Below are 60,948 nucleotides of genomic sequence, written 5' to 3'. Positions count from 1 at the left end.
TTCGATAATAAGCTGTCATTTTTATTTGCGAGGAGGGGTATTACAAATATTAAAATCCACGCGTCTCAACGAAATGAATCATGAAGATGGGGAGAAAGTAGGTCCCAAAGTCCAAGTGTGTTGCCCGAAACTTTTACTGGCGGAGAGGGGGCGCACTCGTTTAAAATGGTCAGCTTTAACTGTGTATGCCATGGTGAGAAAAATATCGCGGAGGTAAGGGGTGGTGTGCCACTTCTTGGCTACGCCCCTTGCTAAGGTCTATCAGACCCTTCAGTCACGGCATACAGAGTTTTGTACGCGAACTATGAAGGCACGTTACACGGCGCCTGTTACAGAAAATGGCCTGAAACTAGCTGTGCACATTCCTGCAGGCTTCCTGGGGGAGGGGGGGACAAGTGGAGATCATTTAATTTCACTGGGCTGTGCACTGCTGCAGAAGATGACTTTGCTACAGTCACAATCTTGCTATACAATCGTCTGACCTGCCGCGTTCCAGGATCAACGTGAAAAGTAATTTTTTTTCTGCGCTCGCAACGAATACAACCAAAAAAGAAATAATGCAGGCATTTCAGGCCTAACAATTCATTTTTTATGCAAGTACTGAAGCGCACTGATGACACAATAATTAGATAAATAGTTACAATTTAAACACAGAAACTCGCATAAAACAAGATATTCTTTCTTCCTTTTTCTTTCTTGGAATATAACACTGAGTGCCTTGAAATTTGGCGATGTATTTTCTAGCGTTTCTCACTGTCCATCCTGATTTGTGACTGAAGGGGTTAGATGCGAATCAGCTTATGGCTGACTGCTATGTAGTGTGCCCTGTCATATTCACAGTGCATACGTAACAGCTTGCCCAAGCAGTGCTAGAACACACTTACGTGCTCGCACTATCCGTATTGTGTAGGGAGCTGGGTAAAAAGTTGTGGCTTCTCCCCCTTACACAGTCTCAGCAATCACGTGGTGTCGTCGGAGAACGATATTCTGCAGACGTACGATGAACCCATGTATTCCCGCGTGGCATGGTCGTGAACAAGCTTGGCATACTCCAACAAGAGTTCGGGACACGTAACAAAAAAAAAAATAAACTATACTACACAGGTAATTCATTGTCTGCTACCGTTTAAAGAACGCGTTAACATTCCGGAAGGTGCCCGTGATGAACAAAACTTCTCTGCTTCGCATCCTACTGATGGTTTTATTTAGTGGCAGATTATGTTATCGTCTATGTACAAGTTGTCAACTAGTACAAATGGTTTGCTCTAGTTTTCTTCAATTATTCTGTCACAATTACGACATTAGTATTTTGTTAAACATTTTTGTGTGTCACATATATACGACAATACCGTACGTTACCCGAATGTTATCCTACATAACGTAAACTGAGTGACATAAAGTGACAAAGAGTCGTCGAGAAGGCTATAGGTCTTAAGGTCCATAATATCTATTTTGAATTTTTCGACTAGTATAAAGGGTTTGTGCTTGCACGTGCTTTATACTGTTCTGTCAGAATTATGATTGATATTGGTCTAATTGTATACATTTTGCCTGTAACATTACCGTACGTCAACTAAGCATTGCCCCAATTAATGTAGCCGTGACATACGGACATCGGACAAGGCTATCCTCATACAGATACCTTGTCGGCCTCTGATGCTGATGTTCATCTTTTTCCAGATGAAGAAAAAAGCTTTTGTTAGATCGGCAGGCCTGATATTGCTAGAATTGACTCAACTTTTGTTGGCCTTTCTGTGGAAACCATGATCTGTGAATGCGCAGTTTCATTAGTCCCGCAATCGTCATCTGTCGTGGTCGATCACAATGTGGTCTGGTGGTTATTGTGCTAGAAGACTGAGCCACAGGTCGCAGAATCAAATCCAGGCCGCGGCGAGCGCATTTTCAAGGGAAGCCTAATTGTATGAGACTTGCTCACTTAAATTTGTGTGCACGTTTGAAACATTCCAGGGGATATAAATTGCCGAAGCTCTGCACTACAGCCTTCCTCGTAATCATATCTTTGTTTCGGTATGTTGAAACCCAACATATATTATCACGCGGTAGCGCTACAGAGGGCTTTACAATAAAAGAACAGCCTTTTTGCAATGTTTGAGTGTGATATCATAGACGACTTCATAAAACACGGTTTTTCCATATGATCATTCTTGACAGCCGTGTTTGTGCGAATGCATTAAGGCTTCCTGTCGGAGAATATAACTAATAATACTTGAAGCGAGTAACTCAATGTTATCTATAGAGAAATGCACTGGAGCACAGGTTGCGCCGTAGTGTGACACCCGAAACTGCACTTGTATATTTTCTTTGTCGAAATAGAAGTAGTTATAAAGTCTTCTTACTGAAACGTTCGCATCTTGGTACTTTGTTCCACAACTGTCATTCACGAAAAGCACTCGTCTTCTTGGTATTTACGTCTTGGCCGGCTACACACAATCAGTATGAGAGGTGTGAATGCTATAGAGGAAACAGTGGCCGTGGTCACGATATCTGCAGAAAATTTTTGTAGTAGAATTCAATGCCCCAACAGGACTAATATATCACCCTTTTTATATCCCGTAAATCAGACAAAGTCAAAATGTGTGTTCGCTGAGTTTTATTTTCGGCGGAGGAACATTCTTCAACAGAAATTTTTGGCCCAGAGTGAGAAAGACTTCATGTCAGCCCAACTTGTTTTCAGCCGTAGTATCCATGTCCGTAACCAAAGCCACCGAGTCCGTATCCACCATAACCGCCATATCCGTGCTTGATGTGTGTATGGTAGGCGAAAGCGCGGCCGACTGGGTAGCCGTAGCCATATCCGCCGTAACCGCCATAGCCACCGTATCCGCCATATCCACCGTAGCCTCCATACCCTCCGTAGCCGCCGTAGCCACCGTATCCACCGTATCCACCGTAGCCACCATATCCGCCATATCCACCGTAACCGCCGTAGCCTCCAAAGTATCCGGCGAAGGCGGTGGCAAGGAAAGCGAAGAAGACAATTGCAATCTGCAAGTGGCATTGGAGCAAAAGTTAGAGCTATGGCGGACAGTCAAACGACCAACTTTTCGTGCAGCGAGTGAATATTTCCGAGTTTTAGTTTTTTTTTTATAATATAGGCAGGAATCATAGATAGCAGCCATGCTGTTTTACACAGCGTTTGAGGTGGGCCTGTGCAGCTATGCCTGTTATACAAGTTGCCAAAGCCTTTGAGGCGTCCATTTGCATTTCTTGCTCATATGAAAGCTCACACGTTTCTCTGCACTGCCAGTATCCCAGAACATAAATGGTGAATCTAGTTTGTTTATTGATCTATAACATATGTGGCACACCCTAAACTCAACATCCCGCTCAATAATTTTGAGTGCTTTCGAGAGGACATGCCTGGGTATGTAGTTGATTGTTGCGGTATCGCGCCGTTAATGATTTATTCATTGATAGTCTCTCTTTAGATATTGTGTGGGCTATCAAAAATTATATGCTTTCTCTATGCGCCATAAAATTCAGCTGCATGGCCCAACGGGTAGCGGTCGTGTGCTGAAAGTAGGCTGAGTTTACATTCACTGGATGACAACCGCAACTTTTTCTATTGATATAATTCACGCTCTTGATTCACAAAACACATCATGATTACCCTTTCTGAAAACTACATGACAAACAGTCACAAAGGTGAGTGACGACTGGCAAACAGCACTTAATGATGAAAAAGTGCTCTTACTCACTAAAGACTTATTCCGCCAATCATTCAAAGCATGGAGTTAGGTTGTATATTAGAACAGTAAAGTAATCGAGGAAATGAACGATTATAGTAAAGCTTCTATACAGTGCAGTAAAAGTACTCTCACTACCTCCTTGCAAATCAAGTCCACGTTTTATGTTCTAAGGCTTCTGTCCTATGAAAGCAATTTTACAGGCTCAAGGTTAACGTTATACCTTAGGCATATGTCGAAATAATAGTTCTAAGTTACTCTAGTTTTTGCATGAGTGGCAAAAGAAGCAAGACGAACATAGAGCAACGTGGCATTTCGACCAAGGGAGCTCCCTTAACACCAGGTCATGAGTTAAGGAGGCAAACCCCGGACTTTGAGACAAAGTATACATAAGGAACACGGGCAGCGAAAAGCCAGGAAAATAAATGGGCGAGAACCACTTCTAAATGAACGAGAAAGTCGAACGGCGAACTGAATGCATGTTCGCCGTACGACGGCAGTATCCAGTGAGGAATAGACGCAGGGGTCAGTGGTCTTCCGAGTGCACATATTCCACACGGTGCGGCGACAAGAAGCGAAACGGGTGCGGAGACGCTAGAGTCTTACCAGGGACCTCATGGTTGGGCTTGCTATGGCTCTGCAGGCAGTGACACGACTTAGTCACTCACTATGGGGCCTTTTTATATAGCAGTATCAGCCCGACCCCGCCCCCTCAAGCCCTAGCTTCCCTCACAAAGAAGTCGATCCTGCAGGTCTGCATTCTGCACATGTCTCGGAAAAAGAGAGGAAAATAAATAGAAAAAGAAACACGTTTCTCGACTTCTCTTGTATCCAGTGCAGGGCGAAGCGTGGAGTCGGCCACACGAAGGTACACGTCACGCAAAAAGCGATCGAGCAAAAATAGGCAAACAAAGGACTGTCGTTCGTACAAGGTGTGTGGGTCCTGAAAGTTGGGGGTAACCTTATCCTCGTAATTTAGGGTTCCGGTCGCCCCCGGGCCGTTTGCACGCACTCGTGCGGGTCTCTATTATCGTTTTCCCTCTCTTTTGAGATTCTTGCTGACTGAAGCGTGAAGGTTATGCAAGCCTTTCTTCACGCCACCTACTGAGAAACGCAACAAAAAGTAAAAGCGCGAGGAAGGGTGAACTGCTCTTCAATCACGACCAGCTCCGAACTTGCAGTTCGGTTACAAGCTTACAACTAGACTGGTTTTCTGTGGCACTAAGAATTCGGCAAGCCTCTTTTTTGCTGCTGCTGTTGCTGTATTGGTGACGCAAAAGCCGAAAAAATTTGTCTTTACTCCTTTTTTGTGCCAGATGCGTGAGAAACGACGGCCGGTAGCCGAGTTCCGTCAGAGCTCCTATGGCAAAATTTGGCATGTATAGTCTTGTTGCCAGTCAGTGTGTGGTACGGAAAAGCGAAATCTTCGCACGAAATGCAGATCGAGCCAAGAGTCAATTATTTGTTTCCTTGCTCGACAATTTCACAGAACTGCGTTCAATCAAATAGATTTTTTGCTCACACTGTTCAGCTATTACGTGCACCATACTTTAAATGTAAAAATACTCAGTGAGCCGTATCATTATATTATGCTGAAAGAGCAAGAATATTCAGCGGAAGAAAAACGAGTGAGGCTGAATCAACAAACAATCGCATGCTTACAAAAATAAATGGTATAAAATTTTAAATGCATTAATCAACCAGGATGCTGACATTCCTGTTCATCATGTGAATGTCTTGAAAAAAACGTTCGCCAAAAGTCTTGCTTTTGTTTCCTGTTTTATGCAACAGTTTAATGTTTTACGCTGGCCCCGCCTTGGTGGTCTAGTGGTTAAGGTACTCGGTTGCTGACGCACTGGTCCCGGGATCAAATCCCGGCTTCAGCGGCTGCATTTCCGATAGAGCCAAAATGCCGTAGGCCTGTGTGCTCAGATTTGTGTGCACGTAAAAGAACCCCAAGTGGTTGTAGTTTCCAGAGCCCTTCACTATGGTGTATCTCATAATCATATAATTTTTCCGCCGATGATTGTGTCCTGCCTCACGTATTCAATTTACCTGGTGATCATACACTCAACACGTCATTCTTATACTTTTGCAAGTGATTTCCGAACTGTCGAATTCCGTAAAGACTGCTGCCATGTGTTTTAGTGGGCAGAAAACCCCATCAACGTTTAAATAGTCACACAACTACGTTGTATAGTGGGTATCACAATACAAATATCTTGGCCTCCTTTTGACCACAAACTTATCATGGTCTCATCACTTCAACACAACTTGCAATAAAGCTATAAAACACAAATATTTTAACCATTCACTAAGTTCATTCCGAAAAAACAAATTGTTAACATATAAAACACTCGTAAAACCAATACCTGAATATTGTGCCGCTGCATGGTACCCTCACAAAATCGGTGATATAAAACACATTGAACCTATTTGGAAAAAAGCCCTTCGTTTCAGAAACAGACGCTATGACTGCAATTTCTCACCGCACCAGTATCCCACCAAACGCACACTTGTTTAACTTCACTTTCTAAACCACGCAACCCCGATTCACTCACACTTTCTCACTTCTTTTACAATTCACTACAATATTCATCGCACAACTACTTCATAACACCTTCTAAAACAATATTCACCAGAAACAGCCATACACTCCAATTATCTGTGTTCCATCATCACACAGACTTATTCAAATACACTTTTTCCCCGATGTATGGAAATGTGGAATGCCATACCAGGTGACATTCGTTCATTGGAAAAAATTATTTTTGAAGGCACTAGAAGACGGCATACTCTAATCTTTACTTCTAGTTTCGCAATGTTTATGTAATTAGCCTCATAGCAATTTTTGTGATATTTTATCTGTCATTGTTTGTATTTCTTTCAAATATTCTCAGTTTCTTGTATTGTTACTACACTCTATCCACTCCTGCAGTAGCTCTAGTGGCAGTATGTGTAAATAAATAAATAAATAAATAAATTAGTTTGGAGGTTTCGGGCTGTTTAACTCCACAGATCTATCAATGTTTGATGCTGTTCGAACTAAATAAGAAGTGGAATGGGAACACATTGATTTGAAGTACTGATAGTATTTCATTCTGATTGCAATTATATGGACACTTTCGGCGAATCGAATGTAGGACCTTGAATTGTGAGTTCGAGACGTTAGGCATGGAGGAGCGCCTCTTTGAACGTTCAAACGGCAAGCTATTTGTATCTACTATTTACCGCTGGGGATGGACGTCTCGGGGGGGACTGTCGTGTTTTCAGCATTACCAGCAAGATGGCGCAATGAACGCACGTCGCTCAATCGTCACGACGTGGTGGCGCACGCTCTCCTCTCCCATGCGCACTTTGGCCAGTGGATAGCGCGCAGGGTGGACCCTCACGCGTGCGCTCGCTTATCTCGCGGTGGGGACAATTGTACGCCTTGGCTGGCTTTGGGCTTTCACCGGTACGATTCTGTTGTAGTTGCCGGGCCCACAAAGATCACTGCAATTGTTGCATAGTCTTCGTTTGCGAAACAGGAGCACTTTTCAGACACAGCCAAGTAACAACTGAGGCGCTAATTCGCGTTCGTTTGTACTTGTGAGTACGTTTCATGCGTCATTTTTACGTGAGAAACACAGGGCACGTTTAATCTGCGTGTCATTCTGCGCGTGACGTTTTTTTTTGTTGCTATCGCATTCATTGCTTTCCCTTTGCGGTAAAGCTCTCATGTTTTTTTTTTTATTTCAAAGGCTCAGCCCAATGTACATCCGGTTTTCGTTATGATCGAGCAAGCTCTGTTAGCTTAACTGGGCATTTAGCCTAAGGTTACTTTAACAATAGATAATCAGAGCATCTATTCTTCAATTATGAATGTAAGTCAACGAAGAGCTTTGGTAAACCATCATATTTTACATGTTTGAATGCTTCTTGCTTCAACAGATATTATTTATAATGAAGTCCTTAACGGGGGGGGGGGTGTTCATGCAAGTCATGCTTCGTAATGCGCGAGCGGAAAAATTTCGTCATCATGAACAGACACGAGCTACGTACTTCCTCCTCTGGCTTTTCTTCATGTTCCGCTCTGCTCCCAGAACACGCACGCGAATTGTTTTGGCTTGGTATGAAATAAAATTGATAGGTGAGAGAACTTGAAGAAAGAGAATTAAAAAAAGTGAGATTCATGAAGAAAAGAACATTACGACAAGGTTGTATTCAAACCCTGCGCCCACGATCCGAAGGCGGGCAACGCAACCACTCGGCTTACCAGCCGTGCGGGTGTAGTTGTGTAGCATAGTGTACCAAAGGGTGGGAAGAAGTTATGTGAGGGCAGGAGTGGAGGGAGAGTAAGTCAGAGTGCATCAAAAAAAGAAAGAAAGGATTGTAAAAGAGAAATAGAAAAACAAAATGAAATCATATAGAAAGAAACAAAAAAAGTATGGATAAAAAGACAGACATGAAGAAAGAGAAAATAATGAAAAACCGCCAAGCTTAAGCCAAGGCACCACAAGCACGAAACCTTATCTTATTTGGCTAGCGTACTAGAAAGCCGTTCCGCCATATGTTCTGTAGTCCAACTTCACAATTCTCAAATTTATCCTGCTATGACTCGCCTTTACGCTGCACATGTTTGGTGGGTGACTCATGTTTTGAGCTTCTGGGTTATGACTGATTGATATGTGGGATTTAACGTCCCAAAACGACCATATAATTATGAGAGACGCCGTAGTGGAGGGCTCCGGAAATTTTGACCATCTGGAGTTCTCTAACGTGCACCCAAATCTGAGCACACGGGCCTACAACATTTCCGCCTCCATCGGAAATGCAGCCGCCGCAGCCGGGATGCAGCCGCTGCCGCCACAGCTGACTGAGAGCCAGCTGACGTGAAATGTGTTTTGCTTAACCTCTTCCTGCGCTCCGAAAAAAAAAGAGTTTGCCAACACCCGCGCCTCCTTTCCGGCCAGAAGATGAATGGAGAAGTTGCGACCACTGCAGGTGAGGGAATGTTTTTTTTTTTTTTTGGAGGTCAATCCGTATCGCCCATGTGGCCATTTTCGTGACGTCACCAAAACATCACGACTGCTAGGGCGGTTTTTTTTTTCGTCCGCTTTGCGTTTGAAGTCCAGGGAAGCCCTGGTGTGGTGTAAACTCTGAACATCATGCCTAAAAGATGGGATGAAGCGCAGATCTCTGACAAAGCCTAGGATATGGTCTTCCTCCATGGAACAAACGAACGTTAGCTAAAAGCTCGTTCCCTGCCGGATTTGTCGTCATCGAGGTTTTCGCGTGGTCGAAGGTGCTTGTGATTTGCTTCACGTCGATCTTCCGTGCAAATAAACATGGGGAGGTCGCTTCAGTTTCAAAGTGGTTCATGTTTCTTGCTTTGGGAACTCTCATGACTGTGAGATAACCTGTGAGGGCCGTAATGTGTCGTGTTCGCGACGTTTACCGTTCGAAAACGACTGAATCAAGAGCTTCCCATTTGTACGGACCAGTACGTACAGCTATACGCTGCTTATGTATGTTATTTTGGGGTGTTCTTAAAACTGGAACAGTCCAGTGTTGAGCCAGCTTACTTGCGTCTTGATCACTTTGTATATGCTTGTTTCAATTGATTTCTTTTTTATCCTTTTTCCTAGTTCACAGTACAAGCGCGTGGAGTGATAGATTGATATTTGGCGTTTAACGTCGCAAAACCACCGTATGAATATAAGAGAAGCCGTAGGGGAGGGCTCCGGAAATTTCGACCACCCGGGGTTCTTTAACGTGCACCCAAATCTGACCACACAGGTCTAAAGCATTTTCGCCTCCATAGAAAATGCAGCCGCCAAAGCCGGCATTCGATCCCGTGACCTGCTGGTCAACTGCTGATTACCTTAGCCACTAGACCACCACAGCGGGGCCAAGCGCGTGGATTGTTTGAGTCGCGATGACAGAATGAAACAGCTCCCTGTCTAGGTTTTCTAGAGTGGTGTTCGCGTTATGGTGTCCGTAACCGCCAACTCTCTTAACCATGGAATTCGCTGTGCCATACGACACGGTTCACGACAGTTGAAACTGAGATACGACCGCATATATTTTTTCCAACGTTGCTTCTCTTTATGCACATAGTTAGTTCAAGCCGACTGCCTATTTTTTGTGTGTGAAAAATTGTGCCGTGGCCCTTGATCTAGACATGTCATTTATACTGGTGTTGAATGCACACGAGGAATATTTTTATGTTTAATAAAGATCTGCACAAGACATACGCAAGATCAGCTAAGAAACAATCACTATTATTAGGGCACATATGTCGTAACGGCGTATTTTCAAGCACTTGCCAAACAGTCTCAATCCTTCTGCAAGTAGACCTGCTTTACCTTTTGCTGTGTGTGTGTCTTGATTGTAGTGTGACGAAAATCACTCAACAGCTTTGTAGGGAGGCCCAGAAAAACGTTTCTAAGATTTATTGCCTAAAGTAGCCTTCCGGAGCCCCGAGCAGGCAGCAGACTACCAAGATAGCTTTGCCAACTCCTCAAGGTAGTATAATGTTCTAGCCAAGTACTCTATGATTTGAAAAGTTTGAAAGCACAAAAATATGCATACAATAGTATATTGTTCGTAGTGCCTAGCACTATCTTGACATGAATTGAGCATAGTTTCCCTGATGTATTTTATGCATCATAGCGTACTATGTTTATTTAGAGGTGTCTTGGAGCATAACCACGCCTTTTATGACTTGTGTATTTGCGTGTATATAACATCCGCGTAAATATAGTGAAGCAACTTTCGAAACGGCGTGCTTAGATGAGAGTAAATCAGACAAGCTTTATTTATTGCTTATTCATTACAAAACAAGGCTTTTTTACAACAACTGTTGTACAATATGGCCCTATGTGGTAACTACGCATTCAACTACGTTGTGGACGGCAACTGGAGAGTGTCTCTGGAAGTATTTTGTGCCTTCTGTACTCATGCAACATAAATAAGTATTCTCATATTACTAAAAAATGCTTTTATAACCTTTGGTTGCACTATTAATAGTCTGACATACTACACATAGTCATAAAGTACCAGCTGTCACTATATTGAAAGCAAACATTTACAAACAGACCTATTTCAATGAGGAGGATTGAAAACAGAAGGTATAAGTGCTAGCGTCCCGTTCTCAAGTGTGCTTGCTCAGTGAGATCTTGCGACAGCCTACACAAAGGCGTCGCTTCCTTTGGCGTGGCGCACACGCACTCTGCAGCAGCAGCGGAGTGGTCGGATGAACGACTGAGCAGCAGATTTCAGTTCTCGGATGTTGCAGGTAGGTCTGTTCTACTGGCCTTCTAAAGGCATTTTCTCTGTTTTGTCACGTTTTCTTCTGCTGCTGGGTGCACTTTTTTGGTGAACTTGAGAGTACTTGTGCTAGGCATAATTAGCGACACATGTCCAGCATGTGAAGGCAATATTCATAAATCGGAGTCATTGTTTCTATGTTCGAGTGCACATAGGGTTATCACATTGGCTAATGTTCGGTGATTACTAATAACTCCTACAAAGAGAAATCGGTAGCTAAAAAAAATACTCTTCGACATGCGTACGTGCAAAACGACGACACGTGGTGTCCATTCCATGGACGTTCAGAGCGGAGAAATTGAAAAGTTTGCCTCAGAGTTAGTGCAAATTCATCACAAGCTTACTGAGCTATTGGATATCAAAGTAAAGGTTCAATCTTTCCCCGAAATAAAAATAACTGTTGATACCAATGAACAATCAGCGAAATTTTAGTTCATTAGGTACAATGAAGTTCTTGTGCAGATGGCAAAACAATAAGCCGACATTTCAGATTCCAAAAAATGGGTTTTGAGGCTTGGAGCGCAAAATAGACAAAATGATGTAGGGAAAATTAGGCGTGAGCTGAGCGAGTTAGACCAGTAGAGTAGGCGTATAAGCTTCGAAGTGAATGGCTTAAGCTATCACAAAAACGAAAACCTTCTGGCAAAGCTGAATCAACTGATCTAAAGCTTCCACAACTTTCTGAGCCTGAAATTGAAGCCGCACATCGACTAGCGTCAAGAAACGAAAAATTTGGAGACAAGTCTATTACTGTGATAGCACAATTTTCATCTCTCCAAACTTCGAAAAAACGACTTGCAAACAAAGTAGAGCTGAAGAAATCAAAATATTCTATATTTTTTCTGAGAACTTCACAGCATACAAAAAAGTTCTGGCAAAAGGGAAGTAAAGCTATTGAAAACAATTACAACATCACGTGGAATCAAAACGGCAAACTTTTCCATCGCTGCAGTTAGAATAATAGGGTGAATATTGGAAGTTTCCTAGACCTTGAGAAATATCTGGGATTTGAAAGATGGTTGATCGAAGGAGTTGTCTGATTTTTTTCGCGAAGGTGGAACGAAAATACTATGGCACTGAGGCCTCCCCAAATGTTGCTTTACAGCTCACAAAACAATTATCACTCAGTTACTCTAATGCACAACGCCTTCAAAATAAAAACGAAACTGTTGCATTCTTTTGACAACTTTAATCATCCGTTTGACATTTAAGCTTGCACAGAAATGTAGTCTTCTGATTGCCGTGATACCGTGCAGTTTACGAACTATAGTTCTGCATCAATCTGTAGGCAAAATAAATGGGGTGGTGGTGTATAGATTTATGTTCATGAGAGTGTGAAATATAACATCGTCAAAGAGTACACCTTAGTAACGACACAGTTTGAATCTGTCATGGTAAAATGTCAAAGCACGTTACTATAGCTGCTATATATAGCCTCCTTGATGAACTATGTCAAATTTTCTGGATTTCATAAGGTAAACTTTTGAGTACTGGGAACAAAAGGACGCACGCGTAATTATTGCCGGAGATTTCAACACAGATGTGGTGTCCTCGAGGAGCAACAAACAAAACTTTCTGGACCAAATGCTTTCTTTTGGTTATGAAAACATCATTCTAGTAAGTACCAGGATCACACACTTGACTGAAACTGCATAAGATTTATGCTTCTCGAACTGTAAAAAAGATATTTGTGCCGGGGTTCTGATACCTCGAGTAAGCAATCAATTACCAATTTCATCATTTTTTACCTTGACAGTAAAAAAAAACAAATGTCAGGACTTCATACACGCCATCGCAAAATATACCAAGAGAGAATTACGCAGAAACAAACTGGGGTGATGTTTTCAATGCCACTGGCCCAGTGAGTGCTTATGACATATTCTTAACAAAACTGACAGGGCTTTACGACCTAGCCTTTGGGTTTGTGACCTATATAAAAATCAAGAAGGCAAAAGTAAACATGCATTGATACTACGCTTCAAAAATAAAGAAAGCAAGAGACAACTTATTGACTCAATTTATAAAAACTAGAAGCACAGTGTACTTGTTAAATTTTAAGCAGGTTAGGAATAAGCTAGCGTCTGATAATAAAAAGGCGTGAATTCACGACTAATAAAATAATCTTATCAAGGTACTCAATGATAAACGCCATTCGGAACAATGTCAATGGTCATTTGCAAAACAAGAATACCAAGAGCATTTCTGAGCTTCTAATAGACAGCAAATCTTATGCCGACACTTTACTTGTAAACATGTTCAATTACCTTTTTTTAAAAAAATCAGGGGAGGCCGATACATCAAGTGGTTCCGTTCAGTCTCATATATCTTATATTACAGCGCGCATCCCAGAATCAATTTTTCTAACTCCCACAAATGAATTGAAAGTACCCTTACTGATAAAGAATTTAAATATCAATTCTGCAGTTCGATTTGATGATTTAAAGACTTAACCTCTAAAAGCAGTATCGGAATATATTAGTGCACCTTTTCCCATATCTGCAGCCTTATCCTGAGCAGTGGAACGTTCCTGCGCAAACTCAAAGTGACCAAAGCATCTGTAATCCACAAAGGTGGTGATGAAAATTGCATGAATATTTATAGTCCTATTTCTGTTTTGGCTATAATTTCGAAAATTATTGAACGTGTTATTTATGCACGACTTGCAAATTTCTGTAGTTAAAAATTATAAGAAAACATCAGTATGAGTTTCAGAAGAACAAGTAGCCTGAAAAAGCCTCATTATCTATTAACGATAAAATGATCCACAATTTTCAGCAAAAACACAACATAATCGGAATAATTCTTCATTTTAAGAAACCGTTTGAATCCACTAATCATAAAATTCTTCTACAGAAGCTTCACGAATAAGGAATGAGAAGCCTATCTCTTAATTTATTCAGAAGTTACAGAACTCATGGGATTTAATGTAATGATAAAAAGCACTTCAACACCTAAATCGGAAAGATAAATTACAGCGTCCCACAAGGTTTCATACACGGGGCACTTCAGTTTCTATTCCACATAAATTATATTGTAAACATACCTTTAACACAAGAGGTTTTCCTATATGCAGACGACACTAACGTATTTCTAATTCCGGTAAGCATATGTGCTGTCTAGAAAAACAAGCAAACATTTGGCTTAAAAAATTGTCTCCACGGTTGCAAACAAATCACTTGGAATTAAATGTTAAGGAAACGAAATGCATTGTTTTTCAACCTCGAAATGGTTATCTTCTTCGTAATACGCAGCTCACAATTAGAAGGGGTTTGACTGAGCGAGTTCAGGGTGAAAAGTTCCCAGGCGTAATTTTTCACGAAACGTTGAACTGGTTTAATCACATAGATACCCTTCTTACGCACGTATCATGGTTAATTGGTGTAATTGAAAAAAACTAAGATGCTTACTACCCTTTTGTGTGACAAAGCAGCCGTACTACACTTTAGTTTATTTCACTACACCTTAGTTACTCCACTGCACTTACTTAGTTACTTTCCTACACCTTACTTATGCATTACTGCCTGTTATTTTGGGACTCGACAACAAAAAAAACTGGTATTCACATACTATAAAAAACAATGCTTAGCATGATTGAAAAATGATGATGAAACCAAGCACTGAAACTACACACACACTCAGAGAGGACACAGACAAGCCTATTTTCAGCGCTTGTTTCATCATGAACCTTTACCAACACACCGAACTGGCAGTCATCCTAAATGATTACAAATGTTTCACGTAGAATACTTTCCACCCCACTTCTTCATTAGCAAAGCGTGATATCTTAACATTAGAAAATACCTTTAATAAAAAGCTGGCGTCAGTCATTTACGACCAAACGAAATCGAACACCGATTCATTAGGAATGCTTACCTCAGCAGACAACAAACGTACAGCTTCAGAAAAATACACTTTTCAGCGAGAAGATTCGGACCCACTACGGAAAACAAAACCTAGCACACCTTATTCCTTCGTTTTTAAATTCAAACAGCATGGCCATCAGCATATTCAATGAAAGTCGATCATCAACAATTTTATAAAAAAAGATCCATGACTTTCTGCTGACGCTTCAAGCATGAGACATCAATTTTTTTCTCTTTGTAATTTTTGTATAAACTTTGTGCATCTCATGTATTTTACTGTTATACGCGTATCTCATATTTTAAGCTACGCATAATCCTATTCACTTATTCGCGAATTTTCACTTGTTTCAGTAGTGACGATAGCAGCGGTTTTTCATTCTTATATGTTTTTTTTGTCTATAGAGTGATTTTACGAGTGTTAAGTCATTTCTTCTTCTCGCTCTTTCCTTTTTCTTTTTCTCTGTGTATCTGCACCTATAGTACTTCAATTCAATTGGATTTGTGTATTTATGCTTTAAGTTGACGTTGACGTAATTATTGTATTTGCACAGTGTATTGTACTTATGCAGCCCCGCCGCGGTGGTCTAGTGGCTAAGGTACTCGGTTGCTGACCCGCAGATCGCCGGATGGAATCCCGGCTTCGGTGGCTGAATTTCTGATAGAAGCGCAAATGTTGTAGGCCCGTGTGCTCAGGTTCGAGTGCACGTCAAAGAACCCCAGGTGGTCGAAATTTCCGGAGTCCTTCACTACGGCGTCTCTCATAATCATATGGTGGTTTTGGGGCGCTAAACCCCACATATCAATCAATCAATATTGTACTTATGCATAAATACTCTACATATGTAGGGTATATATATAAATATATATATATATATATATATATATATATGTATATATATATATATTGTGTTAAACCACGGAAATACGAGCCCTTAGGTATACACTTCTCTCCCTTATTTCATTGAACGAGGGTCTCGTACTGGCAGACTTGGTGTGTTTAGGTTGTATAAGAGGGACAATTAATCAGCTGCCCGCTAATAATAAGTTCACGTGCTACGCGACGCCAAAACATGCGAATAAGAGTGTTTTCACACTCGTTGTTTGGCTTATAGATGGTGCTGACTGTCACTCCTACTTCTAAATTCACATATAAACCCCAAAAACTGGATAGAGGGACGGCCGCTGTGATGGCTCAGTGGTTAGAGCATCGAACGCGTTATTCAAAGGTCGTAGGATCGATTCCTGCTCACAGCTGGTAATTTTTTCATCCACTTTTCTTTCTTCTTTCTTCTTATTTACATTCCATTGGTTCTAATAACTTCCCCTGTACATTTCTTGGCATTACTGTCTGTTATATCTCATTAATATTGTGTTAAACCACGGAAATACGAGCCCTTAGGTATACACTTCTCTCCCTTATTTCATTGAACGAGGGTCTCGTACTGGCAGACTTGGTGTGTTTAGGTTGTATAAGAGGGACAATTAATCAGCTGCCCGCTAATAATAAGTTCACGTGCTACGTGACGCCAAAACATGCGAATAAGAGTGTTTTCACACTCGTTGTTTGGCTTTTATAGATGGCGCTGACTGTCACTCCTACTTCTAAATTCACATATAAACCCCAAAAACTGCATGGTGGGACGGCCGCTGTGATAGCTCAGTGGTTAGAGCATCGAACGCGTTATTCGAAGGTCGTAGGTTCTATTCCTGCTCACAGCTGGTAATTTTTTCATCCACTTTTCTTTCTTCTTTCTTCTTATTTACATTCCATTGGTTCTAATACCTTCCCTTGTACATTTCTTGGCATTACTGTCTGTTATATCTCATTGATATTGTGTTAAACCACGGAAATACGAGCCCTTAAGTATACACTTCTCTCCCATATATATATATATATATATATATATATATATATATATATATATATATATATATATATATATATACATATATATATATACATATATATATATATATATATATATATATATATATATATATATATATATGCTGATTGTTGTGCATTATTGTGGCCAGGGCAGGGGTCAGTGCTCTGGCAGGCATTCAATTGCCTTTTTATCACCCCTTCCCATCCAACGCCTTGTTGAATGAGTGTTGTATGTTTTCGATTCAGAATAAACTTCAAACTTCAATTAGCTCCTATAGAGGGTGTTTCAAGAAATTAGTCCAATATTGGTTAAAAATCTGCAACAGGTGCTCTTTTCTCGCTGTCTTCACAGTTGCTTTTCCTGTAGCGGGGAGGAACTTAAGAGGATTGAAGACATTCGTCAGAGCAGTAAATAGAAACGTTAAAAAATAACTTTTCAATTACCGGAGCTAGGCAGCTTTCATTTATGCGAAGAATTCACTGCCGCTTCCAAATTTACTCAAAGCGGCCTCTAGCAATAATTGCGAAATAATGAAATTCTCCTGAGTTCTGCGTCGAAACTGAAAGGGAATGATCCATGAGCGCAATAAGTCAAATGAAATCAAATCAAATCTGTATGACTGCGTTACTTCAAGGAATAAAATGTTAATTAATTTAGCTTTCGTAACTACTGTTCGAAATGATGTCTTCAACCCTCCTATGAGCCTGCCGCTACAAAAAAAAAAAGGAACTGGGAAGACGAGTAAATAGCGCCTTTTACTAATTTTAAAGAATACTGGACGCTTTTTTTTAAAATACCCTGTATAAAGAGCATGCATTGCTTCTTCCCTTCAGCAAGGTCATCAAGTTTTACCTAGCAAATTATTTTGGTGAATACTTTTGCAACTATAAAAATTTTCAGTTAGCTTTCAGTTAGCAACACAAATTGTTGCTGGATGGTACAAAAGGTTTGCGCTTGTTTTTTTCTGTAATTCTATCACACTTATGATATCAGTCTTTTGTTAAACATTTGTGTCTCACATATGTTTCGGTAATATCGTACGTTTCCCGAACATTGTCCTATATAATGTAAACTGAGGAACATAAAGTGACAAAGAGCCGACGAGAAAGCTTTAGGTCTTAAGGTGTAGAATGTCTACGTTGAAGTCTCCGAATAGTATGAAGGGTTTCTGCTTGTAAGTGTTTTATACTGTTCTGTCACAATGATTGATATTATTCTAAAGTTGTTGAATATTTTTTGCGTGTAATGTTACCATATGTTACCCAACCGTTGCCCCATATACTGTAGCCATTGCATACGGACACCGGACAAGCGGCATCTCTATACCAGGTACACTTTGTCGGCCTTTCATACTGATGTCCATCTTCCGTAAGCTAAAAAAAATGTAGTAAGGTTGGCAGAACTGATATTATAAGAACTGACTCATATTTCTTTCGCCCTGTATAGAAACAATGATGAGTCGTTGCGCAGTTTCATCAGTCACAAAATCACCATCTGTCGTGGTGACTCGCCATGTGGTCTCAGGTTATGGAGTTGAAAGGCTGAGCCACAGGTGGCAGAATCAAATCCATGCCGTGGTGAACGAATTTTCTAGGGAAGCCTTGATGTTTGATACCTGCTCGCTTAAACGTATATGCAAGTTTGAAAACACCGGGAGATTAAAATTTCCGGAGCCCTGCGTTAAAGCGTCGCTCGTAATCACATCCTGGTTTCGGGACGTTGAATTTCAACAGTTAATATAACACGATAACGCTACAGAGAGCCTAAAAATAAAATGACAGCCTTTTTGCGTAGTTAGTGTGTGATTTCATTGTCGACGTTATGAAACACGGTTTACGCATGTGCCCGTTATTGACAGCCGTGATTGTGCGAATCCATCAAGGCTGCTTTTTTTGCCATAATAAATAGCTCTACATGAAGCGAAAAACTGAATGTGATCAATAAAGGAATGACCTAGCTGGAGCACATGTTACGGCAAAGGGTGATACCAGAAACACCATTTGTATAACGCCTTTGTCGAAATACAAATAGTGATAAAGATGCCTTACTGAAACAGTCGCATGCGGCTCATTTCTGGGTAAATTGTTGTATAACTGTGATTCACTTCAAGTACTCGTCTTCTTGCTAACTCTGTCTTGACCGGCTTCACATAATCAATTTGAAAAGTGTGGATGCTATATCGAACAATGGCCGTCGCCATGATGTTTGAAGAAAAGTTTTGTGGTACAATACTAAAACTCTAAATCACTCTTTTTATATTGCGTAAATGAGACATAGTCAAAATGTGTGTTCGCTGAGCTTTTATTTTCTGCGAAGGAACACTCTTCAACAGAATTGTTTTGGTGCAGACTGAGAAAGACTTTATGTCAGCCAAACGTGCCTTCAGCCGTAGTATCCGTGTCCGTAACCAAAGCCACCGAGTCCGTATCCACCATAACCGCCGTATCCGTGCTTGATGTGCGTGTGGTAGGCAAAAGCACGGCCGACTGGGTAGCCGTAGCCATATCCGCCGTAACCGCCATAGCCACCATATCCGCCATATCCACCGTAGCCACCATACCCTCCGTAGCCGCCGTAGCCACCGTATCCACCGTAGCCACCATATCCGCCATATCCACCGTATCCGCCATATCCACCGTAACCGCCGTAGCCTCCAAAGTATCCAGCGAAGGCGGTGGCAAGGAAAGCGAAGAAGACAACTGCAATCTGCAAATGGCGTTGAAGCAAAAGTCTAACTTTCACTGCCACCAAGTGATTACTTTCTAGTTACAATTTTTTCTTTGATATTATAGGCAGCAATCACAGATAGCGGCTATGCTGTTTTGCAAAGGACGTAAAGGATAATAGCACACACACACTGACGTTCATCAAGCAGCGTTCTGTGCGGCTGGTAAAATTGCCATGTTTGTGGTCGTCGCTTATAAACCTTAACTGCGTTTAAGGTGACTCTGTGCAGGTATGCCTGCTATACAAGTTGCCGAAGACTTTGGGGCATCCATTTGAATTCCTTGCTCACATTAAAGCTCACACGCTTCTCGGCACTAACAGTCAACACTTTTTCATATTTACTAAAATAAATCAGAAGTCCCACAGAGTGGCGTGCCTGTACGGTGGCACCTTGATATTGTAGAGTTAGACCCCGGATTATGAATGATTATTCTAATTTGTTATTGATAACTTATGTTGCGCTCCCTTCAAACAAAAGCCCTCTAAATAATTTTGAGTGTTCTCGAGAGGACATGGCTGGGGCTGCAGTTGATTGTTGTGGTATCACACCGTTAATGATTTATTCATTGATTGTTTCTTTTTAGATATTGCTTGGGCTATCAAAAATACGTGTGTCGTCTCTATACCCCACAAAATCCAGCTGCATGTCCCAATGGGTAGCGGTTGTTTTCTGAGAGTAACGTGAGTTTACATTCACTGGGTGAATACAGAAGCTCTTACTTTAATGTTGTAATTCAGGGTCACAATTCACGCAACACCTTATCATCTACTTTTAGGAAAATTATATGAGGAACAGTCACAAAAGTGAATGACCGCTGGCAAACAGCACTTACTAATGAAAAAAATGCTCTTGCTCACTATACAAATATTCAACCCGTAATTCGAAGTATAGAGTTGAGTTGTGTATTACAAAAGTAAAGTAATCGAGAAAATCACCAGTTATATTGAAGCGTCTATACAATCCAGCAAGTAAAAGTGAGCTACCTGCCTTCGAATCAACTCCAAGATTAATGTTCTAAGGCTACTGTCCGATGTTTGTAATTTTATAGGCTCAAGGTTGACGTTATACCTTGGGCATATGGCAAAATAATAGCATCAAGTTAGTCAAGCTTTTTCATAAAAGTGGCAAAAGAAGCAAGACGAACATAGAGCAACGCGGCATTTTTCACCAAGGGAGCTCCCTTAACGCCAGGTCATGAGTTAAGGAGGCAATCCCTGAAACGTCGAGACAAAGCATACATTAAATAAGCGAGACCGCATCTAAATGAACGAGAAAGCCGAACGGCGAACTCAATGCATGTTCGCCGTACGACGGCAGTATCCAGTGAGGAATAGACGCAGGGGTCAGTGGTCTTCCGAGTGCACATATTCCACAGGGTGCGGTGACAAGAAGCGAAACGGGTGCGGAGACGCTAGAGTCTTACCAGGGACCTCATGGTTGGGCTTGCTACTGGCTCTGCAGGCAGTGACACGACTTAGGCAGTCACCATGGGGCCTTTTTATATAGCGGTATCAGCCCCCAACCCCAACCCCTTTAGCGCCCTCGCTTCCCTCTCAAAGAAACCAATCCTGCCGGTCTGCATTCTGCACAAGTCTCGGAGAAATAGAGGAGGAACATAAATGTAAAAAACACGTTCCGCGGCTTCTTTTGTATCCAGTGCAGGTGGAAGCGTGGAGTCAGCCACACGAAAGTACACGTCTCGCAAAACGTGGTCGAGCAAAATAAAATAAAAAGGTCACAACTTTGCCGCAAAGGCAAAGCAATAAACGCGATAGCAACAAATTGGAATGTCACACGAAGAATGACAAGCAGATCGAAACTTGTCCCGCGTTTCTCACGCACAAATGGCTCAAGAAACCTACTGACAGGTACAAAAAAAAAGCGAATTAGCATCTCAGTTGTTACTACGCTGTGTCTGAAAAGCGCGCCTTTTTTTTCGAGAGCGGAGACTGCGCAACAAGTGCAGTGACCTTTGTGCGCCGGATAACTACAACCGAATCGTTTCAGTTAAGGCACGAGGTGTACAATTGTCTTCACCACGAGATAAGCGAGCACACGCCTCAGCGTCCTCTCACCGCGTGGCAAAGTACTCATGGGTGATGAGAGCGCGCACAATCACGTTGTGACGATCTGGCGACGCGCGCTCATTGTGGCACGTCGCTGGTATTTCTGAAAACAGAATAGTTCCCCCGAGATACCCATCGCCAGCGGTAAGTTCTGGATATAGATAGCTTGCCGTTTGAATGTTGAAGGAGGTGCTCCTTCGTGGCTCAGTGCGAACACCTCGTTGTAGTAATTCAGACGTTGGACGTTCAATTCCGCGGGCCTCTCTTTTTTTATTAGTTTTCTTTCTTGCGTTTTCATATATAATGCTCCGCATATGTGCCAGTGGCAGGGACAACGAAGCAGCGCGAGAGTCCTTGGCAGAGCGCCGAGGCAAAGAAGACGTTGAAGTCTTTTCTCGTGATCATTAAGCGTTTTTTCGTGTTCTCGTGTTTCTTTGTGTGCTGGTCGATCCCGCGTCATCACGATATAGACAAGCATACATATATGATAAATGACGGTGACGCCAACGCTGACGTTGACACCAGCGACATAATCCAGCCCAGAGTGTCCATATTTTGTTAAGGCAATAAAAAAAAGGACCATCATTCGTACAAGGTGTGGGGGATCTGAAAGTTGGGGGTAATTTTATCCTCGTAATTTGGGGTGCCGGTCGCACTTGTGACATTTGCACGCACTCGTATGGGTCTCTATATTTGTTTTTTTCTGTCCTTTGAGATTCTTTCTGGCTAAAGCGTGAAGGTTATGCAAGTCTTTTTCTCATGCTACCTACTGCGAAACACACCAAGAAGGAACAGGGTAAGGGCGGGTGAACTGCTCTTCATTCACGACCAGTTCCAAACACGCGCTTCGGTTTCAGGCTCACAACTGGACTGGTTTTCGGCGGCACTGAGAATTCGGCGACCCTCTTTTTTTATTTTTGTTGCGTTTGTTGTATTAGCGGCGCAAGTGCCAGAAAAGTTTGTCTTTCTTCCTTTATTTGTGCCAGATGCGTGAGCCATGACGGCCGGTAGCCGACTTTAGTCAGAGCTCATATGCCAAGTTGTGGCATGTATAGTCGGCGTTGCCACTTTGTTTACGCTCAACCTTCGCAGGAAATGCAGATCGAGCCAAGAGTCTATTGCTTGTTCTTTTGCTGAACACTGTCGCAACACTGCGTTCAATCAAGAGGAAGTTTCGCTTGCTCTGTTCAGCTCTACGCACAGCAGTAATAAATGGTATCACAGTCTACGAACCATATTAGGAGCGAAGCTCCTTAAGGCGTGGGCTGTGCGTCCCCTGTATGTAGCCACCTCTCGTTCAGTTCTAAGTATTACGCTTGCCACCGCCCGATCTAAAGGGTACAGCCATATCCATCCGTCCATCCATCCATCCATCCATCCATCCATCCATCCATCCATCCATCCATCCGTCCGTCCGTCCGTCCGTCCGTCCGTCTGTCTGTCCGTCCGTCCGTCCATCCATCCGTCCGTCCGTCCATCCATCCATCCGTCCATCCGTCCGTCCGTCCGTCCGTCCGTCCGTTCGTCCATCTATCTATCCATCCATCCGTCCATCCGTCCGCCCGTCCATCCATCCATCAATCCGTCCGTCCGTCCGTCCGTCCGTCCATCCGTCCATCCGTCCGTCCGTCCATCCGTCCATCCGTCCGTCCGTCCAAAAGATGCAAGATGTTATAAACTAGACGGCGGTACGTGTAGTTGATTATGAAAGATGCGAGGTGTTATAAAATAGGAATGATGCCACATATGGCGCGTGTCATCGTTCGATATAGTGCGGTGACGTACGCTAGGGGGAGCGTTGCAAAAAAATCGAGTGGGCAAAATGTACGGAGGATTCATGGTTTACCAGGTTTACCTCCGGAGCTTCGCCCACTCATCATCATTCACTTCGTCAATATGGCGGCATTTTTTATTATATTATCTTGAAAGAGCAAAAGTGTACAGTGAAAGAAAAACGAGTGAGGCTGAATCAATAAACTGTCGCAGGCTACAAAATATATCGTCTAAAAGTTTCAAAGTGAATTCTTCAACCAGGGTGCTGACATTCCTCTTTATCCTGTAAATGCCTTGGAAGAAAATTTTGCAAAAATTTTCGCCTTTGTTTTGTTTTACGCATAAGTTGAATGTTTTGTATTGGCGAAAAATAATAAGAACTGGAATGTGAACACGTTGTTTTATTGTATGGACAGCATTACTCTCGATCCCGAAGGCTCGACTCAATATGCATTCGGTTTTCGTCATGAGCGAGCGAGCTATGTTAGCTCATGTGGGCATTTCGCCTGTGGTTATTTTGACATTAGATCATCAGAACATCTGTTCTTCAATTAGGAATGCAAGTGAACCAAGAGAATTGGTGAACCATCCTACTTTACACTTTTCAATGTTGCTCGTTTCAACAAATATCATTTCTAAAGAAGTTTTTACCAGGGCGGGGGCTATTGTAAGAGTCGTCTTTCGTAATGCGCTTACAGAAAAATGTGATCATCATGAGCCGACATGGGCTATGTAAGTCCCCTTCTTAATTTTCTGCTTCGCTCCCAGAACACGTGTGCCGATTGTTTTGGCATGGTGTGGAATAACTCTGATGGGTGAGTGAAGGTGAAGAGAGAACGAAAATTTATGAAAACAGTGTGATTCGTGTCGAAAGAAATTTCTTTATCAGGTTGGATTAGAACCCATGTTTGCACGATTTGAAGGCGAGCATCGCAACCACTCGGCTTATTAGGCGCGCTGGTGTTGTTGAGTAGTACAGTGTACCAAAAGGGTGGGCGGGGGGAGTGAGGTCGAGAAGGAGGTATACGTGTGGACAAAAGCGGAGGGAGAGTAACTCATACCTTACGCTGCACATCTTACGCTGCACATCTTTGGAGCACGACTCATGTTTTGGGCTTCTAGGCTGTGACGGAAAGCCAGTTGACGTAAAATTTCTTTTTCGGAGCCACTTCCGTGCGCTTCGAAAGAAGAGTTTGCTACCACGCGCATCCCCTACGTTCCCCAGAAAGGAAATGAAGTAGTGACCACTGCAGGTGAGGGGAAGTTTTTTTCTGCATATATACCTGTTTCGCCCATGTGACCATTCTGCTGACGTCACCAAAACGTCACGGCTGCCAGGGCGGCTTTTTTTCCCTTCTTCCGCACTTCGTTTGGAGTCGAGACAAGCCGGGGCGAGGCGAAAATTGTGAACATCATGGCTGAAGGGCTGGGATGAAGATCGTTATCTTCTTCTTCAGCCTGATTACGTCCACTTCCAAACAAAGGCCTCTCCCATGTTCCGCCAGTCAACTTGTTAGTGCGCTGGCTGCTGCCACTTTTTTGGCTGTACTTTGAGCATTTCTCTATTATCTTGTTGATAGTATAAATGTGGTCGATTTTTGAGTAGCCTGTTCAAAATCCTGCTTGTTCCTTTTGTTGATTGAATTCTAATGTTGTCTTAATTCTGTTAACAATTACCTTCGTAAATAGCTTGTATACAATGGAGAACAAGCTGATTGGCCTAAATTTCTTCAAGGGATGAAGATTAGTTCTCTGTAAAAGTCCAGTACATAATTCTTCCTTCCTCAGCGCAACAAAGAAAAGTAGGTAAAAAAGCTCGTTTTCTGTCGGATCCGTCGTCATCAAGGCTTTCCGATCTTTCGTGCACATACAGATGTGCAGGCCATTTCGCTTGCGAAACGGTTTGTGCTTGTTGATTTAGGAACTGTCATTGCTATGAGATAACCAGTGAGTGCATTATTGCCCCATGTTCAGACTTCGCAACGTTTGCCGTTGGCAAGTGACTGCATCAGCAACTTCTTATTTTTACGGAGTAATACGTACTTTTACATGCCGCTTATGTACGTTGAATATGCTAGGTTGTTCATTAAACTGGCACAGTCCAGTTTTAAGCAAGATAACCTGTGACCTAATCACCCTGCTACCCTGCTTGTTTTTATTGTTCTCTCTTTGACCCTTTTACTATTTCAAAATACGAGCCCGCGGATTGTTTAAATCACGAAGACAGACGAAAACAGCTCTTTTTTAACGTTTTCTAGAGTGCTGTCCGCGTTATGGTGCCTGTAATCGCCTATTCATTTAATCGTGTGGTTGCTGTACCATATGACGTGGTGAATTACAGTTGAAACTAGGATGCAACCGTACATATTGTTACGGTGCATCATCGACATAAGCAAGTGTGGCACTTTACGAAGATGACGAAGACGCCTGTGTGTTAAGCGCTTGCGCGTGAGCAACTCAGCCATCTTGTTCAGCTACCGATTCTCTGTTGACGCTATGTGATAAACCTATATCTCGCCCTGTCACATTTGGTGGACGTGCTGGGTAACTGCCTCGCAACAAAATTTCGCAGCGGCCGTCGTTTGAGGAGTCACTCTGCAACGATGAAGGATAATACGGCGTCTGCATCTGCCTCCGGTGTTCCTACGGATGTAGATGGTGCGGCGACTACATCTGCTCTGGCGTGCTTGAACCTCCGCAGGATACTGGCACGTTTAGCGCTTCTGGCGATCCAGATGATGTGGACGCTGAGGATTGGCTGGCTGAGTACAAGCGTGTGAATACTCGATACCAATAGGGCCTAACTCTTAAGCTGGCCAACCTTTTGTTCTTCATTAGAGGAACTGGCAAAACGTGCTATGATAACCATGAAGCGGAATTTCGGAGGTGCACTACGTGCAAGGAGAAAATGTTAGACTTGTTCGGAAAGCCCGTGGGAAGAAAGATGGCCGCGAATAAAATCCTGGCGTCTTGGGCGCAGACTTCGAGAGACTCGTGGGTCTCGTATATAGAAGATATATGAGCATTGTGTCGCAAAGTCAATGCTGAGATGCTGGAGGCCCACTAGGTTGGACATATTCTTAAGCGGATCGCGGACGACTACGCATTCAACCTCCTCGCCAGCAAAAATTATTCTACAGTGGACGCCATAGTAAAGGAACGCCGGCGTTTTGAACAAGCGAAGAGCCTACGGATCGACAGCGTGTTTTCCCACCTTCCGAATATGGCTGCAACGTCGTCTTGTGAAGACCGTGCAAGAACACCGCCGCCACTTCCAGTTTCAGCAGATCAGGTGACTCGAATTGTACGGCGCGAACTTGAAGCCATTGCCCCTACTCCGGCTCACACTGCTGCAGGTGACCAGACCCCACTCACTGCTAACATGGTTCAAGCTATCATCCGTCAAGGACTCGCTAGTATAGGAATTTCCTTGCTGTGCGCTGTGCCCTGCTCGCAGCGAGCTCCATGGCGTCCACCCTCATCCTATCACGAGCTGCAGTTTATGACCCGTTCTCGCGAAACTACTGTACGGAAAACCGCCGACAATCGACCAATTTTTTTTCATTGCCATCGTGGAGGTCATGTCGTCCGTTACTGCAATTTCCGCTGGTCCTCGCCACCTCGGGTGCCGCATGGACCTTTTTACTGACAAGACAGCACCCACTTTGCATCTACCACGCAGTCTACTTTGTCAAACAACTACAGAAGGTTCAACAGCTGATCTCTGTCGCCGCATGGCCGATAGTCGCGTTCGCCTCCAGAACGTCGCCAGTCGTCTCGCTCGCCACAGACTCGCAGGCAGTCATCCCCATTCAACCCAACTCCTGCCTATCTGGAAACTGAACGGTGCAGCGCCCCGAAGGTACGCTGCATTGTCGACTTACTTCACAAATCCTCTTTTGACGCTTCCGACGAGACAAAGTTTGTTAGACGTTGACGTTGATGGTGTGACTATTTCTGTCCGTATCGATACCAGAGAGCACATTTCCGCAATGAGCGCGAACCTTCGCCGACGCCTACGTAAAGTGTTCACACCTGTCGCCTCCCGCACGCTCCGAGTCGCTGATGGAGCGACCCCTGCCGTTCAAGGAATGTGTATGGCCCGTGTGTCCGTTGCCAGTCGTCTTACATTAGATCAGTTTGCCGTTATTGAAATGTGTCCTCACGATCTAATACTTGGTTTGGACCTCCTGTCACGTCATTTTGCGCTCAATATTTCTCCCACTGGTTTTCTTCAGCTTCAGCTGCTGCAGCTTGCCGGTTTTCCAGATAACCAGTATCCACGCTTATGCTCTCACCATTACGTTCGCTTGCCCCCACAAGCTGCTACATACGTCACTATGTCGTCCTAGCGTGATGTGCCCGATGGTGACAACCTTGTCACTCCTATTTTCGACGTACTGATGGCCCAAGACACCGCCCTTGCTCACACTGTTGTCTCCGTCACTGATAATACAGTGGTCATACCCCTACTGAACGTCACTCTCACGACTGAAGTTATTCCGCAAGACATGTCTTTTGCCACCCTATCTCCGCTTGAAAGCTGCAACGTTACTGGTTTGTACGCCGATGCTACATGCCCCTGTCCCGGCTGCAATCACACTCAGCCTGCCAATGACATTAGCAACATGATTGCTCCCGATCTCACTCCAGCGCAAGCTACCGGTCTCCGTCATCTGCTAACATCAATTCGAGACATTTTCGACTTTCACCACTGTCCTCTCTGCAAAAAAACTGCCATGACTCACCAAATCTACACTGGTGACGCCAGTCCTATACAGCATCGTCCATATTGTGTGTCTCACCAGTAACGCCAAGTAATTTAGAAGGAAGTGGACAAAATGATTACTAAAGGTCTCATAGAATCATCATCTAGCCCCTGCGCATACCCAGCCGTGCTCGTTGAGAAGAAGGATGGCAGCTGGCACTTTTGCAATGACTATCGACATTTAAACAAAGTCACTCATAAAGATGTCTACCCATTGCTCCGAATTGATGACGCCCTCAATTGCCGTCATAGTGCCCAATATTTTTCGTTCATCGACCTTTCGGTACAGCTATTGAAACATTTCCGTCGACCCTATGTACCGCAAAAAAACGCGCTTTCGTTACGTCCGATGGCCTCTACTAGTGTCATGGGTCCCGTTAATTCGGTAGGCGATCGCCGGGCTAATTCCAAGGGCCGAGGTATCGGCCCCCCGAACCGCACCACGAAAGCGTGGACAATTTAGAAGTGGTCCTATTTGGCGCGCCAGCGGACGCCGGCTGTGGCCCAAAGAACAAGTCAGAGCCGAGAGTTGATAAACAAAACAGAAATATATTCTCAATAATGGCAGATCAAAACAATACACAAGTATGCACACTCCACAAGAGTTGAATACAATATGTCACCCACCAAGCAACGTACTACACAGTACAATCAGCCACACTCCACACAACGGACACGGACAACGATACGCACTACAATGCAGTCGCATGCATTGAACAACCAAGACACTTAAAGACTAAAGAGATAGAAAAACTATTCAGTCCAAAGTTCTTGGAACAAAAGTCTGGATGATACTCTTCTGAGAATCACTCACTCAAAGCCCAGCGTTGTTGTCGTTCCGCGGCCCCCGAAGTTTCTCTTCCAGGAAACCTCGCCGAAGTTTCTCTTCCAGGAAACTCACGTCTTGAATAGGCCACTCTCCAAGCTTCAAACTTCTTCACCGGAAACACGTCGGCTTCACACACGCAGCTGTTGCCAAGCGTCTTCGCTCGATAACGGTAAACACACACTCTTGCCTGTAGCTCGAGTCGTCACATCCAGGTGGAAATCATCTTCTTCTCTTGCTTTGTCTCTACGGACAAAACCTGCGCCGACTACACGACGGAATCCCTACGCGCTCTGGCGCTAACTTCCGTCTTCTCCTGATCTCTCGTCTCGGGTGCTCGATTAAATACCTTCCGCGCGAGATTCCAGAAAGTTCTCATCATTTCGTCGGCACGATGCGCAGCGAAGGCTGGGGGAAAGGTCGAGACGATACGAGGGCCGTCCGCGTCGGATGACTCAACCCGGCATTACCACGCCTCTTTCCTTCTAGAAATTTCGAGTGCTTGCTCGGCCGCCGATGTGGCGTGAGGAGGTTTGTCGGCGAGCCCACGCTTCCGAGGGAGAAAGTCGCGCGCCCGGTAGTCTTTGAATGTTTGTTTTCTTTTCTCTTCTTTTTTTTATCGTTGACCTCGCGGCGTCACTCCGGTGTTTCGACGCGAGAATTTGGCAACGCGCCCTTTTTGAGCGCTCGTTTTGTGACAACTAGTTCAAAGTCATGCTGTTCGGACTATGTAATGCGCCGGTAACTTTCGAGCGCATGATGGACTCCCTTCTCATAGGATATAAGTGGTCCACCTGCTTGTGTCACTGGACGATGTCTTCTTCTTTTCATCTATATTTGACAGCCATATCACACGTCTGTCGGCCGTTCTGCGTGTTTTTCGAAGAGCCGCCTTCAATCCAATTCTGTGAAATGCCATTTCGAACGTCGCCAAATCACCGTACTCAGCCACCTTGTCAGTGCTTTGGGTGTTCAACCGGATCCCGACCAGGTGCGAGCAGCACATGCGCTTTCTGTACCATGTTCAACCAAGAACGTCCGTAAATTCGTAGTGATGTGTTCCTATTTTCGTGCAATTCTCCGCAACTTTGCCGACATCACGCGACCACTTACTGATCTTTTAAATAAGGACGTTCCCTTCGCGTTGGGCGTGGAGTAAGCGGACGCCTTTTCAACTCTTATTCACATGCTGACTACGCCACCAACACTGGCAAATTTCGACCCTGAATCACCTACAGAGAGTCAGACCAGTGCCAGTAGCCATGGAATCGGGGCGGTCCTAGGCCAACGACTGCACGGGAAGGTCCGCGTAACTGCTGATACCTCCATGGAACAACGACATTACCCATACTTACTCTCCATCATCGAACGTCTGACCTCTGCTCCAACAGAACCTTCCGTTCACCTGTTCGAACTGCATGACAACATTATATACCGTCGCAGCTTCAACGCCGATGGTCCAGTATTACTACTCGGGCTTCCCCATCACCTGCGTACCAGCGTTCTCGAACAACTACATGACGTACCTACAGCCAGCCAGTCACCTAGGTGTCTCTTGTACATACAATCGTGTGCGATGTCGCTTTTTCTGGCCCGGCCTGTATTGTTCTGTGGTTCGCTACGTCACTGCTTGCGACCACTGCCAACGCCGCAAGCGCCCCCACTGTGCTACCATCTGGCCTCCTACAGCCCATTGACGCTCCGCCTCAAACAATCTTCCGTGTTGGTCTTGACCTCATGGGCCCGTTTCCTATGTCCACCTCTGGAAATAAATGGGTTGCATTCGCAAGACACTACGCCACACGCTTCGCCATCACTTGAGCATTGCCAACAAGCTGCTCTATCGACGTCGCTGACTTTTTCTTTTATGAATTCATTCTTCATCATGGCGCTCCGCTGCAGCTGCTTACTGATCGAGGGAGGTACTTTCTTTCGCGTGTTCTGGATGACATTCTCCGCGGCTGCTTCACTGAGCACAAGCTTACCACCACTTATCATCTACAGACGAATGGATTGACCGAGCGTCTGGACCAACCGGTGAGGCAAATTCTGTGAATGTACGTTTCACCAGATCACCGTGACTAAGACAACGTACTTCTCTTTGTCACCTTTGAGCACAACTCTTCACGGCATGGCACTGCTACTTATTCACCGTTTTATTTGCTATTTGGCCGACATCCAGCGTTCCCATTTGACACGCTTCTTCCTTCAGCTGCCCCCTTGTATACTGAGTACGCCGGTGATGTTTCTCGAGTTCATGCAGCCCGTCAGCTTGCCCATGACTGGCTCCACTTGTCGCAAGAGCTCAAAAAAGACTGTTCTGGCAGTCGCCACCAAAGCGTGCACTTCCCGCCAGGGTGCCTGGTCCTTCTCTCAATACCAAGCCGCTAAGCTGGCTTATCATTGAAGCTACTACCACGCTTCTATGTCCCCTACAAAATGTTACATTTCAGTGAAGTGAATTATGAGATCACACCACTAAACAATACCTTTTCAACCCCCTCACTCCAGACGGACGTTGTTCACGTTTCCCGACTCAAACCGAACCACCCTGCTAGTTCGACGCCGCCATACCAAGCACCGTGACGGCACTTCCACCGCGGGGCAGTGATGTTATGGTGCATCATCAACATAAGCAAGCGTGGCACTTTACGATTAAGACGAAGACGCGTGTGCGTTAAGGGCTTGCACGAGAGGCAACTAGGCCATCTTGTTCAGCTGCCGATTCTCTGCTGACGCTACACTATAAAGCTATATCTCACCCCACCACAATATAGTTTCCAACGTTGCTTCTGCTTCTACACATATTTATTTCCAGCTGGCTGCGTGATTTTTTTTTGTTAGAGGTTGTGATGTGTTCTTTCACCTAGACCTGCCACTTACACTGGTGCGGAGTGCACACGAGTGATATCTTTTTTCTTGTTAAGCATGAGTACAAGACATATGCCAGAATAGCTATCAAAACAGTAAGTTATATGAGGGCGCATATGCTTTTATTGCGTATTTTCAAACACTTTACGTGCAGTGTAAATCCTGGTGCAAGTTGACCTGCTTTACCTTTTGTTAATTGTGTGTGTAGATCGACTACAGTGCGACAAAGATTACCCGACAGCTGTGCAAAGAGGCTCAGACAAACGCTATTAACATTGAACGATAAAAGTAACTTTCTGGAGCCTCAAGCAGGCAGCAGTTTGCCATGATTGCTTTGTCAACTGCACAATGCAGGGTAATGTTCTCACCAAGTACTGTAGGCTCTCAAGTGATTGGGAGCACAAAAGTATGTATATGTTGCAAATTGTTTGGTTCATTGATGTGTTTCATGCATAATAGCGTACTGGGTTTATCTTAGAGGGGGCTTGCAGCATAAACACGTCTATTATGAGCTGTATATTTTGCGTGTATATAGCATCCTTGTAAATACAGAGAAATGTGCAAGTTCTGAAACAACGTGCTCAGATAAAAGATACTCATACCGGCCTAATTTATTGCTGATTAATCACAAAAAGAGGCTTTTATACAACACCTGTAGTACAAGTTGGCCCTACGTGGCAAGTATACATTCAACTACGTTGTGAACAACCACAAAAGAGGGACTCTGGTTTGTGCCTTTTACTCATGCAAAAACTAGCATCTTTTCTCGTGGTACTGCAAAAATGCTTTCACAACTTTTGTTGCAGTCGTAAAAGTCTGCGATATCACATATAGACAAAAGTATTAGCTCTCAGTACAGTTCGAGCAAACACTAGCAAACATGCTTGTTTTAATGAGGAAGATTGAAAACAAAAGATAGTAGTGCTAGTGTCTTTTCGTCTAGTGTGCTTATACACTGAAATCTGGCGATAAATTGGCTGCTAGATAATGTGCATGCATTGCCCCGATTGGAACCTAGGTTGCCAAGTTTCAACGGGCGAATGAACTTAATGCTTACTTTTGCAATTCTAACAAGTTATTTAGTTGGCTTTCCACACACTATGTTGAAAATGCTGACTATTAAAAAGATTCTGCGCTTTCCTTCTGTAATTCTGTAGCAATTACAATTTCATTCTTTTTCAAGCCTTCTTTTGTGTCTTACATACTTTTGGGCAATACCGTACGTTACCGCATTTTACTCGAGTGCTGTAATATGTAATGTAAACTGAGGGATATAAAGTGATTAAGACTCGCCGAGAAAGCTGAAGGTCTAAAGGCACATATTGTCTACCTTCCAGCCTCCTACTAGTATAAAAAGTTTGTGCTTGTAGGTTTTTTATACTGCTTTGTCTCAATTATGATTTATAATTGTCCAATGTTAAACATTTTTTGTGAAACATTACAGTACTTTACCCATGCATTGCCTTGTATAATGTAGCCGTGGCATACGAAAACCGAACAATCCTCGCCCCTATACCGCATACCTTGTCGGCCTCTCATACTGATGTCCATCTTCTCTAGGCTGAAAAAAACTGTTGTTAGATTTGCAGGCCTCGTATTACTAGAATTGGCTCATATTTTTTGCTCTTTTGTAGAAACAATGATCGGTCGATGCGCAGAATTTGTTAGTCATAAAATCACCATCGGTCGTGATGAATCACGATGTGGTCTCGTGGTTATGTTGCTGAACTGCGAGCCGCAGGACACGGAATCAAATCCACGCCACAGAAGCTTTTTCGAAGAAGCCTGAGTGTTTGAGACCTGCTCGCTCTAATTGATTGACGTGCACGTTTCCAGAACTCCAGGGGATCTGAACTTCTGAAGCCCTGCACTGCAGCGTCCCTTGTAACCATATTCTTGTTTCGGGTCGTTGAAACCCAACAATTATGATCACGCAGTAGCGCTGCAGAGAGAGTAACATTGAAACAACAGCCTTTTACGTAGTTAGTGTGGGATTTCATAGACGACGTTATGAAACATGCTTTATGCAAATGCTCATTCTTGGCAGTCGCGTTTGTGCGAATGCATCAAGGCTTTTTGTCTGCGAACATAACTAGCTTTGCTTGAAGTGAGTAACTCAATGTTATCGATCCAGGAATGACCTGGAGCACAGGTTACGCCACAGGGTGACACCTGAAACTGCACTTGTATATCGTCTCTATCGAAATACTAGTAGTAAAAGAGTCTTTTTACAGAAACATTCGCATCTGGGTACATTGTTCTAACACAGTTATTAACTTAAAGCACCCGTATTCTTGCTAATTATGTCTTGGCTGGCTTCACACGATCAACTTGATTGGTGTGAATGCTAAAAACCGTGGCCGTGGTCATGATATCTGCAGAAAATTTTTGTAGTATAATCGTAATGCACCTGACGAGGTCTGTGGCGTGTTGGTACGACACGGTGAATTGCATAGGTGTATATGCGTGGTTTGAAGAATAACGTTTTTGTTGTAAGACAGCGCTCTGTATGTGTACTCCTTTCTCTGGTCTCTCGTTTTTCGCGCTGTTTTTTTCTTTAGTGCACCAACAACACTCTTTTTATATCCCCTAAATGAGACAAAATCAAGATGTATGTTGGCTGAGACTTTATTTTTGGCGCAGGAGCATTCTTCAAAAGAAATCTTTTGGCCCAGAGTGAGAAAGGCTTCATGTCAGCCCAACTTGTTTTCAGCCGTAGTATCCGTGTCCGTAACCAAAGCCACCGAGTCCGTATCCACCATAACCGCCATATCCGTGTTTGATGTGCGTGTGATAGGCGAAAGCCCGGCCGACTGGGTAGCCGTAGCCATATCCGCCATAACCGCCATAGCCACCGTATCCGCCATATCCACCGTAGCCACCGTACCCTCCGTAGCCACCGTACCCACCGTATCCACCGTAGCCACCATATCCGCCATATCCGCCGTAACCACCGTAGCCTCCAAAGTATCCAGCGAAGGCGGTGGCAACGAAAGCGAAGAAGACGACTGCAATCTGCAAAAGGCGTTGAAGCAGAAGTGAGAGCTATGGCGGATACTCAAACAACTAACTTTCACTGCTACTGAGTGAATATTTTCGAGTTACAATTTTTTCATTTATACTATAGGCAGGAATCACAGACAGCCGCAACGTTATTTTACAAAGGACGTAAAGGATAATAGCGCACACGCACTGAAGTTCATCAAGCAGCGTTCTGTGCGGCTGCTAGAATTTCCATGTTTGTGGTCATTTCTTATAAACCTTAACTGCGTGTAAGGTGAGTCTGTGCAAGTATGCCTGCTATACAACTTGCCGAAGCCTTTGGGGCACACGCTTCTCGGCACTAACAATCAACACTTTTTCATATTTACTAAAATAAATCAGAAGTCCCACAGAGTGGCGTGCCTGTACGGTAACACATTGATATTGTAGACTTAGACCCGGAATATGAATGATTATTCTAATTTGTTTATTTATTGATAACGTATATGGTGCTCCCTAAATTAAAATCCCGCTGAATAATTTTGAGAGATCTCGTGAGGACGTGTCTGAGACTGTAGTTGATTGCTGTGTTATTGCACCCTTATTCATTTATCCATCAATAGTCTCTTCTTGGTTATTATTTGTACTATCTAAAAGTAGTCGGCTCTTCCTATGTGCCATAAACTGAACTGCATGGCCCTACGAATAGCGTTTGTTTCCTGAAAGTAAGTAGATTGCAGTCACTGAGAGGTTTCAGCAACTCCTACTTATGCAACTTTAGCAACTCCAACTCGTGGTTCCGATTCACAAAACACTTCAATATCTACTTTTAGGAAAACATGAGAGGCAGTCACACAGTTGAATGACCACTGGCAAATGGCACTTACTAAAGAAAAGCTAAGACAAGAAAAGTAATCAAGAAAACTGAGAAAAGAAAAAAAGTAAAAACTAAGAAAAGAAACTAATCAAGAAGATGAATGATTATGCTAATGCTTCTATACAATGGCGCTAATAAATGTTCACTACCTACCTACAAATCAAGTCGAAGTTTTATGTTGCAAGGCTACTTCCTGAATATAGTTTTATAGGCTCAAGGATGATGGTATAACTTAGGCAGATGGCGAAATTTTAGTTGTAACGTAAGTTACTGTAGTTTTTGCACAACAGTGGCAAAAAAGCAAGACGATTATAGAGTAACGCAGCATAATTGAACAAGAGAGCTCTCTTAACTCTAGGTCATGAGTTAAGAAAGCAATCCCTGTTAGGTCGAGACAATGTATAGCAAACACGGGAGGCGAAGTGCCAGGAAAGGAAATTGGCGCAAACCACCACTAAATGAACGAGAAAGTCGACCGGCGAACTGAATGCATGTTCGCCGTTTGACGACAGTATCCAGGGCGGAGGCGACGTGGAGCTCAGCGGTCTTCAGAGTGCACGTATTCCACACGAAGCGCTGGTAGCGAACGAAGTGAGTGCGGAGACGCTGGAGTCTTACCAGGGACCTCATGGTTGGGCTTTCAATGGCTCTGCAGGCAGTGACACGGCTTCTGCACTCACCATGGGGCCTTTTTATATAACATTATCAGTCCTTAACCCCGCCCACTTAGGACCCAAGCTGCCTTTGCAAAGAAGTCAATCCTGCAGGTCTGCATTCTGCACATGTTTTGAAAATGGAGCGAGGAAAATAAATATAAAAAGAAACACGTTTCGTGACCTCTTTTGTATCCAGTGCAGGTCGTAGCGTGGAGTCGGCCACACGAAGGTGTACGTCACGCAAAATGCGATCGAGCGAAAATGGAAAAAAAAGTCACAACTTCGTCGCAAAGGCGAAGTAATGAACGCGATAGCAACAAACTGGAACGTCACACGAAGAATGGCAAGCAGATCGAAGCGTGTGCCGCGTTTTTCACGCACAAATGACGCACAAAACCTACTCACAGGTACATATGAACGTGAATAAGCGTCTCAGTTGTTCCTTTGCTGCGTCTGAAAAGTGCGCCCTTTTCGCAAACGGAGACTGTGAGACTAGTGCAGTGAACAATTTGCGCCCGGTAACTACAGCAGAATTGTTCCGGTGAAAGCCCAAAGCATAGGATTGGCCCTACCACGAGATAAGCGAACGCACGCGTGAGTGTCTTCCCTCCGAGTGGAAAAGTACATGTGTGAGATGAAGCGCTCGCCACCGTGTCGTCACGATATGGCGACGCGCGCTTATTGCGGCATCTCGCTGGTAATGCTGAACACATGATATTTCTCCCGAGATGTCCATCGCCAGCGGTAAGTGGTAGATATAAATGGCCTGCCGTTAAAATAATTCCTGAGCCTTCGTGGCTCACTGGATGACGCCCCACGCTCATCATTCAGAGGTCAAATGTTCGATTCCGCGCTTCGGAGTCTTTTTCTGGATTATTTTTCTTTCTTGCGTTTCATATATATAGATACGCATACGGTGAATGACGGCGACGCCTTTGGGAAAATTCAGCTTAGAGTGTTCATATAATTGCAATTGCAATAAAAATTGGTATGCCATAAAAAACTGCCTGACGAGCATAAATGACAGGTAATAACACAAAAACGACGACATGTATGTCATGATTTATAAGTTATGTTCTTGCTCTTCTTCTGATAGTTTCGTCCACCTGACATATTGCAAAACTGGTATGGTATAACATGACTGCATGGTAAACATAAGTGATAGACCCTCCCGTAGAGATTATGACACCATGTAATGTAACTCATGACTACAAGCCACGCTCATGGTGTTCTCGCGGTCATTTCGCTAGCGTGATATATATGAAATTTGGTATTGCGGGACGTGAATGGATGACGAAGGTGTATGAGTGATGCAAACATAATAGTCATGACATGCGTGTCATGTAAGAGCATGACGAGATACTACGTTTATGTTGCGGTCACGGCCATTTGGCTAGCTTCACATATACAAAATTCGGTATTACGTGATGTGAATGAAAAACGGAAGTAAATGGCTCGTCCAAACATGGCAATCTTGACATGCGTTCATCCAAAACATGACTACATTCTACCGCCGTAGCGCACTCGCGGCCATTTTGCTAGCTCCATATATACAAAATATGGTATCACGTGGCCTGAATAAACGACGAAAGTAAGTGACACGCCCAAACATGAGAATCTTGACATGCCTGTCACGTAAAACATGACTACATGCTACGCTCATAGTGTACTCGTGGCTGTTCAGCTAGCTTCATTAACACCAAATCAGGCATTACGTGACCTTAATGAACGACGAACACAAATGCCTGGCGCAAACATGCTAATCATGTTGTGGAAGCTAGGTACGGCATAACTTTTGCCCGCCTCATAACGTTCTGCTGATTTTAAATTGACATCAACCTTCCTCATTCGTGCTTCGCATATTGTCGTTTCCCACTGTACGTGGTATCTGCCAATATTTTCTTCGCTTGCCCAACTTCAGTGGCATGCACTCGTTTGTGCGGTCATGCGACTGGTGGCGATATCGCTCAGCACAGGAATGAGCACCTAAAAGCTGTGCTCTGAAACTGCCCTGGCTAAGCTTCTTTAATGATTCGGCACGAAGTGGTCCTTTGAGACATGGCAATTCAGACTATCTCGACAAAATTTTCTCACATACTTTACAGCAAGCTCAGTACTGCATAAGTGGCGTTCATTCTAAATTTCACACCTTGTAATCTGGCTACTCTATAAAGAACTAACAGTCCGACTCAATAATGGCTGTTGTGAAAAACATACATTCTACAAGAAGTGACATTAGGTGAAACTTGGTGTGCCCTGGCAATCCCAAAATCTTTTTTGTGCACAATAGTACATGGGCCTTCTGACAGGCACTTTTCAGTGTGTCTTCTAGTTCACCTATTTTCTGCCCCTAAACACATTTCAGAAGTAGTCTGGTGCTGACATAACACTGAAATATTTTGGGAAAACCAATTTTTGTATATATGTATGATTTCATCCCAAAATTGACTGTCATGCTCTGCCTATTCATACAGTAATTACTACGACAAAAAGAGTAGGCTGTTCCGGGCCCCATAACGTGAATGGCCACCATAACGCAAAAATGGCTCGGAGAAACGTACACGGGGAACTATCCTGTTCTGTTTTCGTTATTGAAACAATCCTCGCACGCGTACTGTGGAATGGGAAAAGGGCCAAGACATATCAAAAAGCATCTACACGGTGATCAAGGCACAGGCCAGTTTGCTTATAAAGTTGAGAGCTCAGCAATACAGTGCATCTTGCATTCGCACTCATTTTCCAGACCAAACTAATGGAACATGCTAGAATGTCTTGCATCACCGACGCAATAACATGTCTGCGAATATAGCTTGTTGGCATCTTAAATGACAGGCATGCAAACAAACGGCATAGTAGCATTTTTGTACCATTTCACCAGGAAACACTTCAACATGGTTTGCTTACATAGGCAGCATGTAATAGGTGCTATTTCGTACAAAGCGGAAGCTCGGGATGCAGTCGTTTGCCAACGGTAATTGTCGCGAATAAGGAGTCTCAACACGGGGCATCACAGCACTGTCATGCTATCTCAAAGCAACGAACGTTAACAAAACAAGAAGTACAAATCTCTTTACAATCGAAAGACCTCCACATGTTTGTGTGCGTAGAAAATCGATGCGAAAGAAAATGCAAACACCTCTGAGCACACGAAAACCTCGATAATGATGAATATGACACGGAGCGAGTTTTTTGGCGACGTTGGTTTGCTCCACGGAGGAAAGAATGTTCACATGAGAGACTTTTCAGAAAACTGCTATTGGGGCGATCTCTAGAGCATGTCTTCAACCACAGTTCGTATTTTTCTCCCTGCCCCGGCTTGTCTCGACTTTAAACGAATTTTCGATTAAAGCAATTGCCAAGGCACTTGTGATATTTTGGTGAAATCACCTAAATAGTCACGTGGGCGAAACAGACCGACCAGTAAAAAAAAGCCATGCCGCAAATGATTTAGAGACCCCCTATATCACCAGATAGGTCACCATTTTTGAGCGCCGCCTCTATATGAACACTCTACCAAGAAGCAAAAAAAAACAAATAAAACACATAAAGAAAACTAAGCCAATTCAAAAGACTAAGTGTCATTCACAGGGTTCAAGGAGATACTTTAGCGTCTTGCCAGACCCTTACCATCTTATGATGATCCATCTTTTTTTATGTTAATAAACTGACTATTTCACGTAAAGCTACTTCTCATTACTGCATGGTTAATTTATCTTATCTCTTCACGCCCACGAGCACAATTTTCCGTCATCGTATAGTTGATAGTACCAAGGTCATCATGCGAAAAAAGGACCTGCTAGCATTGTATTTGGCACAATTAAAAATTTTCCTCACTTCATCATTCTTTTCCTTCGGTGAACATATCGGTAAGCTTAAGCAACAGTTGAATTTTGTATATCTTAAGGTATACATGGTTTTCACGTGACGTCATGCACAGCAGCGCCTGCAGAGGCGGCCATGCTGGTGCAGTCTGTGCGGAGCCATCGGGGCGCGTATACCAGCCCACGCTTGTTTCCTCAAGATTTGAAGCAATTTTTTGTGTAGGATACCACCTTTTTTTTAGTAAGCAGCCCTTATACCAACCTATTATTCGGATCTTATGGGGCTTCAGCACCTTCGCTACACCGAAAAGGTGGAAATGTGTGGAAGCACGGACCCCTTAACGCTACGACCGGGAACTGACACTTCAAGTGACGTGAACATATTTCCGGAAATTGGTTACGGAGACATCGCCAATTATCTTGTATTTGGTCGCTATGTATTTAACCCTCGAGGAAATGAAAGAGTTCAAGTCAACCAAGATGAATAGTTATTTTACAACTGGTTCAATAACGTTTAACTGTGCACAAGTTTTTTTTAAGTCGCAATCCACTCGGCTACATTCTATCACTTGATGCGATAGTGTCATCATGAGTCTTACGTTAAGTCTCATGTGTTAGTCGGAGCCAAGCCTGGGTTCAGTCCTCCCACAGTTTCGATGCTCTACCTGCAAACGTAACGCAAGCTAGCGTAGACATAATTTGTCCTTTTCTGGTTGTACATCGTGCACCCAAAAAGCACAGCATATCCACAGAGTAAATGGTTATGATCTTTCCATCAATCCGTGTGTCCGTCCATTTGTGCATGCCTCCATGTGTCTGATCGCGTGCGAGAATGCAGACGGTGCGTGGCTAACACTGACGAGACGCGAGCTAAGAAAGCCGAGTGCAAGCGCCTGGAACACGCCTGCCACTCTGCTTCATCCATGCCCCACCAACGATTCACCACGTACGGTGACTAGGAGACTGAGAGAGGCCCTCGTTATGCTCGCACTCAAAAAAAAGCGTACGCAGCAGCCAATCGGAGAGTAACGGCACTTCGGAGAGTAGTGGCAGAGTATCGCCATCTAGGAAATGAGACGTGAAATGGTCATCCATTTGTTGTGCCTTTTGTTTCTGATCTCTTCTCTCAGTTACGCGTGACCAGTGACAAAGTTAGACTAATAGAAACTTCGCCTCTAATAAACAATAAGCGTGTACAAAATGTTTACCTTTCACGAGGTGGGCGCTACAAACACGTATAAGTCTTTCCAATCAGTGTCCAAATTGGCGCGTCTTAACCGGGCCAGCCTAAATCCCCATCTCCTGCCGCTTATCCCTTTCTTTTGGTAACACTAATGTTCAATAGTCTTGGGGAGGCCCAAAAAATTGTTCGTTGATTGCTCGCCACAAGTGTGGTTGGAACAACAACCAACAGCACAGATATAGCGACGCGTCGAATGCTCCACAAACATTCATACTACACCACCACGGCCACTGGCCTGCTGCACCAGCATAGCGACATGGTATCCCAGGATTCTTAGACCCAACAATAGTGCACGCTATATAGAGTTGGTTAACGTTGGTGGTTGCATTTGATTACCTTAAAGAAAAAATTAAAAATAAAGTGAATTGCTCCTATTGTAACACTGACAAAGGAAATAACTAATGGTGATGAATGTTAACTAGTAGACGTACCTTAAACTCTTCTCATTTCTTAAGATTATGTTGTGCAAACGTCGACTCCAGGACATGGTAGCGTGTAATACGAGAGAGAAGCCACTAGATCAGCCTTATGGTGATCATCGTAATACCAGCTTTATAAACTCATCATCGTACACACAAGGCTGATAATGCATATCTGAGCATACAGGTTAGCAGGCGGTACTTGCGCACTGCTCTCGGCTCTTGCGCATCCTGTAAGAAGTATCGTTACTTCTCGCAAGTTATAAACCCCACCAGGGGTCAACGCTCACTCGGTATATAAACAAAATAGTGCGAGGGCACACATTACGCCGTGCACTTTCATTGATTGTCCTTCGTTTGTTCTTTATTATTCCTTCCTTCAGAGATTAGCAAGCAATAATCAACCATGAAAACTAATTTTAGCAACCTTAATGCGTACAATATCGTAGCACTTAATAAGTTGCTAAGTACTGTTGTGTATGGTTAGCGATTCCTCGAGCATATGGCAGCAGAGATGCCTAGTTAATGCAGGAACAGACGCATTCGTGCGTCGAACTGTCTAACTAAACTACTGTATACAAAGGATATATCGGGGCGATGCCAAAAGTGATTACAATGTTGTCAATGCCTTTTTATAGCATTGTGGTCAACAGCGTTTACGCAGGCTAACAGCACGATACGCAAGCAACCACTACAAGCACGATTGCACTGCAAATTATGATGTGTACTTACAATTAATCGTCCATAACAGTTAGTTCGTTGCAATAAAAGAGACATCTCATCTTCAACGCGAGTACCAGGATTGCGTATTGTACCAAAGGCTACCCTTTTGGTGTCAATGCGGTTGGCTTCCACTGCAAGCCACGAGTATATGTGCAGTTATAATTTAGTTTAAGAGTATTATGTCCTAAATGTCGGCATTTATTATGAAGGATGCCGTAGGAGAAGGTTCCATTATTTTGGCTGTCCGGTCTTTTTTTCGTACGTGCTTGTAAGCCTATGTACGCACACTTAAACAATTTCAACCCCCATTGAAGCGCGGCCACCGCGCCTGATACTCGATCCGATGAGCTTAGGTTCAGTAGTCGAGCAATATAACCACAAACTCCCGCGGCAGCTACAGTGAAAACGCATGTTTCAGTTCACAGGACTTAAGAAGTGGAACAGGCTCTCAATGGTAATCATTACCTCCGTGAACTTCCCTGGCACATTGAAAAAAAGTTTCCTTTGTTAAAGTTTACAGTATATTTTCTAGGCTTTGATAGTTCCATGCGAATTATGTATTGTTGACTTTTCAGTCTGCGTGTGCAATTAGTGTCGCACGAGAACAGCTTCAGTACTATGCAACAAAAAACTCGTATTTCTCTCATTTTGCTCAATTGCACGCACTGTGCGCATTTGGTAGTTAAATAGACATATCTGGCCTGTTCTTTAGGGTTTCAGAGATACTTGATGCTCCATGGTTACTTTCACATGCCACTGTACTTTTTGAACGCATGTGATCGTAGCCTCTACCTTCTTCTTGTGGACTCGGATGAATGTTAGTTGTTGGTTTTTTATTTCTCTACGATTGATTTTATAAACCAACATTCACAATTTTCGTTCATCGCAAATGTCATAACTGCTTCTATTCATCCCTTCTAGGCTGCGATATATATTCTATTTTGTTTTATCGGGCCTACAACTAGTCTTTCGCTGCAGCTCGGGGTGATAGTTATTGGTATGTACAATATGAAATATTTATTATGCGCGTAACTACTAAACTTCCACAAACATATCGATCTGCCTCGTAACGATTAATTGAAAGTGAGAAGTCTGGTGTAGTTTGCTATTCTCTGACGGCTTTGCACGACATTCATTGCCACAGTGCGTGGGTATACCGCAACTTTTTTGTGTTCTTAAATTTTTCAGCAATGAGCATGGCTCTTTACCACGCATTAGGACAGCAAAGGCCAGGTAGTGTAACAGGCGAGTTTTTGCCATGAAGATACCAAATTTTGTTATCGAAAGCTTTCGAAGTCCACGCATTACTTTCTCTCCTGCTAATGATATTCATACTCATTTATACAGCTACTATAAGCTTCTATTGTGGGTTCTCAAAAAACATAATGTTTTGAGCCACCCCTGCTCTCACCCGTTGAGGCTTTTTTTTTCTAAACCTAGAGACGGACCAAACTTTTCGCCTTCTTTCTTTGCCTGGGAAATGTGTGCTTTTAGGTATTTTTTTCTTAGACTTCCTGTATGCCTTTCCAAGTATTCCATATTTTTTCTTACGTAATCTATATAGAGTTCACATGTTTCCTGTATAGTTTCTGTATATTTCGCTTGGAACATTACAGAAACTTGTGGAATTATTGTAATGGTATACGGAATGTTTCAGAGGGGTTGTATACTTGCTGCTGCTAATATAATCACCCTGTAGTATTGTTTAGACCTCGGCGACAGTGAAGAGATGACGGCTTTCGCTGTTTAAAAAAAAAACCTCAGCCCCTCTCTCCTCACGTTGTAGTGTTCAAACGACAACATGCTTTAAAATGCAGCAAATGCAGAAATAACGTGCCACTCACAATGCTCTACCTTTGGTCCGTGGCTTATTGGTGAGCAATGAAATGCTTGGAAGTACACAGCTCTTGCAACGCAAGATGAGAAAAACCTGCCTAGCTTTCATCGGTGCTTTTTACGCAATGCATGGCGTTAAACATACGACTGAGTAAAAGTAGGGGGCAGACTTTGTACCCCCTACTAAAAATAATTTGGCTTGCCCCCCTAATGTGTACTTCTATGCAGCCGTCCATGTCTGGAAGCTCTTGCGGTCTTCTTGTTAACTTGCTGCATACCAAAATTAACAGAGGAGGACTGGGTGTATTGCGTCTCTCATAATCATATGGTGGTTTCGGGACGTTAAACCCCACGTATAAATCAATCAGGACTGGGTGTATTGATAGTGCGATGAACAGGACATTATAAGAATGCCGTAGTTACTTGATTGTAACGCGGGGGGGGGGGGCTTTCCAGTGATTCCAGGGGAAAAAAAGGAAATTTTGGTATTCGAATATAAAACGAGGGTCGAAATGTAACTCGAAAGAATCCGGAAAAAAGCTTGCGTTATAAGTTCGACTAAAAGCAGTTACCTGGCATGCCTGCCATCTATGTCGCGCAACTCTTCCCCACAGTCACGTGCGGTGCCTAGCCATATACGACGGCCCATAGAATGAGGGTACGCGCCGCAAGCAATTCAGGTTTTAGAATACCAAATAATGGTCAGTGAGGGATTGAAACAGCTTTATTAGGTCCACAATACATGCAAGTTTACCCAGCGCTACCTGGCTAGGCCCACTCCGGGACGTTCAGAATGGCCTCTGAACAATTTTGGTAACCTTGACGCCATAGCGTCATAGAACCGTGTCATAGAAAATCTGGTGCTGGCGTAGTCGGGATTGTAGAGGAACAACACATCGCTATGGACACAAAGAATGAACATTATGGTTCGAACTGAAGTCGAGCTCATCCTAATCACTTTTGAACGAGGCACTAAAGTCTTCAACCACACAGCGACACCAGTTCTTGAAGCTGCTTTATAAAATAGCTTTATACGGGCGCCATGTCGGGGGAATGTCATTTTGAGGTTACACTATTGTCTATCAGCTTTCATGTAATGCAATAGGCATTACATATGTGCCTCTACGACTCCGCAACTTATAGTAGAGAGTTGCTCGATCCCGCAGAAGTGCGCAGACTGCTACTTATGACATGCACGTCATCGTTCTGCGGTTCGCATTCTGTTTCAGAAATGCTCCTGCCTGTGCGCTAGCGTGAGTACCGACATTATATCAGACCTAAACTACCCTTTATGTGCCAGTGTAGTCGATGTGCCCTGCTTAGTCCACGACACGCGCATGGCTACACACAAAGCACACGAAGACGTCGCCCCATCTCGTAACGCTTGGTTGTGAAAACAAAATGCTGCATAGGCAGTTTCTGGCTCGCTGTTTAGCATGAATAGACTCCCTCAATCTGCGGGAACTGCCGGAATTTGTAGTAGTGATACGAGCACCTTGAAGACGAAGTGAACGCGTCGCTATATAGTGCGGTCACTGCTTATATTTTCCTACATTTTCCTCACATCGCTGGTACCAGGTTTTCACTCAAGGCTCCATTCGCAGGAGACATGTAAGACTCACACACACACAAAAATAAAACTTCTGTTGTGTCAAGCTCAAAACTATTTCAGCTCTTCCTTGACATCGACAGGTTCGAATTGGCAATTATTCAGCTCATAAATATTTTTTCAAAAGCACGACTGAAAAAGACAATAAAAACAAAAACTTTTTGTTAATGCATGCCGCTTCATTTCACTTTGAATTTTTTTAGTCTCTCATCAGTGTCATGAACGCTGTCGACCATCGCTGCTGCCATGATTAGACCGCTCGACACAATGATTTAATTTACAAAAGTACTATAAAGACTAGAATATGTGGATCATTACAAGCAAAATATTCAGCCTATGCATTTGGCATATTGGGTGGGTAAAAGAAAAGTAAAATGAGAGCTTTAACAATAGCAATATTCCAAATCTTTAGGAGCACATTTTTCAGCACTTTCTTAGACAGCCAATTCATGTTGTATAGGACAAGTTTGTCTTTCTGTGTTGGTATTATTCAAAGTTTCTCAGCAATTTAACGAAAAATACAGTATAGCGCATGGAGTTCTGCATATATCTCACGTGGTGCATAAGCATTATCTGAATGTCTTGCCTAATTTCAATACGTGGTGCACTCAGATTCCACATTCAATGCATCTGTTCATACGTGCATCTGTTCATACATTCAATGCATCTGTTCATACGCAACGCAAGCTGCCCCGCCGCGGTGGTCTAGTGGCTAAGGTATTCGGCTGCTGACCCGCAGGTCGCGGCTTCGAATCCCGGCTGCGGCGTTTGCATTTCCGATGGAGGCGGAAATGATGTAGGCCCGTGTACTCAGATTTGGGTGCACGTTAAAGATTCTCAGGTGGTCTATATTTCCGGAGCCCTTCACTACGGCGTCTCTCATAATCATATGGTGGTTTGGGGACGTTAAACCCCACATATCAATCAATCAATCAACAACGCAAGCTCTACAGCCCACACATGACCAATACCAAGCACGGCGCCCAAATAATATAACAATAATAATTTTGAGTATTACGTCCCAAAACCTCGATATCATTATGAAAGACGCCAAAGTGGAGGGCTCTGAAAAGTACGACCATCCGGTGTTCTTAAACGTGTGCCTACATCGCCCAGCACACGGCCTTCAAGCATGTCACTTCCTCTAAAATGCCACCACTGTTGCTCTGATTTAGCCCGTGAACTTCGAATCAGCAGCAGAATACCATAGCCACTGATCTACCATGGCGGTCCACTATATTGCCCTAAGGGCCAATCTTCATGGCAATAAAATAATTTGTTACTTGAGACGAATTGTGCTCAAACACTAAGTCATCCTATTTTATGGCGGCATCCAATGGTGGATTTTGAGTGACCCATGAGCTCTGCGCCGGGGCACTGCACTCTGGCGGAGGGAAACAGAAGAGCATCTACCAATGGAACACACGCGCTCCCTCTGGAGCAAATGACAGGGTCAGAATGCAACGTGATGCACGCGTCTTCCTTCTTGCTTGAGTGGGCACGCTGGGCGTTGCCACGCTAGGCTAGCAAAACGTGAGCTCTGACGTCAATGCGCTACTAACGCGACTGCCGTTTCCGATTTTCACAGAGTAGAAAAAGTTGCTCCGTGGGATAGATCTTGCAATGGAGATGCTCCAGATCTGCCAATGGAACATTCAGGGAGCACTCTCACTCTGCCAATGGAAGAGACTTGGTCCACATGGAGCAGCAGAAAGTATTACCGGAAGTGCTCCGAATCTTCGAAAGGATGATACCATAGAATTACCTTATCCACTGCTTGTGACTGATGTCTAAAATGAATAGTTTTGGATACTTATAAGGAAACCTTCACGTTTACTCATTTGCATCCTGAAAGGCCCAAATATTAGTGAAAATCTCAAACATTCTATATGACGTTGGTGTTTGGTCTCTTTCTTTTTTACTGTCTTTTTTTTGTTTAATTCTTTTTGGGGACAGCCTATAAACAGCCATGGATTGCTGAATTGAAGTGAAGAAAAAAAGTCGTTCACCGTTTTTGTCCACTTTTGAGGCAGACACTAAGAAACGATTAGTTTTTCCCAAAGTGCTGCTGTGTTTATTTAGCGCGTGTTCCTCTTTGAGGCTCACCGCTTGAGAAAACCCGAGCCTATGCATTGTCGCAAAGGGCTATAGTGGCTCAATATTGGCTTCCGCATTGCAGAGACAGCAGGAGTGTTCGAATATGTCACCCTCCTAACATCTCGATCTTGAGCAAACGGTAGAGAGATAAGTTAAATGGATCCCGCCATTCGTGCTAAAACGCTGACAGCTAGCTGTTGCTTGACTGTTTCAGTAAGAGCCCTTGCGCGAACTCACTTCAATTATGCGCTTATGCCTGACAGTAGCACGTGGTTCTCGGGGAGTTCATTTGCCACAATGTCGTGGTGGTCACTAACGTCATCACACGGACTCTTCGAATCTAACTGTGGCGTGGGTATACATCACATGTGCCGCTTCGAACGCCGTTGCGCTGCCAGCGCTCACTTTTTGCTTGTTTCATGCCTAAAATAAATGATAAAAGCAGCATTGATCATGTTTGTGGTAAAACAATGAAAAAAGGTAACCATCATTTTTCTGCAATTTCAACAACGGTGCTTGCGCTCCAGCGTACATGCTTTGATGAGGTTTGTTATGGTGACGCCCTGCTTACCTCGAAGATGGGTTCGATTCCAATCTACTACGGCAGCCACACTACGACTGGGGTGAACAGCAAGACTATGCATGGGCAGAAGGTTAAAAATGCGAAGTGACTACAATTACTCTGCAACATGCCTCGCAATGATGTTGTGCTTCTGAAACGTATATGATAATGTACTTGCATTTCAGGTTCCATTGTTCACCGGCGATTCCTTTAAAAACACGTGACTGTTCCGCTTCCGTGTTGGTAGGACACCGTGAATTGCATAGGTGTATATGCGTGGTTTAAAGAATAACGTTTTTGTTCGAAGTCAGCGCTCTGTATGTGTACTCCTTTCTCTGGTCTCTCGTTTTTTGCGCTGTTTTTTTCCTTAGTGCACCAACAACACTCTTTTTATATCCCCTAAATGAGACAAAATCAAGCTGTATGTTGGCTGAGATTTTATTTTTGGCGCAGGAGCATTCTTCAACAGAAATCTTTTGGCCCAGAGTGAGAAAGGCTTCATGTCAGCCCAACTTGTTTTCAGCCGTAGTATCCGTGTCCGTAACCAAAGCCACCGAGTCCGTATCCACCATAACCGCCATATCCGTGTTTGATGTGCGTGTGATAGGCGAAAGCCCGGCCGACTGGGTAGCCGTAGCCATATCCGCCGTAACCGCCATAGCCACCGTATCCGCCATATCCACCGTAGCCACCGTACCCTCCGTAGCCACCGTACCCACCGTATCCACCGTAGCCACCATATCCGCCATATCCGCCGTAACCACCGTAGCCTCCAAAGTATCCAGCGAAGGCGGTGGCAACGAAAGCGAAGAAGACGACTGCAATCTGCAAGTGGCGTTGAAGCAGAAGTGAGAGCTATGACGTGTACTCAAGCAACTAACTTTCAGTGCTACTGAGTAAATATTTTTGAGTTACAATTTTTTCATTGATACTATAGGCAGAAATCACAGATAGCCGCAACGTTATTTTACAAAGGACGTAAAGGATAATAGCGCACACGCACTGAAGTTCATCAAGCAGCGTTCTGTGCGGCTGGTAGAATTTCCATGTTTGTGGTCATGTCTTATAAACCTTAACTGCGTTTGAGGTGGTTGTGTGCAGCACTGCCTGTTATAGAAGTTGTTGAAGCCTTCAAAGCATTCATTTGAATTCTTTGCTCATATTAAAGCTCACACGCTTCTCGGCACTGACAATCAACACTTTTGCATAGTTACTGAAATAATCAGAAGACTGATAGCGCGGCGGTGGTGCATTGATATAGTAGAGTTAGACCCCAGAATATAAATGACGAGTCTAATTTGTTTATTTATTGATAACGTATATGGTGCTCCCTAAATTAAAATCCCGATGAATAATTTTGAGAGATCTCGTAAGGACGTGGCTGGGACTGTAGTTGATTGTTGCGTTATTGCACCCTTATTCATTTATTCATCAATCGTCTCCTCTTGGTTATTATTTGTACTATCGAAAAGTAGTCGGCTCTTCCTAGGTTCCATAAAACTGAACTGCATCGCCCTATGGGTAGCGTTTGTTTCCTGAAAGTAAGTAGATTGCAGTCACTGAGAGGTTTCAGAAACTCCTACTTATGCAACTTTAGCAACTCCAACTCGCGGCTCCGATTCACAAAACACTTCAATATCTACTTTTAGGAAAACATGAAAAGCAGTCACAAAGTTGAATGACCACTGGCAAACGGCACTTATTAAAGAAAAGCTAAGACAAGAAAAGTAATCAAGAAAACTAAGAAAAGAAAAGAAAAAAGTAAAAACTAAGAAAAGAAAATAAAAAAGTAAAAACTAAGAAAAGAAAGTAATCGAGAAGATGAATGATTATGCTAAAGCTTCTAACAATGGCGCTAATAAATGTTCACTACCTACCTACAAATCAAGTCGAAGTTTTATGTTGCAAGGCTACTTCCTGAATATAATTTTATAGGCTCAAGGATGATGGTATAACTTAGGCAGATGGCGAAATTTTAGTTGTAACGTAAGTTACTGTAGTTTTTGCACAACAGTGGCAAAAAAAGCAAGACGAATATAGAGTAACGCGGCATAATTGAACAAGGGAGCTCTCTTAACTCTAGGTCATGAGTTAAGACAGCAATCCCTGTTAGGTCGAGACAAAGTATAGCAAACACGGGAGGCGAAGTGCCAGGAAAGGAAATTGGCGCAAACCACCACTAAATGAACGAGAAAGTCGACCGGCGAACTGAATGCATGTTCGCCGTTCGACGACAATATCCAGGGCGAAGGCAACGTGGGGCTCAGCAGTCTTCTGAGTGCACGTATTCCACACGAAGCGCTGGTAGCGAACGAAGTGAGTGCGGAGACGCTGGAGTCTTACCAGGGACCTCATGGTTGGGCTTGCAATGGCTCTGCAGGCAGTGACACGGCTTCTGCACTCACCATGGGGCCTTTTTATATAACAGTATCAGTCCCAAACCACGCCCACTTCAGGACCCAAGCTGCCTTTGCAAAGAAGTCAATCCTGCAGGTCTGCATTCTGCACATGTTTTGAAAATGGAGCGAGGAAAATAAATATAAAAAGAAACACGTTTCGTGGCCTCTTTTGTATCCAGTGCAGGTCGTAGCGTGGAGTCGGCCACACGAAGGTGTACGTCACGCAAAATGCGATCGAGCGAAAATGGAAAAAAAAGTCACAACTTCGTCGCAAAGGCGAAGTAATGAACGCGATAGCAACAAACTGGAACGTCACACGAAGAATGGCAAGCAGATCGAAGCGTGTGCCGCGTTTTTCACGCACAAATGACGCACAAAACATACTCACAGGTACATATGAACGTGAATAAGCGTCTCAGTTGTTCCTTTGCTGTGTCTGAAAAGTGCGCCCTTTTCGCAAACGGAGACTGTGAGACTAGTGCAGTGAACGTTTTGCGCCCGGTAACTACAGCAGAATTGTTCCGGTGAAAGCCCAAAGCATAGGATTGGCCCTACCACGAGATAAGCGAACGCACGCGTCAGTGTCTTCCCTCCGAGTGGAAAAGTACATGTGTGAGATGAAGCGCTCGCCACCGTGTCGTCACGATATGGCGACGCGCGCTTATTGCGGCATCTCGCTGGTAATGTTGAAAACACGATATTTTCCCGAGATGTCCATCGCATGCGGTAAGTGGTAGATATAAATGGCTTGCCGTTAAAATAATTTCTGAGCCTTCGTGACTCAATGGATGACGCCTCACGCTCATCAGTCAGAGGTCAGGCATTTGATTCCGCGCTTCGGAGTCTTTTTCTGGATCATTTTTTGGGGGGGTTTCATATATATAGATACGCATACGGTGAATGACGGCGACGCCTTTGGGAAAATTCAGCTTAGAGTGTTCATATAATTTCAATCGCAATAATATTAGTATGCCATAAAGAACTGCCTGACGAGCATAAATGACAAGTCATAACACAAAAACGACGACATGTATGTCATGATTTATAAGTTATGTTCTTGCTCGTCTTCTGATAGTTTCGTCCACCTGACATATTGCAAAACTGGTATGGTATAACATGACTGCATGGCAAACATAAGTGACAGACCCTCACGTAGAGATTATGACACCATGTAATGTAACTCATAACTACAAGCCACGCTCATGGTGTTTTCGCGGTCTTTTCGCTAGCGTCATATATTTGAAATTTGGTATTGCGGGACGTAATTGGATGACGAAGGTATATGACTGAGGCAAACATAATAGTGATGACATGCGTGTCATGTAAGAACATGACGAGATACTACGCTTATGTGTCACTCGCGGCCGTTTGGCTAGCTTCACATATACAAAATTTGGTATTACGTGATGTGAATGGAAAACGAAAGTAAATGGCCCGTCCAAACATGGCAATCTTGACATGCGTCTCATCTAAAACATGACTTGATTTTACCGCCGTAGCGCACTCGCGGCCATTTTGCTAGCTCCATATATACAAAATATGGTATCACGTGGCCTTAATTAATGACGAAAGTAAGTGACACGCCCAAACATGAGAATCTTGACATACCTGTCATGTAATACATGACTACATGCTACGCTCATAGTGTACTCGTGGCTGTACAGCTAGCTTCACATACACCAAATTAGGCATTTCGTGACCTCAATGAACGACGAACACAAATGCCAGGCGCAAACATGCTAATCATGTTGTGAAAGCTAGGTACGGCATAATTTTTGCCCGCCTCATAACGTTCTGCTGATTTTAAATTGACATCAACCTTCCTCATTCGTGCTTCGCATATTGTCGTTTCCCACTGTACGTGGTATCTGCCAATATTTTCTTCGCTTGCCCAACTTCAGTGGCATGCACTCGTTTGTGCGGTCATGCGACTGGTGGCAATGTCGCTCAGCGCAGGAATGAGCACCTAAAAGCTTTGCTCTGCAACTGCCCTGGCTAAGCTTTTTTAATGATTTGGGACGAAGGGAATCCTTTGAGACATGGCAATTCAGACTATCTAGACAAAAGTTTCTCACATACCTCACAGCAAGCTCAGTACTGCATAATTGGCCTTCATTCTGAATTACACATCTTGTAATCTGGCTACTCTATAAAGAACTAACAGTCCGACTCAATAATGGCTGCTGTAAACAAACATAGATTCTACAAAAAGTGACCTTAGGTGAAACTTGGTGTGCCCTGGCATTCATAAAATCTTTTTTGTGCACAACAGTACATGGCCCTTCTGACAGGCCCTTTTCAGTGTGTCTCCTACTTCACCTATTCTCTGCCCCCAAACACATTTCAGAAGTAGTCTCGTGCTGATTTAACACTGAAATATTTTGGGAAAACCAATTTTTGTATATATGTATGATTTCATCCCAATATCGACTGTCATGCTCTGTCTGTTGGTACAGTAAATACTACGACGAAGAGAGTAGGCTGTTCCGTGCCCCATAACGTGAATAGCCACCATAACGCAAAAATGGCTTGGAGAAACGTACACGGGGAACTGTCCCGTTCTGTCTTTGTTATTGAAACAATCCTAGCACGCGTACTGTGGAATGGGAAAAGGGCCAAGACATATCAAAAAAGCATCTATACGGTGATCAAGGCACTGCACAGTAAAAATTATTACACCCAGAAGGATGTAAATGAGCTTGTCCCGTGGACGACACCCTAAGGGTGTTAATTCAGCACCTTCCAAAAAGGGTGCTTTACCATGCACCCTTAGAATAGGGTGTACACGTAAAAAAACTGTAGGGTGTTACAAAAACACCCTTAAAGAAGGGTGCCTTCGATGTCCTTCACTTTTTAGCACCCTCTGAGGAGGTGCGAGAAGGGTGCACAAGGGTGTTGAGTGTCCATGGCAGGGGTGGCAGTATTCTTTTAGACTGCACTAATAGATATCAGCATGCACTGATTACACACTACTTGAAGAAAGTGGTCCTGATTATTGATGGTGCGCCACCTGTCGAGCTCCATTTATTGCGCGTGGGCAAAAATATAAACGCGTACAATCATGTATGAACTTGTGCAGGATCTATATATACTTCACAGTATATGCATAATGCGTGTTACAGACAATGAAGCCTTGCTGCCCTTGCATATTGCGTTTATTTAATAGGCAAATAAAACATAAACTTTTCTTCTGCCACACAACTTTTTCACCAGATATACGTTCACGTATACGTACACTACACATGCAACACCTCAAATGTTTATTATATTTTTTCAGTTTCACTTTATTGACAATTCTTCGCAACATACAATTACACTGGTTTTAGTTTAGTATACTGCTTCAAGTACATAGACACTACAAATTAAATACACGCTAATATATTCCTATAATTCTTTCAAGTATCTACAATCCCAGTGGTTTCCAGTTTAATACTCCTTCATGTACACAATCGGTTAATAGGAATGAAATACAGGCAAATATATACTTATGATACTTTCAAATATATACAATCACCATAATTTCACTATATACGCCTTCATGTACACAATCGTTCCCAAGAGGGGATGCACACAAAAATATATATGGATAGTGTTTTCAAATATATACAATCACAGTGGTTTAAGCTTTGTATTCCTGGATCTATAACAATTGGTTATGAGAAATGATGTACATGCAAACATATACGTGTTTTCGCACATATAACTTTAGCGAATACTTAAAAACCAATAGAATGATAAGAAACGCAATAAGCTAAAAACGAACACAAAACTGAGTCAGGACACACAAAAAACAAAAGAGGTAATGCGTAATTATGGCTAATGACACAGGTGGGTCACTTTATGCGAAGTGTCCTAGCCATTTTGGCAACCATCTCAAATGTATTCGAAAAACTAGGGCTGCATTAAAAATAGTGAACTTCTTGAATATTTAGGAGAGGAAAATATTTGGTCACGTGGCTGCCTTCTGAACTTCCTGGAATGCCGTCTAGGTGTTGTATGTGAAAAATTTTATTTTAAAAGCACTGCTCTTTCTTTCCATACGAAACTCGGTCTACGTGTTACGTAACAAGAGCATAGTTTGGGAGAGTTGGTTCATCGTGGTTGTGTGATAGTCACAGCGAGACAACTTTAGGAAGAGACAGAAAGGACAAGAAAGACCACCGACTGTCAACTGATTTTAATGAATGTGCTACGAGCGCTTTTATACGGAGTACAAGAACCGTGTTCATGCGCGACGACACGTGTGAGCACTACAAAATAATCTTAACTGTGAAAAGAATACTCCTTCTCGGAAAGGATGAGTGAACGTGTAGTGATGCACTGATCATTGGTTTACCTGATAAAAATACATCTACGAACGTTAAATTGGCATTAAGTATACCTATTCTCGTGACGAATGGGGCAAGATTGACTATTCCTGTTGCTGTTTAGTACACACACTTTTGAAAGCTTGCAAGGGGTGGAAAACAACACCCTAATATCATATCTGCTGGCTATTTTTTTAATTGTGAGACACGTGATGTGGCATAACATGCAAAGGTTTTTGTCATTGTTTTTTGTTGGTCCTGTCTTCTTTAACTTTACTTTCTGCAGGAGGGTGCTGCAAAGGCGTGTGATGATTTTGTTGGGATACCCAGCATCCTTTAGTCTTTTAATCTAGTTTTTAAGCCTGACCTCACCCTTGTGCTAACATGACTTCTGAAGGGTGGCCTGAATACATGTGGTATCAATTCCTCTTTCTACTAATTTTGAATGCCCACTATCAAAAGGCAGAACATTCTTAGCACTCCTGGGCTGATAGCACCAGCCAATACCTCAACAGCATCATCACACTTGTTTGCGAAACCCTCCTGCAGAAAGTAAAGTTAAAGGAAACAGGACCAAAAGAAAAAGAGAATGACCAATCACATTTGCATGTCACACGGTACTACGTACATCGGGTGTCTCACAATTTTAGGAAAAGAGCCAGCAGATATGACATTGTTGTTTTCCACCCCTTGCAATGTTTCAAAAGTGCATGTACTTACAGCAACAGGAATAGTCAATCTTGCACCATTCGTCACTAGAAAAGGTTTACTGAATGCCAATCTAATGTGTATGAGATACCGCTAACACGTGGAAAAGTAAACATAGGACAAACTGGGCAATGCTTCAATTATCAAGCAAGACAGCATGCTTTAAATGTTAAGAAGGGCTATAGTAGTCTCATGGCCGGACACCGTAAAGAATGTATGAGTAGTCCTAGGTTAACTAAAACACGGTTTTTGAAAAAAAAGCAAGCAGAAAAAATGACAGATTTTAGAACTCTTTATCAGGAAGGCCAAGGATCAATGCATCAGTACACCTTCACTTATCTTTCCTGAAAAAGAGTATTCTTTTCTCGGTTAAAATTATGTTGTCATGGTCACACATGTGTTGTTGCAGATGAGCCCTGGTCTTGTGCTCACTATAAAAACGCTCGTAGCACCTTCAATAAAATTCAGTTGACAGCGCTCTTTCCTGTCCTTTTAGCGATAAGATTTTTATTACAGAAAGAGTTTCATTTTCTTACAATTTAGGTATAATGATGAGTTTTTATTGTATCACAACATGCAGCAAATTGCATCTCAATACGGACAAAAATCACAATTTTGTGAAATTCGTGATATTTTCTCGTATATTTCAGCAGCTTGAGAGGTCTAAAGGTATTTTTTCCTCAAAATATACCTTCTGTGGAGTAAGTATTCACTGCTCAGATATTCATACAAAGTGCAATATTGCAATAAAAATGCAAACATAACACATTTCGGCTTTATTTTTGGAAGCGAATGTGGCAAAAAATTGCACTATTATTATTGAGCTTCGAATACCTTATTGAAGCACATTTACTTAACAGGTGACCGAATTCGCTTTAGAAAAAATAAGCGGTAGTTTTAAAACGAAATTTTTCACAAACAGCACACAGACGGCATTATGCCAGGAAGTTATAAGCCAGCCACATGAACAAAACTTTTTTTCTCGCTGAAATATTCTAGCAGTTCACTGTTTTCAACGCAGTAAGTCAGCACATTTTTTTTTCAAATACAATTCAGATGGTCGCCAAAGTGGCTGGGACGTTTGGCATGGAATGGTCCAGCGATATTTAAGCAAAATAACTTACACAAATAACAATATTTGTTCATCTACCATGACCACACTAGAAAAAGTTGTTCAGGCATTGTGACACTAAAATTTTCAGCGTCGTACTGCCTGAACAACTTCTTTGATAAACTCCAAACTCACGCCGAGAAAAAGCCGCTCAATCACGGTGGTTGTTAAAGGCCTTGCGGCCGTAGACAACGTTGAAAATAAAAAAAAATCAACTCATCAGTGCTGTCACTCCTTCTTCGTCATTACTGACACGGAAGATTTTTCGGTTATCCATGTGGAGGTTCAGGAAGTAGGCTTGCTCTTGGCTGGGGCCGGGGTAGACTACGCAGGACGTCAGCGGCACCCTCTCATCTTGTAATAAGAGCAAATATGACTTCTCATAAAAGGATGTTCGCTGTTCTGGCAACACCACATATAAAGAATGTGTAGTGTGCATCCTTCGAAATGGCGTGTAATTGACATTACACTGAACTCGAAGCATACAACCCATACATTCCATTAATATCGTATGGTAAAGATAAGAGTTTTCCAGCATACAGCGAATTCCCGAAATGAGGTGAAGTGTAAGACTACAGCTCAAAAATGGCACTTATGAAAGCCTGAACTCACCTAAGAATCAATTCTTTCTAGGGTAGTGAGCCAGTGTGAAAAACAATTCTTAAAGTACAACGTTCAGAACATGTAGCATTAATCAAAACGCACAAGAAACTTACCTCTTCATGTACAAACAGTGAAGACATCTCTGCTTTCTCTTTTACATGAGAACAAATGATCTTGGGCGTGGCACTAGCGAGGAAGTCTGCAAAAAATAGTAAAAGACTTACTGACTTTATTCACGCCTCTAACAATCCGAGGAATTGTTACAAGTCACCAATCAGTGCAATTCTGACTGCCTCTATAAGGGCATCAAAAATGAACAATTTTCTCGTTCTTTCTAACCGCACAAGACGCTCTGTCAATGGAATCTAATCTAAATTTGACGCTGTGCTTCATATTTGCCTGCTTTCTAGACGTAGGGCGGCGAACATGAGCTTTGTGCACCTAATCTAGCACAGAAATTCGTCATCTATAATTCAAGCATCTTAATTTATTGTAATTTGATAAAAGATGTGATAGCTCGTCCAGTTTTTAAAGAGTTGCGGGCCTGCAATAGGCACTGCCTTGCACGTATGAAAGTATTTCTTTAAAAATTTTTTCAAAGCTTGCTTTCAGAAAAAGCATCTGGCATATTTCGACAACCATGCCCATCCTCTGATGGCAATCAGTGGCACGCTATTAGCGATTATTGACCACGGGATTTACAAACGTAACCCGTGCCTAAATACTCAGTTAAAACACAATCAAGCAAATAGGAGCGCTCGAACGACACCAACGCGCGCGGACGCCGTCTACGTTGCAGCAGCCATGGCTTATGCTAGAGCTACCACACATAGCTCCCACAGTCACGTATACTCTCTCGATTCTGTTATAACGCCGAACGTTATCGCAGATGAAGGCAAAGTACAAAAACAGCAAACAGAAACGAGGGAAAACAACGCACGGCGATGGCCACAACAACGCGACTTTGGAAGTCTGCTAGATATTTCCCTGTTGCTGGTGACACTTGTCCTAAATAGCTTAAAAGACCGAGGCGCACGTGCTGGGAGCATCGCGGCATATCAGCACCTCCAACTATACCGTCTTTAAGCAAAAAAAAGCCATTTCGTAAAGTGCGTTTCTGTACATAACTTTTTCTTTTTCTTTCTTTTTTATGCTTACACCTACAGAAGCACGTTGCACATTTGAGTGTTAATAGAAATGTTATTACGATGTAGCCCAAAGCACATCTTAAAACAATATCAATCACTTTGTGCAGTGTAGAGACAATGTGCGATCAGCAACTAATCCCGCCCTTGTTAAGTGATCACATCACTCACTGTATGAGTGATGCAGGCACTTACACAACATCTCGCATAGCAGTGTGAACTCGTTAAGTCAAACGTTTAATCAGGCATCTGCAACAGGCTCGCGAACGCATGCTGTTGTAAATGGCTGGCAGCCTACTTCGGCAGAGCTGCTGCAGGCGCCCAGCTAGCGCTGTATGATTACTAACTACGAAAACAGTACACTCACCGTTAACAGGCCCACGTTGTCCGTGTCCGCCACTCCATGAATATTCCTTAATCCGAGCGTCACTTAGAACACGGTGTCATGCGTGACCACCATTGAATATGCGCCTGTTTGCTAGAACACACACAGCGACCAAGACCCCAGACCAACGCAACGCATTTGAAAGACGATGAGACAGAGATAGCAACGTTGAGAGAGAAAAGTAGGAGGCACTGGCAGCGGCGCCGCAGCTGTCGACGCAGGTGTTCGGTAACGCAACTATGCGCTTATCTACGCCGCCGTTGTGAGAGCAACGCTGGCTGGGGTGAGCGGGGGGGGGAGGAGCGGGAAACCCGCCAAGACGGCGCCGACAGGCAAACGCTAAGGCGCATACGACGGACGGCCGTTCGACGCGGAATAACTCCTTGTAAATGGCAACTCTCCTTCCAGCCAGTCGCACAGCGACGCAGGTTATTTACCAGCCTAGGGAACTTTCAGTATTTTGACGGAATGCGATTGCAGTGGGCGTAAAATAGTGAAGCAAAACTTGCGGAAAACAAAGTGCACCATGGAATGGCCCGAAACAATAATTATTTTGTCCTCGGTGGCGTTAGCGGGAGAGCATCGCTACACCTTTTTCCAGAGGAATTTCTTTTCGCATTGTCTGTGTCTGGCAATTCCGCGTATGGTGCCGCAAACACTGAATGCGTAGTCGAAGCTAGAGCAAATTTAATCCACAGTCGCGGATGTTTAGAAGGCTTGTCACGCACCACGAAACGTGCCGAGGTTGTTATAACAAACTTTTTGCTGACCACATGATCAGCACACAATTCCATATGGTTGCCCAATGAGCTAGCTAAGCACCTGTAGCAAAGGCAGGGCACGTTCTTGTTAAACGTTGTTAATATAAACGATGGTTGTGCATAAGTGCAGTGACAGCTTTCCGTGTGAATTGGTCATAACCCACGTTTTCGAGCGTAGAAGTGCCTCACCAGACCTAATCAGCTACCACAGCAAGTTCGTAAGCAATGATGAGGTACGAAAATGTGCAGCTGTTTTCCATGTACTGAATAGTCCGTGTACAGTGCGTTGACCACCGCCATTTTTTAAGCCACCTCCCATATAGAATCCCAGTCTGAACAAATGTGGGACCTTAAACACTAAGAATCAGTGCCCCCCCCCGCACACACACACGAAATTTGAGGGCGCTTGGGCTGATACACACGCATACTTATTCACAGGCGTGCACACATACACGTATACACACATACGGCAACACACACACGCGATCGTAAACGCACGCATGCATGGGCGTACACATGTGCACAGGCACGCTTAACACAAGCACGGACTCGCACATACACGCGCACGCACACATGCACGGGTGTACACACAATCGCGCTTACACGCGAACACATGCGCAGGCTCACGCACACACACCCATACTCGGGCGAACATTATGTTCCTGTATATAATCCACAGAAAACATGTAGCTTATAACCAACGCTAAGGTGAGCTTTCGTAACGTGGATTGCAGTTAATTGCCATTATAGATGAAACGATATTTGCTTCTGCTGTATTCGGAGAGCACCTTCACACATTCTAAGTCTAGGCCGTCATTTCGACGTCACATACACGTATACACACATACGGCAACACACACATGCGATCGTAAACGCACGCATGCATGGGCGTACACATG

At 43.4% G+C, this 60,948-nt stretch overlaps 4 protein-coding genes across 4 annotated transcripts; all 4 read right to left on the bottom strand.

The window, feature by feature from the left end:
* Positions 1 to 2,594: 2,594 nt before the first annotated feature.
* On the bottom strand, positions 2,595 to 4,361 carry LOC119162011 (uncharacterized). The gene is made up of 2 exons (XM_037414498.2): positions 4,314 to 4,361; positions 2,595 to 3,006 (listed from the first exon to the last, which is right to left on the bottom strand). Exons 1-2 carry the CDS (start codon positions 4,323 to 4,325, stop codon positions 2,692 to 2,694), a joined length of 327 nt encoding a protein of 108 aa, XP_037270395.2. The 5' UTR covers positions 4,326 to 4,361; the 3' UTR covers positions 2,595 to 2,691.
* A 14,695-nt stretch (positions 4,362 to 19,056) lies between these two features.
* LOC119161906 (uncharacterized) lies at positions 19,057 to 20,975 on the bottom strand. Its single transcript, XM_075881674.1, has 2 exons — positions 20,925 to 20,975; positions 19,057 to 19,479 (listed from the first exon to the last, which is right to left on the bottom strand). The coding sequence occupies exons 1-2, from the start codon at positions 20,934 to 20,936 to the stop codon at positions 19,156 to 19,158; spliced, it is 336 nt and encodes a 111-aa protein (XP_075737789.1). The 5' UTR covers positions 20,937 to 20,975; the 3' UTR covers positions 19,057 to 19,155.
* A 13,442-nt stretch (positions 20,976 to 34,417) lies between these two features.
* On the bottom strand, positions 34,418 to 36,319 carry LOC142777352 (uncharacterized). Its single transcript, XM_075881673.1, has 2 exons — positions 36,283 to 36,319; positions 34,418 to 34,820 (listed from the first exon to the last, which is right to left on the bottom strand). The coding sequence occupies exons 1-2, from the start codon at positions 36,292 to 36,294 to the stop codon at positions 34,515 to 34,517; spliced, it is 318 nt and encodes a 105-aa protein (XP_075737788.1). The 5' UTR covers positions 36,295 to 36,319; the 3' UTR covers positions 34,418 to 34,514.
* Positions 36,320 to 49,052: 12,733 nt separating this feature from the next.
* LOC119162012 (uncharacterized) lies at positions 49,053 to 51,017 on the bottom strand. The gene is made up of 2 exons (XM_037414499.2): positions 50,974 to 51,017; positions 49,053 to 49,455 (listed from the first exon to the last, which is right to left on the bottom strand). Exons 1-2 carry the CDS (start codon positions 50,983 to 50,985, stop codon positions 49,150 to 49,152), a joined length of 318 nt encoding a protein of 105 aa, XP_037270396.2. The 5' UTR covers positions 50,986 to 51,017; the 3' UTR covers positions 49,053 to 49,149.
* Positions 51,018 to 60,948: the final 9,931 nt, after the last annotated feature.

Source organism: Rhipicephalus microplus, chromosome X (genome assembly GCF_043290135.1).
Source record: "Rhipicephalus microplus isolate Deutch F79 chromosome X, USDA_Rmic, whole genome shotgun sequence".
Lineage (NCBI taxonomy): Eukaryota > Metazoa > Arthropoda > Arachnida > Ixodida > Ixodidae > Rhipicephalus > Rhipicephalus microplus.
This window is presented reverse-complemented; position numbering and strand designations above follow the sequence as displayed.